The sequence below is a fragment of the Brachyhypopomus gauderio genome, unplaced genomic scaffold (assembly GCF_052324685.1).
Source record: "Brachyhypopomus gauderio isolate BG-103 unplaced genomic scaffold, BGAUD_0.2 sc128, whole genome shotgun sequence".
NCBI lineage: Eukaryota > Metazoa > Chordata > Actinopteri > Gymnotiformes > Hypopomidae > Brachyhypopomus > Brachyhypopomus gauderio.
This window is the reverse complement of record NW_027506949.1, coordinates 291280-363208: the sequence shown is the minus strand read 5'-3', so window position 1 is coordinate 363208 and position 71929 is coordinate 291280. Positions and strand designations below refer to the sequence as shown.

The 71929-nt window shown below is 42.5% G+C and overlaps 4 protein-coding genes, 1 long non-coding RNA gene and 1 pseudogene across 6 annotated transcripts; 3 read left to right on the top strand and 3 right to left on the bottom strand.

Moving 5' to 3' along the window:
* The first annotated feature begins 9962 nt into the window (after positions 1–9962).
* Positions 9963–11620, top strand: LOC143499000 (uncharacterized). Its single transcript, XM_076993932.1, has one exon. It carries the CDS (start codon positions 10133–10135, stop codon positions 11561–11563), a length of 1431 nt encoding a protein of 476 aa, XP_076850047.1. The 5' UTR covers positions 9963–10132; the 3' UTR covers positions 11564–11620.
* A 1445-nt stretch (positions 11621–13065) lies between these two features.
* LOC143498980 (uncharacterized) lies at positions 13066–15003 on the top strand (annotated as a pseudogene).
* A 2146-nt stretch (positions 15004–17149) lies between these two features.
* LOC143498976 (uncharacterized) lies at positions 17150–18331 on the bottom strand. The gene is made up of 3 exons (XR_013126029.1): positions 18259–18331; positions 17715–17834; positions 17150–17450 (listed from the first exon to the last, which is right to left on the bottom strand). It is a non-coding gene; the product is annotated as an uncharacterized LOC143498976 (long non-coding RNA).
* A 5736-nt stretch (positions 18332–24067) lies between these two features.
* Positions 24068–29872, bottom strand: LOC143498984 (uncharacterized). 2 transcript variants are annotated; one of them, XM_076993904.1, is made up of 14 exons: positions 29345–29872; positions 29146–29223; positions 28316–28444; positions 27810–28063; positions 27280–27363; positions 27143–27187; positions 26986–27038; positions 26752–26824; positions 26562–26623; positions 26078–26156; positions 25756–25970; positions 24844–25107; positions 24482–24636; positions 24068–24304 (listed from the first exon to the last, which is right to left on the bottom strand). In XM_076993904.1, the coding sequence occupies exons 2-12, from the start codon at positions 29156–29158 to the stop codon at positions 24924–24926; spliced, it is 1191 nt and encodes a 396-aa protein (XP_076850019.1). In that variant the 5' UTR covers positions 29159–29223; positions 29345–29872; the 3' UTR covers positions 24068–24304; positions 24482–24636; positions 24844–24923. The 2 variants fall into 2 exon arrangements, with proteins under 2 accessions (XP_076850019.1, XP_076850020.1); XM_076993905.1 differs by lacking the exons at positions 29146–29223; positions 29345–29872 and adding an exon at positions 28979–29137.
* A 1069-nt stretch (positions 29873–30941) lies between these two features.
* LOC143498995 (NLR family CARD domain-containing protein 3-like) lies at positions 30942–62028 on the top strand. The gene is made up of 10 exons (XM_076993927.1): positions 30942–31013; positions 31664–31771; positions 31885–32148; positions 32718–32772; positions 33126–33330; positions 34020–35814; positions 37582–37752; positions 38948–39121; positions 60980–61026; positions 61107–62028. The coding sequence occupies exons 2-10, from the start codon at positions 31722–31724 to the stop codon at positions 61640–61642; spliced, it is 3297 nt and encodes a 1098-aa protein (XP_076850042.1). The 5' UTR covers positions 30942–31013; positions 31664–31721; the 3' UTR covers positions 61643–62028.
* Positions 62029–63483: 1455 nt separating this feature from the next.
* On the bottom strand, positions 63484–66098 carry LOC143499001 (uncharacterized). The gene is made up of 5 exons (XM_076993933.1): positions 65879–66098; positions 65593–65637; positions 65436–65516; positions 65224–65349; positions 63484–65136 (listed from the first exon to the last, which is right to left on the bottom strand). The coding sequence occupies exons 1-5, from the start codon at positions 65913–65915 to the stop codon at positions 64868–64870; spliced, it is 558 nt and encodes a 185-aa protein (XP_076850048.1). The 5' UTR covers positions 65916–66098; the 3' UTR covers positions 63484–64867.
* Positions 66099–71929: the final 5831 nt, after the last annotated feature.

Here is a 71929-nt window from a genome sequence, read left to right as displayed (position 1 = left end):
CCTTACAGGGGACTGCCCCCTGTGCATATGGATCCATGGTGGGTCAAGGCCAATATTGTTGTAATAGTAGCTGCATAACTGAGATCCCTTGGAGAGTTTCACATAAAGCTTTAGGAGTTGATAATCATACTACTGGCCGGCTGGGACGGCCATTTAGCAATAATAAAGTTCAAAGGTAAGCATTATTGTTCAGAGAGACGCACATCGTACCAAGAACCTAGTTATTCTATCAATAGAATTGGGATGTTTTCATCTGGAGTACTGGCACATCTCTAGTACAGGTCATGTACCGTATATCTAGTAATAGGAGTGGGCCAATCGGGTTAAGACCCCTTAGGCCTAATTAGGATAAACATAGTATGGTTTAGACCTGCCCCAACACTGGGACCATCACTGGAAAATACGTCAGAAATTAAGATATAAGGCATTCATGGATCAGATTATACTAAATGGACACGACAGCAGATAATTGAATTGACTGTCTTATTATGTCTGTGTTAACTTCTGTGGGAATACTTTTGACTTATGATTACAGGTGAATGTTGTTGTCCAATGTAGAAGAAGCTTAGTTGGAAGCTTAATCAGCAGTAAGATTGAGAAGCAGGAACCACAAAGGTGTTTGGGTATGATGTCATAGTTGGAGTCAGAAGATGAAAAGGTAGTTTTGGATTAACTTAAAGTTTGATCTATTTAGAGATCAAAAAGGGGGAATTGTTGTGATTTTCATCTTAATCCCTTCATAGTTTGTTTACATTACAGTATTGAATCAACAGCTTATCATAATTTATATATTTTGACAAGTCATAAAGTATTAATCAAATCTCTAATATTAATTACTATATGTGTTGCTTACATTATATTAAGGATTAAGTTGTTTGTTAGTAAGAATGACTGTGTACGTGCTTGTGTGCCACTTCCAATACTCCATGCGTTTGCAGTAGGCTAAAAATGGGATGTGTGAGAGGAGGCTCACTGTGACCTTATGTGGTAAGGCCAGGTAGTAAGACCTCGCTTCCAGAATAGAGACAGCTGTAGGTTGAACAATGGAATGTGCAGTTCCTATGTTTAGGAAGGAAAGCATATATAATGGTGAAGAGAGCAGACAGCTTCAGAGCTGCACATGGGGTGACATGATTAGGTAATGTGAGCTCTCCAGAGATCTCTGTATTTAATTAATTAATAGGCCTATGTGTATTTTTTAATAAAAGGATAAAGACAAGACTGGTAATGTTTTCTTTTGCAATCAACGAACACGCTGCGCTGAGGTAAGAAAAGGTTAGCGCAACAGCATTTAACAGTAGAGAATAGAATGTCATCTCAGAACACACTACAGAACTCTCTGCTGGACTCCAGCAGAACCAGGGTGCAGATGATGTCCAAGAAGAATAAGAGTGTCTTCAGTAGACAAAGAAGCATTGGGACATAACTATTGATCTCTATTATTTAATTTTTGTCTTTTTGTTCTAACAGCCCTTCTGTTTCAGGACTCAAGTATTTAGTGTATTGGTATTGTTCATGATTCTGTATGTGTACATTTAGTTATGATTTACAGTTTTTGACGACTGCTAACATGCGTTTCCAAATACTTGTGATACATTGTCAAAACACTAAACACAACAACACATTGACCTCACACAAATAGCCAAATAGTAAATATCGTGTTCAAAAGCACATTTTCTTAACTAAATAACAACTCTGCATTTCACAATGCAAACAACTTTGTTAAAACACCTGAACCTGGTTCAGTATCCAATCATTCTTTCAAACACTAGCACATATTCTCTTTTCGAGATTAACATAGTCAATCACTGCACAACCACTGTAAAAAAACTAACATTTGATGGCAATACAGAAACAGTATTACATGTAATGTTTTACCCTCTCCCAGCAAACAAGACATTTTACAGTAACTTCTGTTGTTTTCTTAGTCAGTTCATTTTTACTGTAATCCGCTTCATTTGGACTTTTTTTTTCAAATGTGTGCATTTTTGGCAACATACTGTCTACACAATGACTGATATTTACTGTTAGGTACTATATGGAATGTAGATTAGACAAAAAAGGAGTCAGTAACAGTTTTGCAGTAAAGGGTATATTTTACTGTATTAGGGACATTACTGTAAATTGTGGCCTAACCCAAAAAATAATTATCGTAATTGTAAACATAATTAGCCATGGTCCCATATGTGTAAAAATACACATATACAAAAAAAGCCACACAAGGGGGAAAAACAGAATATAAAACTGAACAGTCTTGTTAGGTCTAATCTAAACGGCCTTCAGCAGTTGGCCACATGTTTTCATCCACATCACATCTGATGTTGGCCCTTGCCATGGACCTGGGAAAGAAAAGCTTGGTATGTCTTATTCACCCCTGGCAGTCTTCAGCTGAAATGTCTCTGCAGTCGGGATCTATTGCATCCAGGAGGGACATTTGGTCATGGGGCCGATGATCATACGCCTTCCACCTCCAGACTAAAAAAAGTTCCTTAGTGGGGTTGAGGAAAGGCGAGTAGGGTGGGAGGAAAAGGGACATCACTCTTGGATGGTCTATAAACCAGTTTGTGATGACATGAGAATGCTACATTGTCCCATCACAAATGTCCTGGTGTTTCCTCCCACCTGTTCCATTTCTGCTTCTGGAACCAGTTGTTGGTAGAGTTCATTCAAAAATCAAAGAAGGAGGTCACTGTTATAGGGACCAATCTGGCATTTGTGAAGGACCAAACCAGCACTTGAGATTGCAGGACAAATCGTTATATTTGCTCCTCTCTGACCCGGTACATTACTGTACTTCATTTTATTTCATTGATCTATATGTGCAAAAAATGTGTACAACAGTAATAACTTTTCAGCTGCCTTTGTTTTTGCAGAACTTGGCATTTTATACAATATTTAAGGTTTTGAACCTTAGGATTTCATTTTTGGCATGCTGTGTACAAGCAATTGTAAATAAGACAAAAACGATCCAGAATTTTGTTATTGGATAACCTTGTGTGTATAGAAAATTTAAGCATTATAAAAACATGTAAAATGACTGCATTTTGTGCCATAACAACATGAATTGAACTAATAGTATAGCCACTGAAAACTGCTGTTGTGTTCACTGTGTTTGGAGTTTTGAAAATGTGACTACAGATTGGACAAACGCAGCTTAGCAGTCGTCAAAAACTGTAAAGGGACATGATTTCTATTTCAGGACTCAAGTATTTAGTGTATTGGTATTTGTTCATGATTTTGTATGTGTACATTTAGTCATGGTTTAAAGGGACATGATTTCTATATCGGGTCATGTATTTAGTGTCTTGCTGTTTGATTATGTCTGCCATCTTTGTACATTTATGTACACATACAGAATCATGAACAAATACCAATACACTAAATAATTGAGGCCTGAAACAGAAATCATGTCCTTTTAAACCATAACTAAATACAGAATCATGAACAAATACCAATACATTAAATAATTGAGGCCTGAAACAGAAATCATGTCCCTTTAAACCATAACTAAATGTACACATACAGAATCATGAACAAATACCAATACACTAAATCAGGGGTGGCCAACCCGCGGCTCGCGAGCCGCATGCGGCTCTTTGCCTGGTTTCATGCGGCTCCCCAGCCGGTCCGCGGGCTCACCTGCACAAACGGGGCGACACACTGCTACATTTTCGTGGTGCGCGGTTAGTTTACAAGCCTAGCGAGCCGCTAATACTTTTAAAACCGGCGTAGTGGAAAACACGCATTTGACTGTCTTCACAGCTAATAATTTGCACTCGCCACCCCCCCCCGCCCGCCCGCCCCGCTCAACAGATTACACTCGCCCATGTACGATGTGGCTCTTTGCTGTAACACAGTAAGAAAAGTGGCTCTTGGTCTATGACGGGTTGGCCACCCCTGCACTAAATAATTGAGGCCTGAAACAGAAATCATGTCCCTTTAAACCATAACTAAATGTACACATATACACAATTAAGGACAAATACCAAGACACTAAATAGTTGTCACGATATAGCTACTATCATCCCCTGTGAACCATATATAAATGTACAAAGATGTCAGTCATAACCAACAGCAAGACACTAAATACATGACCCGATATAGAAATCATGTCCTTTTAAACCATAACTAAATGTACACATACAGAATTATGAACAAATACCAATACACTAAATAATTGAGGCCTGAAACAGAAATCATGTCCCTTTAAACCATAACTAAATGTACACATACAGAATCATGAACAATTACCAATACACTAAATAATTGAGGCCTGAAACAGAAATCATGTCCCTTTAAACCATAACTAAATGTACACATACAGAATCATGAACAATTACCAATACACTAAATAATTGAGGCCTGAAACATAAATCATGTCCCTTTAAACCATGACTAAATGTACACATATTATAGAGAATCAGAAACAAATACCAATACACAAAATACTTGAGTCCTGAAACAGAAATCATGTCCCTTTAAACCATAACTAAATGTACACATATACACAATTAAGGACAAATACCAATACACTAAATAGTTGTCACGATATAGCTACTATCATCCCCTGTGAACCATATATAAATGCACAATGATGTCAGTCATAACCAACAGCAAGACACTAAATACTTGAGTCCTGAAATAGAAATCATGTCCCTTTAAACCATAACTAAATGTACACATATGTGGATCTGAGGTAAATAAACTGGATATTTTTTTTCGGCGTGAGATATCGGAAGTGTGGCGTGAGAGCGTGTGAAAACGGTCAAATGCGTGTGTCTCACGCTCAATGCGTGAGAGTTGGCAACCCTGCGTGATGTTTTAGAAAGCAAATTAGCAACGCGATCATAATGCTAATTTCCGCTAGCGACCCTATGGGATTTCCAATATAACATTAGCATCAAGCTAATTGTGCCATATAATTTCTTAGCTATTCACACCAGCACAGTACAAAACACAATATAGAATGAGTAGCTCTAGCCTGCTGTTTAGATCACAAACATTTATCAGTGCTTTGATGCTTCTACATGAGAAAGTATGCTATACGTGATGTTTTAGAAAGCAAATTAGCAACGTGATTATAATGCTAATTTCCGCTAGCGACCCTATGGGATTTCCAATATAACATTAGCATCAAGCTAATTGTGCCATATAATTTCTTAGCTATTCACACCAGCACAGTACAAAACATAATATAGAATGAGTAGCTCTAGCCTGCTGTTTAGATCACAAACATTTATCAGTGCTTTGATGCTCCTACATGAGAAAGTATGCTGTACGTGATGTTTTAGAAACCAAATTAGCAACGCGATTATAATGCTAATTTCCGCTAGCGACCCTACGGAATTTCCAATATAACATTAGCATGGAGGCGTAGAGGCCCGTTCTCTCCTTTAACGAGTCAGCGACAGACCACACCGCCACACGCACAGCGATGATCACAGCTGCTTATGAGAGTGCGTGTTTATCTGTCACCGTACCTGTTTTTATGATTTTAATTGTTTTGAATGAATGCTTGTTTTGTCATCGTAAACATATATTAAACGTCAGACGTCATGTGGATGGCCCAATATGACAAATATGTGTATTCCCCACATGGCATGAAATATAGGAAATAATACAAACAAATTACTTACTTTTAAATTCTGTGATCCTGCCCCTCCGTGAAGATCCTGCCTCTGTGAAAATCCTCCTCTTTCACGGGAAAAAATGATGCCTTCGTTCCGCGAGGAAATTGGTTACATTGTTTCGCGGGAAATGTAAAAATTCCCGCCAAATTGTGTAATACTTCTATACCATTCATTGGTTTCAGAGGACATCATTGTAACACACATACACATTGTGGTATAAAAGGACATTTTTTGGAAACTCCAAAAATCTCTTGGGGATTCTTAATCCTGTAAAGCGCTTTGTGACAACATGTGTTGTGAAAAGCGCTATACAAATATATTTGATTTGATTATATTTATTTAAGTCAGAAAACAACATTCATGCTCTCGGAATTACAAGGACACTTGGGATGTCCTTGTATACCTGGGTGTCCTTGTAAGGCTGGTCAGTAACCTTGTTTTTAGTCTTTGTAAACCATATAGACACACACACACACACACACACACACACTTACATGCACTCATGCCATGCACATGTAGGAGTGCTCAGATGTGTTCCTGTGGGGGATGCAGGATCTGGTGTTCTTCCATAAAAACATGGGGGGCAACAAATGGTGGTTTACCTCAAGAGGTTCCCAGAGCAATGGGATAAAACTGACCATTTGTATTTTAGTTATGTCAGTATGTTTGTGTGGCATGTTTAGTCTTATTTTGCAGCTTGTTGTGTACTGGGTAAAGGTTATGCTAACAGGATAAGAGTTCCATCACTCCCTGATAAGGTTTGTAGACTTCACCCCAAAGGGGACAGTCCTGTATGGAATGCACACTGTATGCAAATGTACTCTGATGTCTTTACCAGCAACCTGATTCCCATTGGTTAACCTGGTTTTTGTGACTGCTGTCCCTTTGAGATGCTGGGGGGATATAAATAGAGAAGTTTGTGGGTGCAGGGGCTCTTCTTCTTTCATCTGGGCTCTTCTTCTTTCATCTGGGCTCTTCTTTCATCTGGGCTCTTCTTCTTTCATCTGGGCTCTTCTTTCATCTGGGCTCTTCTTCTTTCATCTGGGCTCTTCTTTCATCTGGGCTCTTCTTTCATCTGGGCTCTTTTTCATCTCTTCTTCTCTCTGGGCCTTGGCTTCTTCTTCTCTCTGGGCCTTGGCTTCTTCTTCTCTCTGGGCCTTGGCTTCTTCTTCTCTCTGGGCCTTGGCTTCTTCTTCTCTCTTGGCCTCCTTTGGGGTCCTTCTCCGTGAGGCAGCCTGCACCGGTTGGTATCTCTGTTTCCATTAGGTATTATTGTTACTTTAGTCTAGTATGGTTGTTATTGTTTTATATTTTGTTGGTTATTGAATAAATCTGGTTAATTGTGTAGCCACGGTCTTCCTTGATTATAGCTATACTGGGCCAGATGAGCTCATTATTAGTATCAGTTAAAAGGTAAATCAATGCTAATGCCAATTCCCTCTAAAGTATCCCATCTGCTACGCATGTTTATGATAAACCTCTGACAAAGCAGGCTATTGTTTATAGCAAGGTACTTTATAAAGTTGGTTAGGTATATTCTATAACCTGTACTGATCTATTCAAGAAGTGAGTTCTTTTCGATTCTTACCAACTATAATTTGGAGTCAGATATTTAAGTTTTATGCACGTCAATCCTTCTTCTGCACCTATTTCCGTCCTTGGTTGTAGGCAAGCAGGTAGGTTAGTTATATCTCATAACTATAACCCCTACAGAATTTGGTGACCCCGACGTGATATGGTACTAGTACAGAAATTTGTGTACTAGTGTGATCCAGTACTAGTACAAAGTAACCAGTTTACAGTTTTGCAAGCAGATAACGACAATCCGCCCGGATTGCTGTCTGTGATTCACACCTATGTTGCTGCATCTTTGGGTTTGGTCTCTTCTGAGGTAAGACAAATATACCCTTCTTTTTAGCAGCAGGGAAAACATAGGTGCACCATACAGACACATTTGTAGAACGGGTCGGAATACCCACCGAGTAGCAGGCGTGCCGACACGTGCAAAAAGACAAGGATTTTAGCTTGTATACACAATGGCTCAGGGATATGCTAGTGTAGAAGAGCAGGCCTTCATGGAGGATTGGGCTTTGGAGGTAAAAGAAACTCTGGTTAGCATGCGCATCAAAGGATTGTCGCTAAATGCTAGCAATGAGTTCATTTTAAATTGGCTCTCATCTGAGGGTTGTAAGCTTAGCACTAGGAGTAAACTCCAACATATTTTACTGAAAAAGCCTAAGCAACACAAACTATTAGCCGCCACAGGCTATTTAGTCCTCCGCAACAGCCTAAACTCTTTAGAGCAACACAAGAAAGCACTGGACAGTATGCGCAACTTGGAAAGCCTCCGATCTGAGGAGATCAGGAGAATGCGTTTACAAATAGACAGCTTTGCATATGATAAGCTAACTTGGGCACGCCAGAGTGAGGCATTCACTAGGCAAATAGCTAGTCTCCAAAGTAAGTTGAGAGCAGGTACGAACTATGCCTCAACTTTGGAGAAATGCTGTGATAATGCTGGAATTCCTGTGGCTGCTGTGCGACAGATCTTTAACCCTCAATCTCAAATCATGCCTTTGTTGGATGATACTGAGGGTGATGAAGATGTTATGTTAATGGCCTTTGCTAACAGTGGATTAGACCAGGCCCGCCAGCAGGGGGTTGTGTTACCATCCCCACCAGCACCAGTCCTTGCACCTGGGTTAGTGCCACGGCCTCATACAGATAGTGTTTACCAGCAGTCTCCAGCTGAGATACCACAGCTAGCTGAAGCAGCTGGGTTTGGCCAGGCTGTGGGGTCAAAGCCCACACCCCCACTTGCAGATTTGGTTAAGGAAGACCATTTGGCCGTAAGCCCAAGAAAATGGAGACAAGACAAAAGCAGTCAGGTGCTCGCAGCAGCAATTCCAGGGTTACCTGAGCACAGGGAGCGTAGTCCTATTTGCACCAGGTCTAAAACTGCTAGTGCATCTAAAGTAGCCGTCATTAAAACAATGACAGATCCTAACGGGGAACGCTTCAATGTTAGCCGACAGCTAACTTTTCATGAATGTGCAGCACATTCCAGCGTTGTTGGGATGCTTCCCTGTAAAGGTCCATTTGAGCCATACTGGAGTGCATTAATGCGTCAAGCTAGCGCTTTTAGCTTAGAACCAAAGGACATTTGGCAAATAGCTCTTACAACTATCCCTCCAGAGCTAATATCTAAAGCTCCAGAACAACTTCTGGATGGGAGAATCATGACTCCCTTACTGGGAGAAACACACACGGATGTGTTAGCCAGACTGAAAGATACCCTTCTAGATATTAGGGGTACAGTTCCGGCAGCTTGGGATAAGATTATTGATGCAAAACAAGGGAAAGAACCGTTTGAACAGTTTGCAGAGCGCCTTTGGGTAGTTTTTAGAGAGTATTCAGGAATTGAAGAGCCAACTAAGGATAATGAAATCCTGCTACAACTCCTTAAAAACAATGCAGGTCCACATGTGCAGCAGGCACTAAGTCATGGAGCAAATCCTCCAGATAACACATTTGACTCCATAGTCAGGTGGGTTATGGGGATGGAGAGTCGCTTGAAAACAAACAAGAGACCTCTTGCAACAGTTCAGTGGGTAGCTGAGGGTGAAGTCCCTAGCAAACCAAGTACGCCTACTTTTGAGAAACGTTGCAAATTTTGTAACAAGGTAGGACATGTAATTGAGGACTGTTTCAAGCTAAACAAACAGAAGTTTAAAAGGGCACATAAGCCAAAGGAACGACAGGAGGCTAGACCTACTGGTGAATATCAGACATTAAGAGAGCAGCTTGCAATGATCAGTCAGCAGTTAGATGCTGTACAAGCGAAGCTCATAACATCTGACCTCAAAAACCGGTCAGATAGAAACAGTGGTCCTCAATAAGGGTGCATGGCCTCCATTACTATAGGCAGTGTTATCCACTGTGGTAATCGTATCAAAATTAGAGCTAACCTTGGAGGCCGGTTATGTAATGTGCTTGTTGATACGGGAGCTGCCTATTCATGTACAGATCCAAGCCAATTCTACAACATGGATAAAACTAAAATCAATTGAGGGTCAAGAAGCAGGTGTTTTAAGCACATTATACAAGCGAGGAAATAATGGAGTAGATCCTCGGAAGTGCTATAACACAAAAGAACTTGAACCTGCCATGTACGAGTGCACACATATAGAACCACTCAATTCTACACACAACACATATACATCCCATCTTTTTAATCTCTCTTCTCCACAGGATTATTCTATTACTCCCAAACCTTTTGTTTGGACAAAACGTCGGGAAGGCATGTATTGTGTTGGTAGGTGTGAAGCTGACCTAAATTTGTGGACAGGTGCAGAAAATTGCACATGGACACGTAAACATTCAATTTAACGACATGCGGCTACCACAAACCAACACAGTGTCCAAATACATACCCTGTCCCTCTAGCTGGTCTTATTAGAGGAAACAGTAATAAGACTCTATTGCATGATGTAAACCTTGTTATGGTTCATGTTAGTTACAATATTTCAAATATCCTCTCAGCTTATCTGACACATTGTAAAGCCTACACTAAAACATACACATGGCTCAAAACTCAAATTGAAGATTTGGTGTATGACTACAAAAGCAGATTAGCTGTCCAAATTCCATACTCACAGTCACGCATGAAGCGAGATCTATTCTCGGACATCACTGGATTATTTGGTAGTAGTAATTCACTAATAAACACATACCAAATTTCTAAACAATCACAGTATACATCTTGGCTTACCAATCAGTTTGCAACTGGTTTTCAACATCTGACTAATGGTGAAGATAACATTATTAAAGCAGTAAAGTCAGAAGCTCAAGCTTTGTTACACCTTAGTCATATGATTTTTAACCAAACACACACCTTAGAGCTTGATTTTGCATGCAGATCTTATGCTCAAGATCTGTTTACAGCAGCAAGGCAGGAGGTATTGGATCTCCGATTCCAGAAATCACCACGTCATGCCTTAGCTGATTTGATTGAAATGCTTGATCTTGATCGTTGGTTTAAATCAATTTCTATGAAAACCATTTATTATGCTGAACTTCTTACAACTATTATGATGTACAATGGAAACGAGTGCCCCGGTTGTATTGGTTTTTATGCAACTTATCCTTTTATTCACCCTGAGCAAATTTTTCCAGATTCCACCTCTATACGTTCATTGGGTACGGTTATCAGGGATCAGGTTGTCAAATGGGATCAGGTGACTGGTTATTTGACTGTAAAGGGTTCTGAAATGTTGCTTACTACACGTTCTTGCTGCCATGAAACAGCCAGTTATGTAATCTGTAAATGCAATACATTACAACCTGTCTCTTCAAATGATACTAAGTTGATAAATGTTCATTCGTTGCATGGATACTCTGATGCAGTCCAAGTGTCACACACCCAGTGGTGTGTGATTAGTGAAATGACATCTTTCAGTTATGGGGGTCTTCTGTGCCCTGCCAATCACTCGTTCTGTCTAGAGGTGAGAGATGACTTCACAATGGGACCTTTAAGCATTCTGGGTAGGATACCAATGGACACTGATGTTTCTCCATGGTGGGAAGACACGTTCTATGAGGAAAGCACAAAACCTCTAACAGACACTGTACAGCTGGTTCAGCGCCTGATTCAGACAACCAGCTATCATCTTCGTCAAGCACAAGTGGAAGAAGTGCATCTCGCCAGTGAGACGGTGAGAATCCTGACCAGTGCTTCAACCCTTTCAGCGGAGTACATGTATACCTGGTGGGACTGGGTTTTCCGAGGATGCGTCCTGGCCAGTTCTTTAATACTCGCCATCACCCTGATCCAGTTCTGCTATTTCAGGAAGCACATCACTGCCCTTCGCTCCACTATGACAGAGACACTCACTCTCGGGTCGTTGAATGTTTCTACATTTTGGCGTCCCTGAGGGGGGATTTGTAGGAGTGCTCAGATGTGTTCCTGTGGGGGATGCAGGATCTGGTGTTCTTCCATAAAAACATGGGGGGCAACAAATGGTGGTGTACCTCAAGAGGTTCCCAGAGCAATGGGATAAAACTGACCATTTGTATTTTAGTTATGTCAGTATGTTTGTGTGGCATGTTTAGTCTTATTTTGCAGCTTGTTGTGTACTGGGTAAAGGTTATGCTAACAGGATAAGAGTTCCATCACTCCCTGATAAGGTTTGTAGACTTCACCCCAAAGGGGACAGTCCTGTATGGAATGCACACTGTATGCAAATGTACTCTGATGTCTTTACCAGCAACCTGATTCCCATTGGTTAACCTGGTTTTTGTGACTGCTGTCCCTTTGAGATGCTGGGGGGATATAAATAGAGAAGTTTGTGGGTGCAGGGGCTCTTCTTCTTTCATCTGGGCTCTTCTTCTTTCATCTGGGCTCTTCTTTCATCTGGGCTCTTCTTTCATCTGGGCTCTTCTTTCATCTGGGCTCTTTTTTCATCTCTTCTTCTCTCTGGGCCTTGGCTTCTTCTTCTCTCTGGGCCTTGGCTTCTTCTTCTCTCTTGGCCTCCTTTGGGGTCCTTCTCCGTGAGGCAGCCTGCACCGGTTGGTATCTCTGTTTCCATTAGGTATTATTGTTACTTTAGTCTAGTATGGTTGTTATTGTTTTATATTTTGTTGGTTATTGAATAAATCTGGTTAATTGTGTAGCCACGGTCTTCCTTGATTATAGCTATACTGGGCCAGATGAGCTCATTATTAGTATCAGTTAAAAGGTAAATCAATGCTAATGCCAATTCCCTCTAAAGTATCCCATCTGCTACGCATGTTTATGATAAACCTCTGACAAAGCAGGCTATTGTTTATAGCAAGGTACTTTATAAAGTTGGTTAGGTATATTCTATAACCTGTACTGATCTATTCAAGAAGTGAGTTCTTTTAGATTCTTACCAACTATAATTTGGAGTCAGATATTTAAGTTTTATGCACGTCAATCCTTCTTCTGCACCTATTTCCGTCCTTGGTTGTAGGCAAGCAGGTAGGTTAGTTATATCTCATAACTATAACCCCTACACACACAGACATAAAGACACACACAAACATACAAACTCGCACCACATGTAACGTTTAACATGAACTTCAGTCGGTTCATCCTTTCAGTAGAGTCTCCATGACTCATAGGTTGACACACACATTCACATGAAGAACCTTTTGACACACACATTCACATGAAGAAAAGATCATTCCCTATTAAACACACACAGATCCACAGGTACCCACACCACCATTCTAACAGCGTATATGGCAGAGTACCAGTCTCTGTACCTGACACAAGTACTACTACAGAAGACTCCTTTCACATCCTGCTGGTGATCGATGCACGTCTAGTTTTAGTATAAACTTCTCTTTGGCTATTTGACTGCTTTGTCTTTGCTGATTATTACTGCCGTTACCGATTTCCACGTCTGTCTGTATGAGGGCTAAGCTACTGGAGATGAACAGCAGTGAGAACGGAGAATCCAGAGACGACTTTGTGGCGTACAGACCCACCACACCGGAGCAAGGCCAACATGGTAGCCTGTCTGCACCACACTAGAATCAAAGAATGTGGGAGGTCTTTGAATAAGGATAAGTGTGTTTCGTGTCCTCTAGGAGAACATGTGGTGATTTTTAAAATTAGATAGATCTTTAAGTTTTTCATATCCTCAAATCTGGGCCTTCAGTCTAAATCTGGTTCTGGGCTCTGTAATCTTTAGCCATGGTTAACCGTAGAGAATATGACACGTGCTAAAAGGGAAGGTGGAGAACATATGGTTACCTGACTTATTAGAACAGTCTGCTCTTTGCGTTCTCTCTTTCTCTCTCTCTGTGTTTTTTCCTCCATCCCTCTTTCATTCTTGCTATTTCACTCTCCTCCTCTCGCTGTAGATTCTGGCTCAGTAAAGGAGTCCTCATGGACGGCTCTCCCAGAGGAAGACTCGGGCAGTGAGGAGGGAGGCTTATATTTCCGCTGCTCTCCTCACCCAGAGAGTCGCTCCGCCCTTCCCCTCATGGCTAAGAGCACTCACCAGGCCCCTCTGAGCAGCGCCGCCCTTCTGGCCTCCATTGCTCTGGGGCGCCAGCTGGAACCTCATCGTCCCCCAACACCTCCTCCTCGAGCTCCCCCCAGGACTAACCTTGCTGCTCTGGAACTGGAGCAGGACCAGCCCCAGGGGGATGTCGAGGACTTGCCCATAGACCCCGCCGTGGTTGGGGACCTTATAACATTCAGTACGGACTCCTTGCCCCATGGGCTTTTTGACCCCCCTCTGAAGCCCCCAGACAGTAAACCTTTCCCCCTGACTCCTCCGCCCCCAAACCCCAGAGAGAGGGAGAGGTTGGGTGGGAGGACCTCCCTGCACAGTGCAGCGGAGTGGATCGCTCAGGCCAATGGAGAAACAGGACATGCAGGAACTGAGAGGAGTCAGACTGGGAGTCTGGGGAGTCAGACTGGAAACAGAAGGAGAAGATCCAGTCATGGACTTGCCTCACAGCTAGGTAAGTTGGGAGTAAACAGGATTTTCTATAGTGAGTCATGTTAGTATCGTTCAAGATTAGGATTAATCCGTGTCCGAACCTGGAATATTTAGTGGGTCGTGATGTCGAGCCACATGAATTTACACCATCAGTTCTCCCACTGGTTTCCCCACCATTTCCCAACATTTTACATGTTGTTTTTTTTTATTAAGTCAGCTGTACCACCAAATTAATTCTTTTTTTGTTGTAATATTTCTTGTCTGTTTCCTTCCCCGATTGCTTTTATTCAGTTTTGGATCTGCCGCTGTGCCAAGATACGATGGAGGCAGAAGACAAGTCTCCGACCCCGATTGCCCTCTACCCAGACCCTCGTCTGTGGAGCCCCAAAACGCATCATCATGTCAAAATCATCCCGTGACCTCGCCCATCCCCCATCCGTCCTCAGATTGACCCCTGGAGTTTCATATCCGCTGGCGGGACAGAAAAATCTAGTTTGCACCACACCCTATCAGCCAGTAGTCCCACGAGCCCACGACTCGGTTACCAGCCATCACCCACTAACCCCTTCACGAACTGTGACCCCTTCCCATCTCCTGACTGTGATCCCTTCAGTCTCAAGGCTGACCCTTCATTTGACTCTGACTTCTCCTCACCCTTTGACCCCTTCTGCCCCCCTTTCCCGACATCTCGCTCTGCACCCTGCTCCACGAACGGGAGCCCAAACCTTTCTCTCAGGGTCGCCCCGCTGAACCCGGCCGACTCCCCTCTCCTCGACCTCGGCTGGGCTGCGCTCAGCAAGCCCCCGGCTCTCGCCAAAGAAAAGGTTCGCCCCAGGAAGACTGTGGGACTCAGTCCCTTCAGATCTCCAGCGCAGCTCACAGACGACAGGTTCTAACAGGGGTCTAGGGTCTCTTTAAAAGGAGGGAAAATGCATAGCCATTTCACCAGATTTCACAAACAAAAAGAAAAAAATATTTTACAGGAAAAAAATAGTTCCCCAAAAACTGGGTTTTCCATTATTACAGTGTTGGCTTAGAAAGAAAGGAACCTAAACAATTCTTCAAGATGTGGTGTATGGACTTCAGAATCAACATCATTCCAAACAGGATTTCCCTCCAATGTCATTAGCATTGTTATTCTGGAAAACTGAGAAATATGCTTTTTAATTTTTGTTCCTGTGAATCTTAGAGATATTTGCAATATACATTAGGTTTTAAGAGACCGTTCTTTGGTCATCTCTCATGGGAGAAATTCAGCCAAAACTTCTAATGAGGTTAATGATTAATGAAAGCCAAAAAGGGGTGCAATCAATCCGCTTGGTCTTATCTGCTAACATTTCTTTATTGCCCACGAGCTTTGCTAGGTTTCATTTACCGTTACCTGTGTTAGCATATGTGGCTGAGAGCTATTCCTTAAAAGAGTGGTGTGTACTGCTTAAAGATCAGTTTAGCAGGTTTACGTTACACTGAGCAGACCAATCACTCAGGTTGCATGCTGCACCTTATATATACGGTCTCTTGTCACTCCCCGCCGCTACAGAAGAGCAGACGGAGTATGGCAGGCCCTTTTAACATATAATGGGCTTCGTCTGGATAAGAGCGTCTGCTAAATGCCATAAATGTAAATGTAAATGTAAATGTCTGATTATCTGTAATTACATTCTGGATATCTAAATATTAGTTTTGACTAGTAACAATTACAATTTGACTATCCGGAATAACAATTCAAGATATCTACATTTACATTCTACCTAGTAAGAAGAACAATTCAAGATATCTTCAATTTCAATTTGATGGAACAAAATGCCTTTTAAGATATCTAAAATTACGTCACTGGATTCGTCATTTTATGAGTCACACATATGGCAAGCCGTTTTAGCTTTTATTCCTTTTTTCTTGATATCGGGAATTAAATTAATACATGTGGAAATACAATTTCCACTAGTAAAAATGTAATTCTTGCCCAGCAAACATGGCAACAGTGGCCCTCTTTGGGACCACAGCGGGCTTAAAATGTGGCCCTATTTGGGCTGCCCACATTGGACCCCTTCCGTTTTGAACGTGGGGGCGTAACAGGGCCCACTGTTATGGACCCAAATGGGCTACCCGCAATCAGCCCAGTTATCCGAGTTTGCCCAATTCAAGCCCTTTCTTAGCCGACTACTTAGCCCACAGTTGCCTACACTGGCCCCACATATCCCAGCAAACATGGCAACAGTGGCCCTCTTTGGGACCACAGCTGGCTTAAAATGTGGCCCTATTTGGGCTGCCCACATTGGACCCCTTCCGATCAGTTAACCGTGCTCGGGCCCGCTTTGAAGAGGTGGGCCAGGGCACGATTCATGTGGACTCGGGCACGGTTCGCTTCTAGTGTGAGCGCTATCCGTGCCCGGGCCCGCTTGGTGCCTCGTCTGATTGGTTCATTTCGCTGGAACTCAAACATGACATCAGTGATGCGACGCTCACGTTAAACAGTCATAGCGGCAAAGCGATTAGCAGACAATCGTTGTGTTAAATTATCGATAAATCTGTGCTTGCACCGTGTTTCTGCACTCCCAAAACGACTCCAAAAATACAATAAAAAGAGAATCGTGAACTCTATAGTGTTGTGCGAGCGTTGTGATGACGTAAGCGTGCTCGGGCCGGGTTGCTGAAGCGAGTGTGAGTGCAGGCCAGCGGGGGAGTGGGGAGGGGGGATAACCGGGCCCCAGCACGGAACGAGCAAACCGTGCCTAGTGTGAGTACGCCCTAAGCTATTGCACTGTTCCACCCATAGCCACCACCACTTTCCCATAGTTTGCCATCTGTGTATTCTCTTCTTTAAACTACAAATAGATTATCCAGAAAATATTTTTTTTGCCTCTTTTGGAGCCTAAATGCTTACCTCATGTAAAAACCACCAAGAGTTTGGAAAAGGGTCAAGTCATTATTTATTTTACATTGAAAAAACATTAAGTTTAAACTTAAACTAGCATTTACATTTGAACTGCAGATGCAGATGTCTTTTGCATTCAAAAGATTCTTATAATTTATAATGTCACATGCTTGCTGAATATTCTGAGCACAGCAAAAATTATGAGTAATATAAAACAGTAAATGAAATATCTTTCAAGTGCAAGAAAAAAATGACACTGAATTCACTAAGAATATTTTAAACAGAACGACTGGAAAACCATAATCAATAACATGAACATCATAAATCAGACTTGGTTCTGTGTGTGTCTTCTCAACATTCTTTCTTTTCTACCTCCATCACGGTCTCTAGCGTTCCTCAGCCACACCTTGATTGCAGCCTCAACTGCAGCATTGGTCACTTGTTCTGGTGCACTTCTGTGGACTGCCGCTATGTAGTTGTACAGCACAAATGTACAAAAATATTCTGAATGTTTCAGATTAATAAAACAGGTAGAGACTAAAACACTTTCATAAAATTCTATAAAATGTAAAATACATTTTAAACATCTATTAAGTGTTGCCTTCATCCACCATCACTTTACCACAAAAGTGAAAAAGTATTGACTGAGCAATTTCCAGTGAAAACTTAGACAAACTGTACAGATGAATTGCAAGCAAAAGAAATAAACCAAAATATCAAAATCCTTCTCACCTATGACCACTTTACAGAGGATGAGATCTTGAAAAGATCTCTTCTCCCCAGAGCCTTTCCAAGAGAGCTGCAGAGCAAGACTGTTAGCAAAGTTGAGGTGATGGAATAAGTTGTAGACACCTAGAAAAAAATATAGATATAAATTTACCTACACATATTCACTGTGTATACACAGAGTTGTATATAAAAGCCAGCAACTAGACTGTAGGTGCTTGAAATCTCGAACGCGGCCTATATTTCGTGTTAAGATATATCTCACAAACAGCATGCTAATGTGTAAATGTTTAGCTAGCGGGTCTTGTCAACTAACTAAATTTACGGGCGCACTGCAAACATTATATATACAGTGTGTGTGTGTGTGTGTGTGTGTGTGTGTGTATGCGCGAGCGCGTAATAGGTTTGATAAGACACCCTAACAGCAATGGCGTTTATAACGTGGTAGGGATTACACTATGAGTAAAAATGTTAACTGCTTCGAAATTTTGTGCATAATTATTCGAAATTTAAGTGTACGTATCAAATGATTGTATTGGTCAAAACATACCTTACAAATTCGTAATCGATGAACAGACGAGAACCGAGAAAGAGCTGGCAATCTTCTCAACAAACGGTCTGCGCATGTTCTTCTTGCCGCGATTTAATTATGTGCCTGTTATGTGCCTGATGAAAAATGTTAAGGGCCATCATACAGCTAATTGACTGAGGCAAAACGCCTGTTTTTGAATCACAAATCGTTTAAGTTTTGTGTTTTTGTTTCACTCAGTATATTTTTTATAAGAGGAAAAGCGAACAATTGTGGCTGTTGTAATTAATTGTTTAGACACCCAACACTCGCAACAAAAAATATAAAGTGGGATGCAAAATAATATTCTACATGAGTGTCCACCAACTGCTGTTTTAACTACAATTCATCAGACTACAATACACAAAAGTGGGACTGAGGACTTGTTTAGTTTTAAAGTGCTACTTTTAAAGGTGTGGCATATGATGACCAACCATAATAACCACATCTGATGTGAGACTTGAAAAGAGACACAATGCAGCATATTCAAGTAAAAGCAGCTGGGCTGCTGTCCTTAATTTTCTTTACAGTAATCAAACATGCATTTCTTAGTGTGGGGTTGACTATGGGCAAGCCCTGGTGCACTGCCCACATTTAACCTGTAATGGCCAGAAGTGGGCTAATGGGCACGGGCCCAGAGTGGGCTAAACTATTTTGTGCCCTCATGAGGTTATCAGTGGGCAAGCCCAATGGTGCACTGCCCACATTTAACCTGTAATGGCCAGAAGTGGGCTAATGGGCACGGGCCCATAGTGGGCTAAACTATTTTGTGCCCTCATGAGGTTATCAGTGGGCAAGCCCAATGGTGCACTGCCCACATTTAACCTGTAATGGCCAGAAGTGGGCTAATGGGCACGGGCCCAGAGTGGGCTAAACTATTTTGTGCCCTCATGAGGTTATCAGTGGGCAAGCCCAATGGTGCACTGCCCACATTTAACCTGTAATGGCCAGAAGTGGGCTAATGGGCACGGGCCCATAGTGGGCTAAACTATTTTGTGCCCTCATGAGGTTATCAGTAGGCAAGCCCAATGGTGCACTGCCCACATTTAACCTGTAATGGCCAGAAGTGGGCTAATGGGCACGGGCCCATAGTGGGCTAAACTATTGTGTCCCATCATGAGGTTATCAGTAGGCAAGCCCTATCCCTCACTGCCCAAAGGAAACCCAAAATGGGCCCAAATGGGATTGTTTGCTGGGTGATATCATAAATTAAATTAATTCAAGTAAGAATTCATTTTTCACTAGTAAAAATTTAATTTCTACTAGTAAAAATTTAATTTCTACTAGTAAGAATGTAATTATTACATGTACAAATTATATTTTTGATATCAAGAATAGAATTCTTACTAGTAAAAATTTTATTCTTACTAAATTCTATTTTTACATGTGAAAATTGAATTTCTACTAGTAAAAATTTAATTATTACATGTTCTAATGTAAATTAGCTTGATTTGCATGCGGATACAAAGGCAGAGCTAATTTACATTGCGCTCTTCTTAAAGAGACCACATTAGGTATTGTCTTTCTTTTTTTTATACAGCTTGCACAGTGCTTATTTTTCATAGCTTCATACTTCATAGTTTAAGTGTGGGCTAATGTTAAACTCTGCCAATGGCCGACTTGGTTCTGTCACGTATTATGAGGAGGGTCAGACTTATTCATAGAAACGTCCAGCAAGGCAGTAATGGAGGCTTGCGCGATGTTGCTATTATTGATTCTCTCATTGCTAATCTACGTCGTATTGAAAATCATTTGAGTGGGGAAACGTTTGCAGAATTTGAGAGTCTGACTACATTACAGTCTTCCATAACTGCTGATGTGCCAACTGCTTTGTACTCTGCACAGCGTAGCAGCACTGGTAAGCAGCATTTAAGCTGCACATTTAAGTGTGCCACTATGGCGGTGAGTTTAAATTGTACATGGACACAAATTAAGTATTATATCGCGATCGATCGCCAAGTATAAACGCCTCCGCCGCTCGCGCAGGTTCGCGCGAGTTGTGCGGAGTCGCGCGCTACTATCATTCGCGAAAGTATAATCCATTAATATAATAATTTATATTCATTTATATATATTTTTGCTGATGCTGGTCCAGCGTGTCACATGCCAGTGATTATGCCAACGGTGGCACGCGTGCCATAGGTTGCCGACCCCTGCTTTAGACAGATGAGTCAATGTTTGTCTGTGATCTAATGAGAACCGTCTTGGTAGAGGATGAGGGGCTATCTTTCTGCTGCAAGTATACATGTACCTCGACATCGAGTGCGGGAGACACTGAACAGAATTGATCCAGCAGCAGCCGCACAATGGTGGAGCAACGTTATTGCAAGGCGAACTTATCATGTACTGTTTCCCAACAGTCTATGGCACAACAGTCTATGATGGATACATGCGCCTCATACGGTAAAATCAGTGTTGGGAAGGTTACTTTTAAAATGTAATCCCTTACAGATTACTGATTACATCACTCAAAATGTAATTTGTAACGTAATCAGTTACATTACTTCAAGTGAGTAACTAATCTGATTACTTTGGATTACTTATAATATTGTCATTTTTTTAAGCCTGAATGAATGTAGCAACCACATAATGCATATTATTGTTTTATTTTTCTTTCCAGTGAACAAATAGATTAACACATAAAACAGCCTTTTCAATCACCCTATTAAAATACTTATGAAACCATTTTATGAAACAATTTTATGAAGCACTTCTATTCTAGTCAGGTGGAGACAAAATAAAGAAAAAAAAACATATGAACAGGTCAAGTCAATGCTGCAGGCTCGCTTAGGTGGGGCATGATGGTGAATCATGGCAATGTGCACCGACTTAGTCTTTGATTATCTTGTGTGTGTGTGTGTACTGTTGTGTGTGTGTGTGTGTGTACTGTTGTGTGTGTATGTGTGTGTGTGTGTGTGTACTGTCAAATGCGTGTGTCTTACACTCAATGCCTGAGAGTTGGCAACCCTGTTATTTACCCATGTATTTATTGTCCATTTATTTATTTATTTGGGTCTCCCTATGGGTATTATGCTTCTTATCCTGTGTTTTACCCCTGGTTTTAACAATTCAAGCAATGATTTTATTTCTCTTACTCTATGTGGTATTAAATAGTTTGGGCAGGAATGATCCCTCTCAAGTTATTGTATGCCCCGCCCCCTGAAGCACAGGTGTTGGGACAGAGAATGCACAATGATCCCTCTCACTTTCTTGAAATGATCCCTCGAAGTGCAACAGCTCGGTGGCTGAAATTGACTTTCCGTCTCTTAAAGACTATGAAAAATCACTTGGAGTGGATGGGCTGGTGCTAGAAATGTTAAACTTGTTGGAAATACATGTATGAACCCATCGTTGTGAAACAATAAAACACTGAAAACAAAAAAAAAACCAGTTTACCCCCGCTATCATGTAGTGTACCGGGATACTGCTTTTCCCAATCTTTTGCCGTTATTTTCGTCGGCAAGTGTGAAACGTTCGCCTCACTCATGCTGCTTTCAGTCTGCTCCTCTTGAACGTATACACGGAAGTAAGGCGGCAGTTTGTCGACGTCACATCAAGATGACATCGGTGATTGGTCAAATTTGCGGGGTTTTCACCGCCCTGAATTTGCGGGGTTTGCTTGAAGTTGCAAATCGCAACATTGCGAATTTCTGGAGGGTCTGATATTCTGATGTCTGATTTATGTGAATGTGATTGCGTTTTGTCAGTGTTGGATTGGAAGACCAAAAATAGGAAAGTACCGCAATGTAATCCCTTTATTTTAGCAGAGTAACTGTAATCTGATTACCACTTTCTGAAGCAGTAACTGTAACGGATTACAGTTACTCATAATTTGTAATCTGATTACGTAACGCCGTTACATGTAATCCGTTACTTTCCAACACTGGGTAAAATTTTATATAACTGAGTAATTAATTTGGTTTAATCATCTGATAACCCAACAATAAATCTGAGTTAGTATTAAAATGGTCCTGTCTTTTTTTTTTTTTTTTACAGCTGGGGTATTGTGATACATGGTGGTATAGATGGATATTCAAGGGTCATCACCTACCTGACTGCCAGTACAGACAACACTGCCCTGACAGTTCTAGCTCACTTTGTAAGGGCAAGTTGCTGGTATGGACTTCCATCAAGGGTCAGATCAGACCACGGGGGTGAAAATACAATGGTAGCACTGTTAATGAACTTTTTGAATGGGGAAGGACGAGGGAGCCACATTACTGGGCTATCAGTTCACAATCAGCGAATTGAACGCCTCTGGAGGGATGTGTTCACACAAGTCATCCATTACTATTACAACTTGTTTTACTCTTATGAAGATGAAGGCCTTTTGGAACCAGACAATGAAATACATAAATACTCACTCCAAACAGTGTATCTTCCAGAAATTACAGAGAGATTTGAAACTTTCAGGAAGGCATGGAACAACCACAGCATGCACAGTGAACATTCTCACACCCCTAACCAAATGTGGCTGGAGGGCATGATTGGCAGCCAGCAAGTAGACAGCACTGCAATCAACAATGTCTTTGGTGAGAATCCTTACAGTGAGGACAACTTGGAAATACTGTTGGCACAACATGGTGTGCAGCTGGAGCAGTTAGAAGCCGAAGAGGAAGTCTTTGACCAGGCAGTAGTAGTGAGTCGACCATACATCGGTCTTAATCAAGAACAACAACGGACTCTTCAGGATGTTCTCACAGGAATTACAGACCTAAAAGACAAATACGTAACTTGCTGTAGAGAGATCACCACTATGCTTTCAGCCTAATGCTTTCTGACCTCTTAACTACAAGTTTGATAGAAGATTGTGAAGACTGTATAAAAAATGTATATTAGGTATATAACATATACAAGAATATTGTATATACAGCAACAATGTGTAGTCCTTGGTTGGGAAGCGAACAATAAACAGATTGAAGAAAAATGGAAAACTCAATCATACTACATAGAGAAGCCATGTTAATTACAATAAAGATTTACTTAACTCTTGTTCTTCTGACATGTACATTGTGACAAAAATGTAAAACTGTAATGCCAATACAGAAACTCTTCCAAAGCTAAACAAATGTCAAATAAAATGTGAAAAATAAAAGAAAAAAAGACCAATATTCTTTATCTCAACAACTTGTGTCAGCAATCCAATGCCTAAATATCTAAAACAGGCTCAATACTGAATCCTTAGACAGCACTTTTTTTTGTTGCAAAATTGCAAACATGAAATTTCTGTGAAACTTGATATGGAAATATTTCAGTCTCTCTTTTTCTAGCCGGCTGAAGCATGTTTGAGATATAACCTAAACCTTTCCAAATCCAAATGATCCAAGTACAGCATTGGTCATCAGATCAAGTAGCTCCCCTTCATTCTGTACACCACGGGGAAGGAACAGTGTCATAGAGCAAGTTGAAGCATAAGGAAAACGACTTCCTCTTTCCTCCTGGTCATAAAACTGGATTTGAAGTCGCTGTGGAAAACCAAGAGGTGGTATTGCGTCTGCTTCTGTGACAAACACCAGTAGGTCCTCAAAAGGTGAAGGGAGTTTCTTTTTCTGTTAAAATACAGACACACAATTGCATAAACGCCAAAACAGGAATATGTTTTTAATGCCATGACTCAGATTTAATGGCGTAAGCACTGTATTTTAAAGGTGGCTCCACAATAAGATTCATGTTGATCTTTTTTTTTTAACATAGCAATACACATCTATTATATTAACGTTACAGGTTAAGACAAAGTACATAACTGCATAATCAATTTCATAATGACAATTGTGTGACAATGGATTTTGACCTTGCACACTGTTGAGAAGACACTCCCATGCAAACATAGTGTCCTCTTCCACTTCCTTGTTGTTTGCCCCCTCATCACTCCAAAAGATATCAAAAAGACATCGGAAGGCTGCTCGTCAGTTGTTCCTCTGTATGTGTAAACAGGCACTGAAATACTTTCCAGTATCTCTCCATAGTTTCCCAAAGTTTACCACAAGAGTTGATCCCTTGTTTAAACTGCTCCACCATGTTTGCAGTTCTGAAACATAAATGAAATAAATGATTAAAATAAAATGGTGCATAGTGATAATTAGATGGAAGGATGGTTAGTTAGTAAGGATCTGTCCATTGTTATCAATAAGCAATGTTAGTCAACAAATCTTATTTACTATTAAAGGACAACACATTGAATCCAGGACAGCTCTAGGAATAATACCTGTGAAAGATGAAATGTTTCACAATTTGTTAGATGATCTGTGGAATATTAAGAACTTTGGCTTCATATATCCCTGGTACACCACAGTCTGCAATACAATCACCCAGACTCTCCTGCAGATCTTTCCAGTCCTCCTCAGTTTTACATTTTTCAATCTAAGAAGACAACACAAGACAAACAAGAGAAACAAACTCCTGTCTATATCTTTACATTTCTATATACTGTAATATTTTGATGAGAATAACAATTAGTAATATTTAAAGATATTTTTCTCCCCTCAGTTAATCTCTGCAAAGATGTTAAAAATCTCTTTAAAAAAATTACAACAAAGTAAAAAAAAAAACTGCATAGTGTCAGAATACCTGTTGAAGCTTGTCCTGCACAGACTTGTCTGGCAAGCTGGCAATATCAAATCCTTCAAGATCTGGAGCCTGACCACACATTAACTGATAAAGGGATGTAATGCCTTAATGCTTGGTCCCCCATGCAACAGAGACCAGGCAATCAACTTCCCACCAGTATAATACTTTCCCTTTTCTAGGGCTGCCTGATCATAAGAAAAAAAAAGGTTGCCTGGCTGTTCCTCGAAAATGCCCAAAGTAGACTGCACGTCCGCCATTAAAAGCCTACCAAGAAACAAGAAGAAAATTACAGCATAAAAAATGTTAAAATACAGCATAAAATTAACTCAATAAAACATACAACTGGGTCATCTCCAGTAAAACAGTAAGAAAATGGCAAAGAATATTCTTTCTATCTAATGGTCCTAAATATTGGTCCCACCATTTAGGAGGGCATGCTTAAAATACTACTGATGCTCCACAATGATAAAATAAACCATTGCTAATTCACCAGTTTCTCTGGTTTTGCATGTATTTCTTCCTTACACTTGCAAGTAAAGTGCATTTATTTAGGCAAAGGTCAGAGTTTAACCTTCCAATTGCCCTTCTGATGGGGCAATTTTGGTGGTTGCTTTGTTTTTTTTACATCTTTTAATTTATTTTTTAACCCCACTTTATACATCAGAGCTTTTCTCAAGCTCATATGGGTTTGCATATGATATCATTTCCATCTAATCTTCTCAGCAATATGTCCATAAAAATTATCTGCTTGTTCCTAATGCCACTATAACCGTGAATGAAATAAATGAAAAGGTGGTCACTGTACATTAGATGGTTAAAAATTATAATTCATAACTTTTTTAAATGATAATTTTCCAGTATGACGCGTGCAAAACAAAAAGAAGACTTAATTAATGGTAATGTAACTCCAACCTGAAGAATTCTCTTGTAGGCCCGCCAAAATCATCAGCCATCTCACCCACAAATTCAATCTGTGGACATTTGTGCCAATCAAAATAGCCCTTGTTCAGAGCTGTGATGGCACTGTGTAGAATTCGCCTCCTTCTTGCCACAACTATCAGTGTAGAATGCACACTGATGTTTTCCCTCCTGAATTCTCCAATGATATCAGCAAGGTTTTCCATTTCCTTTAAACAAGAAAAAATAACCATAACAGAAGCAACCTTAAATTTCAGTTTAACTTCTTCTAGCATGCAATCATGCACTGTGGATAAAGCGACATTTTTCAACTCACGTTAGATGGACTATATGGACGTTTTGGAGACGACAGCATTTGGGTGTCCTCATCAGGTTCACTGTCTAGTAATATCTCACTGCACGTGCAAAAAAGAAACAAAACAAAAACCCATGTTGCTATATGTAGATCTACATCCATTTACACACATGGTGCGTCAAAAAACATTAACTTCAGTTTTGCAGAAACATTTAAACTTTGATTCAGAAGACATGGGCTTCTGTAAAAGCTAAAGACAAATCTCACACTGATCTGTGAATGACCACTATTCTCCATATTATTTAGAAACAGTGAGCTCTCTAAACATAGATAGGTGAAATTAAGTTACTGATGTTTAGTGGGAATGTTATAACACTACACCTAGTGCTCTTTCAATTATATGGAATTTCAATGTTTTAGTGTCAGTTCACAAAGAACAATGATAACCTTTATAGCTCCAATGGAAGTGAGTAAAACGGTCTCAGAGTAATAAATGTTTGAGAACCTGATTGCTGTGAACTGACTGTGGGACACTCCTACAGTTGCTGGAAAGCTCCCGTGCATCTGCTTGAAAAGGTTGACATAACAAAGGAGTCTGCATTATAAACACAAAGCAGACCTGCTGCATATTTACTAACCAAGTAATAAACATGGGTATCAATGTGTGTCTAAATACTCTCATAACTGGGACTCACAGGAGAGCTTGCCACTGGATAATGCACAAGTGTCTCTTCCAGTGTACTCTCAGAAAGCAAAGACTGGCCAGTCCTGTTGAGATGGGTACAAAAAAATTGAAATGCCTGCACTCTCTGATGAAAAACAATATAGGTTAAAATAACATCAAAAGATTCTTACAATCAACTAAATTTAACTAGTAATAGGAATGTAATAGACGTAAAAAAACACTGCAATCTGAACATGAGCAATACCGGTTCTGAGTAGTTGTTTCTCCTTCAACTGGCTGATTTGTTCTGTAGAACACCTGAATCAACGGATGGTGAACAAACAAACAAAAAATGTTTTAAAATAATTTACATTTTTATAAAAAGAAAATGCATGAAACTTTTCAAGCAAATATGTAATTACCTCAGGAGTGCCTGCATTTACATACATGTAGCCTCTATTTCCATCCTACATCAAACAGCACTGTTAAATATACATTTTTCTACAGATTTACATTATTTATAAAATGTCAATATAATGTGTTCATAGATGTAGCTTACCACCTCATCTGTCAGGTCAACAATATTAGTCTCTACTGATGTCACTGCACTTCTAACCATTTCAGAATGCACATTGGGAGAGACCTGTAAGAATTATTTCAATAATTTTTCATGCCTAGATATTTACCTCATAAAGGAATTAAGAAATCAAATTTCAACATACCAGTAATTAGGTTAAACAACTACAAAGTATACCACTAGTTGACTGAGAACTACCCATATCCTAATATTCCTAATCTATGGAATATTTCCCAATAAGTTCCCTTCAATAAATATTAGTACTTGACTTAGCTTCTACCAGGTATAGCTGTGAAAGAACTGGACTCCATCTTAACACTTGATCTTCCTTCACTACTCTCATTCAAGGATTCTCCATCCTACATGAACATTTTCAGTATTTTCATAATCAAGTTGCTCATGCAAAATAAAACAGATCACTGACACATGTTAATACGAAGCTGCTGAATAACAGTTTTGCATATTAAAAGTTCACTTTAATATAAGATGCAATGTAATCAATCAGAACTCACCTGTCTGGATAGCGATAAGTTTGAATTGGGCAGTATATAAAGTCTGCTTCTTCCAATTTGTCGCTTCAAGTCTTTGACGGAGTTGGCCTGGACAACTAGCAGTTTCTTTGCTTTTGTAGCTCTGGCAAGACGAAAGCCGGTCACATTTAGGCTTACGCTCTCAAAGCTTTGGCAGATGAATGTATTGAGTTCTGCCAAGGACCATGACAAATCAACGGTCTTATGCTCATGACCTAAGTCACTGTTCCCGCTTCCTGTAAAAAGATTACAGGATTAGTAAAGGGAAATGTTACAACATGAGCAACACAAAAGTCTAAATGCCTTTACACTTTCATGTAATCAATTACAGCTTCTACTCATTATATTATTGTATACTCCTTCTACTATTATGTTAACTGTAATGTAAAGCAGAATGAATGATTGTAGCAAATCATAGTGGTATTCCCAAGTACCAGTGTATCAAAAAATATTGCTGATAATAAAAAAGAAAACAAAAATCACCATACCTAAACCAGATTTCTCAAGTTCCTCTGAATCCTGTGAACTGGGTATAGTGGTTTGGTTAGGATCCTCTAACAAGAAAAGCTTCACCTGCCATTTAAGCCCAGGCTTTCTCCCACGTCGACGTCCATCACCTGTTGTTCATAATATTATTTTTGCTCTTGCAAGACACATGACATAATAGGCATGTTTGTAATAACCATAAGACATGTTCAGTCAGTTTTGCTCACCAGCTACAGATCACAGATAAGGATCCATTTGTAGTGTATTTACTTATACGTTAAACATTGTACTTAAAGTTACCTCCATTTACTGGTTATATTCAGACATAATGAACATAGCTAACACTGCCAAGAAATAGAACATATTAGCTCGCTCTTTGGCGATCATATGTGGATTTGTACTAACTAGCTAAAATACGTGGATTTGTGTTAACTAAGCTAAAATATGTGGATTCGCGCTAACTAACTAACTGACCTGGGGTGGGTTTCCCGAAACGTTCGTAGCGCGTAGTCTTGCAAAAGTACTTCTTAACCTCGTATGAAACGTACGAGGTTAAGAAGTACTTAGCGCTACGAACGTTTCGGGAAACCCACCCCTGGATTTGTCAAAGCTAACTAATGTAAGCTGCCATAACTGGATTTGTGCTGACTAGCTAGCAAACCTACCTAGATTCATAGAACTGTTGCGACGGCGTCGGGAAATGAGCTCCGTACATTAGACAACAGATTTGATTCCGTGTTTCTGCCAGAGGACAGTTGTCTTCTTGCTGCCGCAACAGCTCTATATACTCTTGTAAAATCTGTAGAGTGCTCTGTGTTGGAATGATTCTCACCTCCACCTGACATATTGCAAAATGGCTAATTACCGACATCCCATCATTAGCGCAGTGGGAGCATGGTTGCCAGACAACCTGCTCCGAGTGGAAAAATTAAAAGTTCTTTAAGACAAAAGGCTAAAAGAATACACGCTATCATAAATGCATATAATATTATAAGCATGAAAAGCTTTTATTAATGTATAGAAACCATTACCCTTTTATTATAAACGATTCAAATATCAAAGACAGCTTTTAGGTGTAAGCAGTGGGGTGATCGGTCTTTCGCGGTAGCAGGTCCTATTGTGTGGAATGCCTTGCCTACTGTTCTACGTTCCATCACTGATCTGCCAATAATTAAAGCCAAACTTAAAACACACGTATTTAGGATGGCTTTCAACATCGAATTATTTGCAAGTTGTATCATTACCAACTGCACACAGATGTTATCTTTAAGATCATACAAATTGATTATTGATTTCTATTGTGTACAGCGCTTTGGTCAACTCAGGTTGTGTAAGGCGCTATATAAATAACTGATGATTGATTGATTGATTGATTGATGCAGACTTGGCAACCTTGCATCTTTGGAGGCACTCCCACAGACAGTGACAACAGGCCACAATTGGATAGGTTTAAAACAGACGCTTCATTTACTCATTTGCATAAACGTGTACTAGTAAAAATTTTATTCTTACATGTAAGAATTCAATACTTGATATCAAAAACTAAATTCCCACATGTAAAAATAACATTTTTGATATCAAGATAAGAATTCTCACATGTAAAAATTCAATTTTTGATATCAAGAATTACATTGTTGATATCAGAAATAAAAATTTTTATATCGGAAATGTAATTCCTGATATCAAAAAATACATTTTTACATGTAAGAATTTAATTCCCACATGTAAGAATTAAATTAATGATATCAAAAATATAATTCTTGATATCACGAATTACATTCTTACTAGTAAAAAATCAATTCTGATTTTTCACTAGTAAAAATTTTATTCTTACATGTAAGAATTGCATTCTTACTAGTAGAAATTTAATTCTTACATGTGAAAAAGATTTTTGTACATGTAAAAATACAATTTTAACATGTAAGAATTTAATTTATACTAGTAAAAATGTTATTCTTACATGTAAAAATGTTTCCCCCATTCAAAATGAATTGGAAAAGTCATGAATTCTTACATGTAAAAATTTTATTTTTGATATCAAGAATGTAATTCTTACATGTAAGAATTCAATATTTACTAGTAAGAATTTAATTTTTACATGTAAGAATTCCTTTCCTGATATCAAAAATAAAATTTTTACATGTAAGAATTACATTCTTGATATCAAGAAAAATACGAATAAAAGCTAAAACGGCTTGCCATACAAAAGGGGCATAATGCACGCAATTCTTTAATTCAGATATCTACAAATGTCATTTTGACTAGTCATAATTACGTAAGAGATATCTTGAATAAGAATTACGGATGTGTGACTCATAAAATGACGAATCCAGTGACGTCATTTTAGATATCTTAAAAGCCGGTTTGATCCGTCAAATTGAAATTGCAGATATCTTGAATTGTTCTTCTTACTAGGTAGAATGTAAATGTAGATATCTTGAATTGTTATTCCGGATAGTCAAATTGTAATTGTTACTAGTCAAAACTAATATTTAGATATCCAGAATGTAATTACAGATAATCAGACGAAGCCCATTATATGTTAAATCGGCCTGCCATACTGCCATAGTTCATCACCTAAACGACTTCACTTCCTGTGACTAGTCGATATCGAAAGTGACTAAAGCAAAGTGAGTACGTCACAAAGCGTCTACGTCACTCCCCGCCGCTACAGAAGAGCAGACGGTCATTTGTTTCGTTGTAAGTTAATTACCCTTCAATATCACTTACTGGCTTGCGGATTAAATGACAGTAATGTACATTGGGTTCTCCTACTTTTCCCAGTTATGCTACTTTTTAAACCGCGTTTTGTATAAAGTTTTTTGTCGTCACATAAAAGCGAAAGTGCACAGGTGTAGATGGACTTCGGGTCGCCCTGTTTCATCACGGAAGTGTCTGGTCGAACTACATAAATGTCTTGGTCTGAAATACAACGTTCTTCTATTTTCACGGTCATCTCCTGAACGGTCATTTCTAAGTACATCGTCGGTAAAACGTCTTGTCGATATGATGTTTCGACAACGTTACATTACACATACGCGCATGTGCGGCTGAAGGGATTGTTGTTAAAATGCTCTTTCGATCTGTTTTGATTGCAGATCCGCAAATGTATTTGGTTAATCCTGAACTAGGCTATGTTCAGATTTCATTTGCACTGGTTTTAACTATGTAGTGCTGGACAGTACTGATCATTTAACCACTATGTTTAATGTCATGACAACATATGTCACACACCGATGCACCAGTGTTGTATGTTTAAGAGGGACTGAATCATACTGCAGTGACATCAGGTTCATTATAATCAGTGTTTCAGTGTCCTGCTCCTCCTCTTTATGATGAACTGTTGACAGGGAGCAGAGAGCAGCATCTCCAGTGTCCAGCTGTGTGTGTGTGAAGAGGAACAACTCCATGATGGAGCTTCATAACTCCAGCAGTGGAGGAGGAACCTCTGACCCAAAGTGAGGAGCTTTACATCAGCACTTAATCTGAGGAAACAGGAAGAGGGAATATCCAGCATAAATGAGAAGTAGTGAAGGATGTAATTACTCAACACTTTCCTCATCTTCATCAGGGTGAAGAGAGCAGCACCTTCAGTACCCAGCTGTGTATTAATGAAGAGTGAATCATCTCCAGTACCCAGCTGTGTGTCTATGAAGAGTGAATCATCTCCAGTACCCAGCTGTGTGTCTATGAAGAGTGAATCATCTCCAGTACCCAGCTGTGTGTCTATGAAGAGTGAATCATCTCCAGTACCCAGCTGTGTGTCTATGAAGAGTGACTGGTCCATGGGTGATACTCCTAACTTCAGCAGTGTACCTGTGACCTCTGACCTACAGTGAGTTATACATTAGTGACAGAGTGTTTAACAAAGCATGGACTTCTAAATATTTAATTATTGAAGTAACCGGTAAAGCTGTGTGTTTATTTTGTGAAGAACAGCATTACAATTTGAATCACAATTACGAGTGTAAACATGCCACAGAAATTCAAGAAATTGACTCTCTTTTTCTAAAAAGGTGTCCAGTGTGTACAGGTAAAAGGTGTTTCTAATAAAGTATCTGGTGAGGCCCCATTCACATAAACATTATTCTACATCACCAGTGTTAAAGTCAGGTGCAGGTTCTCTGTGTTTGTTCTACTGTCACTACAGCATTTGGGTTCAGTGTCCCTCAGTCTGGGAGCCCAGTGAACCGTGACATGTTCAAGTGTGTTGGATTATTCCACATGTATCACATCATCATCATCATCATCATCATCATCATATAACATAACATGTATTCATGAATGTAACATGTACTCATGAATGTAACTTGTTTATTAGTGTAACATATTCATGAATGTAATGTGTATTTTGTCTATAAAATGTAGATTGTCCAATAAAGTTGTTGTTCTGTTTATCAACAGTGCTGAAAAGAAACCTGTAAAGATTTCTAAAGACAAACTGGAGCCAGTATTCAAGGTATGTGTGTGTGTGTATGCGTTTGTGTGAGTGGGAGAAGGGTCTTATCATTAGAGTGTGTTTACATCACAGATCATGATGAGACTCTTTGGCTTTACTGGTTTATGTTTTACTTTAATGCTTATTTGTAATTTAGCTGATGATGAATCAAACTTATAAAGCTATTGTGTTATGGCTTTATAAAACGACCTACAATTGAAACTTTAATATGATGCATATTTACTTTAATAAATCAGAATATTCACAGAATCACCAGTCCCTCTCAGTTCAGTCCTCTCTTATGTTTAATGGATTATCCTGTGTTATAATCATCTGTGTGTAACACTGTAGTTTTACTGATACTGTTTATTCAGGAGCTGGAGCACAAAATCATCTCTCTGGTGAAAAATGAGCTGAAGAGATTCAAGAATCTACTGAGTCCAAATTACCCAGCATGCATTGAGAGACAGGTGGAGGATGAGGAGGATCAGAGCAGTGTCAGAGAGGGGGCGCTGAAGATCACACTGCACGTCCTGAGAAACATGAACCAGACAGACCTCGCTAACACACTACAGACCAGTAAGAGCTCTGGGTCAAGACATCATCACATCACTTTATTACTTCAGAGGGAGGACACTGTTGGTGAATCTCAGTTCACAACGAGGATTTTAAATCAGTGTTGGTCTGTCCTCAGTTGACCTCCCTTCAGTGTAGTCTGCTCAGGTGCAGACTCAAGACTTTCCTAAATTTATCACTGTTGTCATGTGATTGTAGAATGTTTTGAGGATACATTGTTATTCTTTAGAACTGAGATTTGACCAATCAGATTTGACCACAGGTCACTGTCTCATGATGTCATACACAGGTGTGTTTTCTATTTCCCCCCATTGTCTCTCAGATGTCCAGTCTGCTAGTTGTAGGTCTCCTCAGTCAGGTGACTATTGTGTGTGTGTGTGGTGGAACTTCAACTGGTATAATGACTTCCTCCATGAACCCTGTGTTCTGCATTTCAAATTGCTGATCATTCAGTGTTACCGACATCCATCCGACATCTCTCAACTTAATAATGTATCATACAGCCACTGGTTTAATCCTGATATCTAACACTTACAGTCCTTGAAGATTTATCACCTGAATTAGTATGTCCAATCTATGGGGAATACAAATCTATTCATAATGATGTATTTATTTGTATTTCCTGAGAAGTGTCTGTTATGGTTGATCCTAAAACAGATTAACATGTGTGCTGTTGTCTTCCTCTTTATTAGAACTGGCCCCTGCTTGCCACAGAAAGCTCAAATCCAAACTGAAGGAAAAATGTCAGAAAATTAATGAAGGAATCTCACAGCATGGAACCACAGCACTTCTGAATGAGATCTACACAGAGCTCTACATCACAGAGGGAGGGAGTGGAGAGGTGAATAATGAACATGAGGTGAGACAGATTGAGACAGCATCCAGGAGACCAGCAACACAGGAGACATCCATCAAATGCAGTGACATCTTTAGACCCTTACCAGGACAAGACAAAGCCATCAGAAATGTGTTGACTAAAGGAGTGGCTGGAATTGGTAAAACAGTCTCAGTGCAGAAGTTCATACTGGACTGGTCTGAAGGAAATGTAAATCAGGATGTTCTCTTCATATTTCCACTTCCATTTAGGGAGCTGAATTTGATGAAGGAGAAAAAGCTCAGTCTGGTGCAGCTTCTTCATTGCTTTTTTCCAGAAACACGTGAATTAAAACCAACTGACTATACATACTACAAAATCCTGTTCATCTTTGATGGTCTGGATGAGTGTCGTCTTCCTCTAGATTTCCAGAACAATGATGGCCTGTGGGATGTAACTGAGTCGACCTCAGTGGATGTGCTGCTGACAAACCTCATCAAGGGGAATCTGCTTCCCTTTGCTCTCCTCTGGATAACCTCTCGACCAGCAGCAGCCAATCAGATCCCTCCTGAGTGTGTTGACCAGGTAACAGAAGTCCGAGGGTTCAGTGGCCCTCAGAAAGAGGAGTACTTCAGGAAGAGAATCAGAGACCAGAGTCTGGCCAACAGAATCATCTCACACATGAAGTCATCAAGAAGCCTCTACATCATGTGCCACATTCCAGTCTTCTGTTGGATTGCAGCCACTGTTCTAGAGAGGATGTTGGGTGAAGCAGAGAGTGGAGAGATCCCCAAGACTCTGACTCAGATGTTCACACACTTCCTGATCTTTCACATCAAACACAAGGACCAAAAGTATGATCAGAAAAGTGACACTTACCCTCACCAAACTAGAAAACATGTTTTGGCACTGGGAAAACTGGCTTTCCAACAGCTGAAAAAAGGCAATCTGATCTTCTATGAGGACGAACTGAGAAACAGTGGCATTGATGTCAGAGAAATATCAGTGTATTCAGGAATGTGCACTCAGATCTTCAGAGAGGAGTTTGGTCTACAGCTGGGGAAGGTGTTCAGCTTTGTACATCTGAGTGTTCAGGAGTTTCTGGCTGCTTTATATGTGTTTATTACCTTCATCTCCACCAACACCAATGTGCTAGAACAGCAACAACCTGGATTTTTCAGTCTTTTAAAAAAATCAATATCTTCTTTTGACTTCCTCAACAGTGCAGTGGACAAGGCCTTACAGAGTCAGAATGGACATCTGGACCTTTTCCTCCGCTTCCTTCTGGGTCTCTCACTGGAGTCTAATCAGACTCTCTTACGAGGTCTACTGACACAGACAGGAAGCAGCTCTCACAGCAAAGAGGAAACAGTCAAGTACATCAAGGAGAATATCAGAAAGAATCCCTCTCCAGAGAAATCCATCAATCTGTTCCATTGTCTGAATGAACTGAATGATCATTCTCTAATGCAGGAAGTCCAAACATACCTGAGCAGAGGAGATGACACTCGCCTGCGTGGAGCCAGGCTCTCTCCTGCTCAGTGGTCAGCTGTGGTGTTTGTGTTGCTGAACTCAGAAGAGGAGCTAGATGAGTTTGACCTGAGTAAATATGACCCATCAGATGAATGTCTACTGAGACTGCTGCCAGTTGTCAAAACATCCAGAAAAGCCATGTGAGTATTTGCATTTAGAGGTTAACAGAGGATGTAACACTGGATGTTCTTGACTCAGAAGGTCTATGAAAATGAAAAGAAGAGTGAGAGACCATGAGCGAGAGAAGGGTAGAGAGACTACATTAACGTGATAGAGAACATGGGAGAGAGAGAGAGAGAGAGAGAGAGAGAGAAGGGGAGAGAGAACCTACATTAAAGAGAGAACATTAGAGAGACACATTAGAGAGACTACATTAAAGAGAGAGAACATTAGAGAGACTACATAGAGCCTGCAGAACACAACTTGTAAAACAGCTCTGCCCCAAGTGTTTTATACATGTTCCATCTCCAGACTTCCACATCCATACTACTGTGAAAGAAAATGTGGTAATATCTTTTCATTTTATTTACACATATAACAAACACCCCAATAATAAATTGACATTAATCCACTTTTTCAGTGCTTGTGCACATACATTTGACTACATTATATCAAAGTTCAGTATTAAGCAGGTTAGGATTATTAGGTTTATTATTGTGGAGGGTATTTGGTGGTGTGACGTGCGGGCAGGGCGAAGGATGAGACACAGAATCCTCGCTTTTGGCACACGATCACCTTTTTATTTCTTACACAAATAGCGCAGTAAGCGCACGAAGAACATATGAACACACACACACAACGTGCAGACTCAGACAACGACGAGCACAGGACACTGCGCGAACGCACATTAAGTAGACAAACCACATAAACCCCACGTGATGACGAGACGAGCCACAGGAGTCCTCCTCCTGCCCTCGCTGCAAACCCTCCCCTGGGTGCAGCGCGGCTGGCGGACGCCGTATGGAAGACCCCTTTCGCCTCGCGACTGCCCTCCGGAGCCGGCAGTGTGGGTGTTTTCATCGACCTCCATCGCCTCACTGCCCTGACTCCTGCTCATGGGTTGCTCCGGGCTGCCACCCCGGGAGAAGTCCATATCGCTTTCCCCGGAGCGGTCGGGGGATGGGCCCACCTCTGGACTCCACCTCCCCTTCACAGTCCCGCCGGAGAGCTCAGAGGGGGGTGGACACTCTCTTTCTCGTCCTCTGTATAGGACCCCTCCTCCTCCTCCGTGTAGGACTCTTCCTCCTCCTCCTCCCCACCATAGTCCACGATGGGAGCGGAACACACGGACGGAGGGTAGTCCTCCTCCCCACCATAGTCCACGGTGGGAGCAGAACACACGGACGGAGGGTAGTCCTCTTCCTCTTCCCCACCGTAGTCAACGGTGGGAGCGGAGCACACGGAGGGCGGATGGTCTTCCTCCTCCTCTTCCTCCTCGCTCGCAGAGTCCTCCCCCTAGAATTCGCTCTCAGGGGTCTTCTCCGTCGCGCAGAGCTCGAAGGAGCCCACCCGCAGTGGCGAGAGTTCCCTGGTGAGAACACACAGGGTTGTGCTCCATCAGCTCGGGAGTCTGCGTCGTGGTGTGGCGCCGGGCAGGGCATGGCGTCGCTTGCTGGGCTTCTTGCCTTTCTTGGTCCTGGTGGTGTAACCTGGCATGGTGTCTCTTCGGCTCGTGGATACGGGACCTCACCATGTCAGTAGTTTATTATAAAGCACCAGTTGAAGCCTCCACTACAGTTACTGGCCTCTCTAGCGCCTTATACTGGCTGATACTTTTTAATCTGTTCATGCAATTAATTTCATCCTATTTTCCAAGACACAGAGGATCATTTAACCAGCAGTTCAGATTCTAGAATCCAGCATCATCTGATTGATCTGTATTTTGTACTGTATTTACTCTTTTACAGACTGTCTGGTTGTGGTCTCACTGAGGAGTCTTGCAAATCTCTCACATCAGTTCTACAAACAGAAAACTCACTGAAAGAGCTGGAGATGAATTATAATGACCTAAAAGATTCAGGAGTGGAGCAGCTCTGTGCTGGACTGAAGAGTTCAAACTGTAAACTGGAAATTCTCAGGTGAGTTTTCTTTCAGTTTAATCTAGAATGGAAACAGTAAAGTGTGGTGACACTACAGCGTTTTAATGATGAATGAATGAATGTTCGATTTATATAGCCCCTTTCCAGATTCCCAAGGCGCTTTACAATTTAACACAGGTACAAGTCACAGACAATCAATCACACACACACCGGTGAGAAGCGGCAGCCAATTGCGCACAGTGTACTCTCTACCAGAAGCCACAGCCCCCTGGGGGACTGAATGGGAGAGAGGACAGATTCTAGTGGCAGAGCACCATCCACCACTGGGCATACAAGCACACAGACACTACTTTTTATTGAACATAGAGACACAGACACACACTCAGGGAGAATTTTTTGTTGACTGCCAATTTACCTAACCTCCATGTTTTTGGACTGTGGGAGGAAACCGGAAATCCCGGAGGAAACCTACGCAAACACAGGGAGAACATGGAAACTCCACTCAGATAGGGACTTGAACCCAAGACCCCAGTGCTGAGAGGCAAACGTGCTAACCACCAAGCCACCGTGTTGCCCTTAATGAACATTAAGATAAGATAAAGATTTATGTCCTTTAAAAAAAGTCAATTTCCTTTAAAAATAATACATTTCCTTTGAGTGCAGTATAAAAAAATACTACCACACAAGGCAATGCAAGACAATTTCACACTTTATTATTAATTTATGAAGTTTTCTTCCTTTCTTCCAAATATATATAAAATTAAGTAAATTAACTAGATTTCATTAAATGACCACATTGTGGAGAGAAAAAAAAATTTGTGAAGCATAAGCAGATTTCCAGAATCTCCTAGAAGAGAAATGTAACACTCTAAAGAGACATAGATGAGTCCTTGTCCACATGTATGTGGGCATTTATGGAAACACACACACTCCTACACAGAGCTGAACACACACACTACTACACAGAGCCGACCACACACACACACACACACACACTCCTACATAGATCCTGTTGAAACACATAGCCTCTAAAACAGCTCTGCCCCAAGTGTATCATCATCGTAAGATCATAAGTGAGGAATGGATACGAGGCCTCACCATGACAGTAGTTTATTATAAAGCACAACGTGAAACCTCCACTACAGTTACTGGCCTCTCTAGCGCCCTATACTGGCTGCTCTGGAAATGCATCTCCCTCACTTTCTCTCTCCCTCTTTTTCCCTCCTTTTTGCAGATTGTCTGGTTGTTTGGTCACAGAGGAAGGCTGTTCTTCTCTGTCTTCAGCTCTGAGTTCAAACCCCTCACACCTGAAAGAACTGGATCTGACCTACAACCACCCAGGAGACTCAGGAATAAAGCTGCTCTCTGCTAGACTGGAGGATCCCCACTGCAGACTGGACACACTCAGGTATGTAGGATTCCCCTTAAACACCTGTGTGTGAACACACACTCTAAATGTGAGAAGAACAGTGTCACACATAGAAACAGCACACATGACACACAAATGGCCTTATTCCTAAAACACATACAGTTTCATACATGACATCAGTGGCAGCTCGTCAGTAGGGGGCGCTGGGGTGCCGCCACCATCAAATTATCCAGAGAAACAGTGCTACTTAGAGCTGCTAGATTCACTAGCAAAGGACATGGTCAAACTATCATGTTGAAGACTACGTCAAGGAAATTGATTGTAGCCTCTCGGACTTGCAACAGATCGAGAGAAAGTCAAGCTAATTTGGAAAACCACCTCTAGATCTGTTCACACATTCATAGAGTCACAGCCGTTTTCTGTTATGGACACTTACACTCAGCTTTGCAAAGCCCTTGCTGAGGAGTATTCCCCTTTCTTTGATGAAACATCAGCAATCATGTCAGCCATAAAAATTAAGCAGAAGCGTTCAGAGCATCCCAGAGATTACTTTAATCACTTGAAGCTAGGGGTGTGCGATCTGACGATATAGAATCGTGAATGGCGAGGACGAGTGGAGAATCGCAGGCGATCTACCAAATTAGAGAAATGGTATAGATCGCCTTTGCCAATCAGCACAATGACTTTTTTTTATACTGGTTCCCTCCGATGTGGCAGACTTAGGGCATAGGACTGACCAATCACAGCGAACTGTGCGTCTTCCACGCCTCCATGTTGTGTTTGTAAAAACTAAAAACTGCGTGGACAACGATGGCTGAAAGCCAAACCGAGGAGCTGGTAAAGAAGAGGAAATCCACCTCTGTAATCTTGAATTGGTTCAGATTTTCCTCCACTGACCAAGACCAAACTTCAGCGATATGTAAGGTGTGCAAAGAACATGTGAAAACGTCCGATGCCAGTGCAACAAATTTATTCAATCACTTGAGACGTAGGTATCCCAAGGAATATGCCGAAAGCAGAGGTGTCAATTCCAGGTTCAGAAAGTAAAAGTCCTCACCAGGATTTGGTCCTGGTGAGGACTTTTACTTTCTGAACCTGGAATTGACACCTCTGGCCGAAAGTGAAATAATTCGGGCAGCGAGGGCAGCCACCTCACAAGCTGCGGCCTCGGTGGCAAAACCGAAGCAAACAACGGTAACTCAGGCATTTTAAAAATGGACCCCGTATGACAAGTCCAGTAAGCAGTGGAGAGTAAAGATGTATATCTTCACCACTAAGGTAGATTCGATACACATCTCGATACACTGCCACCAAAACGATATAACTGCGATACTCTGAAACCCCTTGTCGATACGATGCGATACAAATCACTCCTGTTCATGATATGATGCGATTCAAAAATGATTTGATAACGATATGACTTATTATATGAGGATTCGGTTTGATAAGTGATCATTCAATACAGTTAGTTGAGGTTTGAGGATGTATTGGCCTAACCCATCAGTTTTCTTAACTCAAATGTAAATGTGCCATATTTTGTCAATTGAGATTTTTACACCACAATCGAAATTTGTCCTCCGCATTTAACCCATCTGTGCAGTTTGAACACACACACACACACACACTAGTGATTACTAGGGGGCTGTGGATCACACGTGCCCAGAGCGGTGGGCAGCCCTAGCCCGGCACCCGGGGAGCAGTAGGGGTTAGGTGCCTTGCTCAAGGGCACCTCAGTCATGGCCTCAGGTCTGGGAATCGAACCCACGACCCTCTGGTCACAAGACCAGTTCCCTACCACTAGGCCATGACTGCCTAGAATAGCACAATTCTACTTTACTCTCTAACAATTTAAGGGATGTATGCATCTGTTTTTTTTTCAATTTTTTGTTTTCAAAAAATACATAATATATAAAAATGCATAATTCAGTATATTCAGACAAAGCATTAATTTATTCAACTGAATTATTCAGTTATTTTCTCCATCTATATATACAAAAACATAAGATGAACAATTTTTTAAAGTATTGTATTAACAATGTGCATAGAGAAATTTATGATCAGCAACACTACAGCCGCAAGGTTTTGCTCGATGTCTGGAAATCTTTTTTTCCGGACACAAACAACGAACTCAATGACGAACTCAAAGAGGAGCTACGAGTCTGCGGCCTGCTCAGGAAGCCGGCACCATCACCGACCCCCACCCCTTCATCTCGCCCAGTGCGGAAGCGCCACAAGCGGAGTGAAAGGAAGCAGAAGCGGGGTAAGCGCGGAGGTATCCGAGCTAGGCTAGCGGCTAGCCAGCACAAACCGGCCATTCCATCCATGGTTCTGGCTAATGTATGCTCTCTGGAAAATAAAATGGACTACATACGCCTACTCAGATCAACACAGAAAAGTGTGAAAGACTGTTGTGCTTTTGTGTTTACGGAAACATAGCTAAATGACAACGTTCCGGACCACGCTATCCAGCTCGAGCAGCTAACATGCTACCGAGCCGACAGAGCTTTCGCTGAAGCAGGTAAGACCCGCGGCAGTGGGCTCTGTGTTTACATTAAGGATGACTGGTGCCGCGATGCTGCTGTGGTTTATAGACACTGCTCACCTTTAGTGGAGTTCATGGTTATTAGAAGCCGACCATTCTATTTACCGAGGGAATTTACAGCTGTTATAATTGTCGCTGTTTATATACCTCCGAGCTCCAACAACAAAAATAGAAATGAGGCACTAAATGAACTGTATCCACACATTAGTGAGCAGCAGACAGCATACCCTGATGCTTTTTTAATCTTAGCTGGGGATTTTAACCACGCAGATCCAAGAAGCGTCTTTCCAAAGACATACAAACAGATAGACTTTCCAACAAGAGGAAACAATATACTGGACCAAGTTTTCACAACCAGGAGAGGAGCCTACAAAGCTGCTCCCCTCCCCCACATCGGCACCTCTGACCACATCAGTGTCATGCTAATGCCAGCATACAGACCTCTGGTTAAAGTCCCTAAACCAGTTTGCAAGCAGGTACGAGTGTGGCCAGAGGGTTCTTCAGAAGCTCTTCAAGACTGTTTCGCCACCACCGATTGGAACATGTTCAAAGAAGCTGCTACAGACAACAACAACACCACCGATCTCCAAGAGTACTCAGATACTGTCTGTTCATATATCACCATGTGTACTGACGATGTCACTGAGCTCAAGACCATCACTGTGAGGGCAAATCAAAAGCCATGGCTGACAAAAGATGTCCACAGGCTTCTGAGAGCCAGGAATGCTGCCTTCACAGCAGGAGATCAAATGGGCCTGAGGACAGCCAGAAAAAAACCTGTCTCGGGGCATTAGGAAGGCTAAGAAGCAATATTCCAGGAAGATAGCTCATCAGTTCAACAACAGCAATGATGCACGAGGGTTATGGCGGGGAATTCAGACCATCACGGACTATAAGCCGGCTCCGCAGACCTCCGACTACACCATCTCCATGCTGAATGAACTAAACAAATTCTTTGCCCGGTTTGAAGCAAACAACAGCACACCAGCACAGAAATATTCCATCTCTCCTGGCGACCAGGCACTGGTGCTGTCCACAGACATTGTGAGGCAATCATTCGGCAAGATCAATGCCCGCAAAGCTCCTGGTCCGGACAACATACCTGGCCGTGTGCTAAAGGACTGTGCAGAGGAACTCGCAGCTGTCTTCACTGACATCTTTAACATCTCACTGAGTCAGGCCATTGTCCCCACCTGCTTTAAAGCCACCTCCATCATCCCTGTCCCAAAGAAAGCATCACCTTCCTGTCTCAATGACTACTGTCCAGTAGCACTCACCCATCATTATGAAGTGCTTTGAAAGACTAGTCATGCAACACATCAAGTCCGTCCTTCCTGCCAATCTGGATCCTTACCAGTTCACATATCGACCAAATCGTTCCACCGACGATGCCATCTCAACTGCTCTACACACAGCTCTCACACATTTAGACACTAAGGACTCTTATGTTAGAATGCTATTCATTGATTTCAGCTCGGCATTCAACACTATCATTCCACAACAACTCATCCAAAAATTAGACATTATTGGACTGAGCCTCCCAATGTGTAACTGGCTGCTGGACTTTCTGACTGGGAGACCACAGGCAGTACGGGTCGGCAGCAACTCATCCAGTACCATCGTGCTCAACACAGGGGCGCCCCAAGGATGCGTGCTGAGCCCCCTTCTATTCACTCTACTGACACACGACTGCACACCAACATACAGCTCAAACTTCTTCTTTAAGTTTGCGGATGATACAACTGTGGTGGGTCTCATCAACAACAACTACGAGACAAACTACAGAAGCGAGGTGAGCCGCCTGGCCAGGTGGTGTGGTCACAACAACATATCTCTGAATGTGCAGAAGACAAAGGAGATAGTTGTGGACTTCAGGAAGTTGCCCTCCCAGCATGCTCCTCTGAACATCAATAGTACTGCTGTGGAAAGAGTGAGCAGCACCAAGTTCCTGGGTGTAGACATCTCAGAGGACCTGTCCTGGAGTAAGAACACTGCATCTCTAGCCAAGAAAGCCCACCAGCGCCTGTACTTTCTCCGCAAGCTGAGAAGAGCCAGTGCTCCACCCCCCATCATGCACACCTTCTATAGGGGAGCCATCGAGAGCGTCTTGACCAGCTGCATCACAGTGTGGTACGGCACCTGCACAGCATCCTGTCGCAAGTCCCTCCAGCGCATCGTGAGAGCAGCTGAGAGGATCGTGGGCACCTCACTCCCTTCTCTACGGGACCTTCACGACTCCCGCCTCACTCGGAGAGCCCTAAACATAGTGGGTGATCCGACACACCCCATGTACAGCTACTTCAACCTACTGCCATCAGGGAGGAGACTACAAAGTCTACGAGCCAGAACCAGTAGGCTGAGGGACAGCTTTGTTCACCAGGCAGTCAGGAGGATCAACTCACTCCCTGCTCTTCCACTCTTTCATCCTTAAAAACAAGATACTTCTCAAACAAATGACAACAAACTGGTTCTACACCCATCACTGTAGAAGTCTAACGCTCACTCAATTTGCACTCCTGTTACATCTGCACATTATATTTATAATTCATTGCATATGTTCATACGTAATGTTACATTTGCACATTATATTTATAATTCATTGCATACGTTCACTTTAATCGTAATTACACCAGATTCCTCATACACTCACTTTGCAGACAGTATGTTTACTTACTGCTGCATACGCCACTTACTTGAATGTAAATTTCAGAGACCTCTATTTATATATATATATATATATATATATATATATACACACACACACACACAACTCACCTATATTTTTTATCGTTACTATTGTACTATTCCTTTTTTTACTGTTTTAGTTAATGTTAATTTTAAGTAAATGTTTACCGCTGCACTATGGAGTCTGAGAGTGACATTAATTAAATACTGTATCTCTGTCGTTGCTAATGCTCTCGTTTCCCTCCATCTTTGTTGTGTACATCTGCGTGCTTGCGTCAGTACCTGAGGACACGATGGTGCATTTATGTTGCCTCGAAAAAAAAGAAATCAATAAAAATAAAAAGTATGTTGCCTCTGTAAATACGTTAGAATAAGGAATAGATACTGGAAAACAAAACACCCGATTTAACCATGGTATTTGCCGATGCAAAAAGGCTAGAGGAGATGCACCGTAAATTCGCCCGCAAATTAAACCCGATGCACGTTGAATCTACCGGTGCAGTCGAATTGCAGACATGTGTGCCGAATCACCGATGTGAATCGGTGAATCTCCCCATCCGTAGTGGAGAGAGGTAACGGACGCTGTTACGTACTATCTAGCTAAGGACATGGTTCCTTTCGCGGCAATGGAGGACGAGGGATTTAAACACCTTATGAAAGTACTTGACCCCCGCTACGATGTACCAAGCAGGACATTGTGTTCACTTTTATTTTGTTCTTAATTATATTCCAATAGTGCACTTTATCAGTGTCACGTGTGTTGCTTACATTTTTTGCTTACAATATTTGCACATGGAAAATTGCAGTATCATTAATTAAAATAAAAATCGTGATTTTATGCAAAAAAATTGCGATACAATTTTTTTTCCACTATCGCCCACCCTACTTGAAGCAAACATTTTTCCAGGGATGAAATGGACCAGGTCTCACAGAACACAGGACCTTCAAATCCCTATTTTTGCACAATCTCCACCCTTGTGTGAGAACCCATGTCACACTTTTGGCACGCCAAGGTGATCTGTCGATGCGTAAGATCAGAAAGACTACACAGACAGTTTGGGAGACTGTTGTGCAGCCCAGTATGCCTGAAAGAGACTTGGAAAATCCTAAGCTCCAAGATCCTCCCTTTGCTTTCCCTGTAAATTCAGACACTGTTCTTTCTGCAGGCCCCTCTCACTACTCTCATCACAGGGACAGAACCAAGAGGTGGAAAGAGAGGCAGAACCAGTGGAAGGGGGGACAGCCATAGATAAAGATCAGTTAGTGGACCTCCAGCCTGAGCCAGGAGGAGGTAGAACTGACATTATATGAAGTTACATGTAAACCTTCAGCCTGTAAGCATGTAGCTATTTTTCCAGATCTCTGACCTTTTAAAAGGAAGATGTTCCTGGCATCATCTTTGCAAAGGGGGGTGTACCTGGTGTTACTTCCTAACTTCTTTACTACCTTTTACCCCTCACACATCTTCTACTCTCTTCTTTGCTACTAGCATAGCAAGAGCTATTCACTTTTGAGACACTGTATGGAAGTACAGCTTTGTCCAACAACTAGTGAAACTGTTTGCCATCCATATTTTCTCAGACTTTGTGCAGACTTGGCCAAAAAAAAGTCTGGCATAAATTGCATAACACTATTCCTCAGAACCACTAGAGATGTTGGTTATTTTTGCATGATGACTGCTCCTGATGCTCAAGTGTACACTTAGCAATAGCAGCATTAGAAATGTATGTTTATTGTTTAAATTCTTGTCTATCACAGGATAGTATGAGGCATTACACCTCAGTTAAACCCCCATGTACATTTTACTAGATCCCACAAGGAACCACACTCTAACTCAGTGGTTCTCAAACTTTTTCAATCATTCCCCACCTCAGAAGATGGGGAAATTCCATGCCCCACCACCAAAATGGTAATAAAATACAAATGCAAGTTTTAAATTGCGAACGTAATTTGTTGAGCGGGGGGGTGTGGCGAACGTGATTTGTTGACCGTGGGGTGCGGTAAAAATTCGTTAAAGAGCCAAATCTAGCCATGGTTCACAATGTTCCGCAGACATTTTAAACATCCGGGGCTTATGCAAAACGAACAGGTCTCTTTCATTTAATTTCTTACAATTGCTCGCGCCCCACCTGCAATACCCATGCGCCCCAGTGGGGCACGCCCCACACTTTGAGAAACGCTGCTCTAACTGGACATTAACCCAAATGTCTGTCCTTTAGTCCAACAAGATCTTTCCCTTTAAACATTGTTAGGTTTGTTCCAGCCAATAGACTAACACCAACATGTGCTAACTCCACACCTTTCTCCATGCCTGATGTACTTCCTCTATTCCATCAAAGGCATTTAACCCTGCATGTGATCTTGTTTTCTTTGTATAAAGCCAAGTGAAATCTAAGGCTTTAGTATCCTTTCATTGTTTTTCTTGATTTGGTTAACCTTAGTTACTATTCAAGAACTGCCCAGTAGTGAACTTGTTGCCCAGATGTGTGTCTACAGCATCCCCCAGCCATCTCATGGGTTATTAAGGGGTTATTAAGCCAGTGCCATTACCCTTTGTTCTAACCATGTTACAATAAAGTTAACCCTGATGAGATCCGGGCGTGGACTACCTTCTTGGGGTCCAGCTGGGCGTGGGGGACCCATTGCATTTTTTGTTAAAATAATCAGCAGATTTAGCCCAATTGCAAGTAAAATAAACAATACATATGTTAAATTAGTTTGCTCTCATTTATTTATTAGTTACTTTTTTATTAAAATGTAACACAATAAGGAAATGAATCATAAATCATGCTGGCTGACAGGCTGGTCCTATGGCTAGCTGCTGACGGGCTGGTGCTAACGGAGCTGGCTGCTGCTCATCCTCCTTTTCATTATCACTATCAGACTCTGATATTTCAGAAATGTGATCCTGAAATTTCTTCTTCTGAATCACCATCAAAATCCTCTGTCTCTTCCAATAGCAGCTGTAAGGCAGTCTGAACTGAGAATCGCTTTGCCATCTTTTATAGCATTTTTAGCATTTTTAGCATTTATAGCATCATGTCCCCATGATTGGATGAAACACACACTCACACACACACACACACACACACACACACACACACACACACACACACACACACACACACACACACACACACACAGGTCCAGAGAGGAGGGAGGGATAATGAGGGCTGAGAGAAAAGATGCTTCTTTCAGATCTCACCCCTTTGTCTCTATAGAGATTCTTCGTCTGCTGTCTGACAATATGCAATCAACCCCTGATGTGACAACCATCAAAAGTGTTGATGGTTGCTCACCTTTGCATGCCAAACTCCTCTGTCCTTTGTTTGTATATCCTTTAAAGTCATACAGACGACTATCAACTACCCAACCCAATGTTGATTGCCCACTTTGACTAGCCCAGGGCCCAGTGGACCCTGGACCCTGTATGTAATACAAATGTGAAGGGGGGGGGTACGGGGGGGTGGTCATTGAAAATATTTTTTGATTTATGTTGCTCACAGAAAATGAGCCAAGGACCAATGAATCTCAGTTTGAAAAAAAAAAAAATTGTAGAATTTTTTTAAGCTGATTTTTTAAAAATGGGTCCCACAGACCCTTGGACCATATAAGGGTTAAGCTCATTAACATAGTTGTGCTGCTCTACTTTTTCAAGGATTCAAGGAGACTTTATTGTCATTCACATCACATGTGGTACATGAGGTGGAACGAAATTTTGAACCCAGGCTCCCAGTTTTTACCCCAATAGCAGCAATATAATTAAAAAAATAGAATAGAAGAAAGAAATAAAATAAAATGGAATGAGTAAAAATAAATAAATCTAACAAAAAAATTAATCTGAGTACTTTCACGTTTTTTTTTTTTAAGTTACTGTGGATAAAGTGTCCTTGTGTAAAGTGCAGATTAGGGATGCAAATTATCGATTAATTCATTAATCGTTAGTTGACTGATCTTATCGATTGACTTTCGATTAATCGATAAGCGGCGTTTTTCACCTGAATTTCAGTGTTTCAATAGGGCTTTTAAAAATATCAGCTAAATATACTGCTCAAAAAAATTAAGGGAACACTAAAATAACACATCCTAGATCTCAATTAATAAAAATCTTTGAAATCAGTTGAAAATCTCTCATTTCTACCTGTTGTCTGTTCCATTTGCACAAGAGCAGTTGAAATTGATTCACAATCAGTGTTGCTTCCTATCTGAACACGAAGTGTGGATGACTTGGAGTTACATTGTGTTGTTTAAATGTTCCCTTTATTTTTTTGAGCAGTGTAGTTAAAAACACTTTGTTCAAAAAGTATATATTATATTATGATAATTATATTGTATTATATTATATATTGCTCAAGTAATTATGCATGAGGAAATTTTTATGGTATAACAAAATACATTCTTTCATTTTAAAAAAGGAATAAATTAAGCACTGGCTCAGTTCAATTTGAAACATTAGAAATTTTTTTTAATGTTTAAAAAAAAGAAGAAATTAAATAGAGAGCCAAACTGTAACGTTTTAACAGGGAAGGGGTGACGCAATAGCGGGTTTTTCAATATTTAATAAAGGATACGCAACCAAAACCAAACAGAAGCAGAACAATGGAAGGAGGACACAAACAATGACAGGGGGTATACACTACCAGCAATAATTAAGAGGGTCAATGAAGCACTTACATACACAAGCAACGAAACATCAACCAACCTAAGAATACAAAACACAGGAAAACCAACAGCGACACTAACAGCACAGGCGTGAACCACAATCTAAACAGAGAGACAGCGAACTAAACACAAACGCTACTATAAGAAATCTAAACAGAGAGACAGCGATCTAGACACACACTACTAAACACGTGGGGAGGGGAAGAACGGAGAGTAAAAGCAGATGAGAACAAAATGAACTTTAGAGAACAAGACAGACGTAGAACACGAGCCGAAGACTAACCTGGACCGGACAGCAACACACTCAAAGAACACAGGGCAACTCTACCTACAAACCAGAATCATACAGCAAGAGGGAAAAGGAGAGCACGGGGCAAGGCGAAAGGGAAACAGAACAAACAATGACCGACACGGAACAAAAACACTAGGGGGGTTTTATACAATGGAAACAAGACGGTGAAATGAGACTCAGGTGTGTGTGACAAACGACGAGGGCGTGACAGACAGGGGGAGGAACGAATCGGAGCGGGAAGCTAGGCGGGACCAGGGACGAGGGAGGGGCTGGACGTAACACAAACAGAATATTATTGAGCCCATGTTTGGACAATGTTTCTAGCTTTGTAGTGAACACATGCTGTAACGCGACTGGAGAGTGCCCAAGTTTCCACAACATCATTGAGCTTGTCAGTTAAACTGTCAGCGGTGTGTCTATCCGACATGTTCGTCGTAATCAGCACTGCAGATTTTAGCTGCCAGTTCTCGTCAGTGTAGTGGCACGTCACAGTAATGTAACTTTCTGTTGTTAGAGCCGTCCAACAATCTGTTGTAAGGGCTACAGTAGTAGCAGTAGATAGCTTTGTTTATAGCTCACTCGTATTTTTTTGTAGCGAGCTTCGAAAACGCTCGCCTTCCCAGTGTAGCTGTGATTTTAGGTTGACCAGGTGCACTGGTGATATGCAGGACAGCTGCATGCATGGTGTTCAAATGATAATTGAGTGAGCTAGTGGAACTGTTGTACTTCAATACCGCATTACACACAGAACATTTGACTTCTTTGCCTAAATTAACAATGTTGAAATTGTAGCGACTACTACTCCTCGCAGCGAATTCCCTAACAGACAGGCACTTGGCCCTTTAAGTGACACTGGGAGAGCGGCGCCTGCGCGCGCCAGGGGAGAGGAAGAGAACAGTGCTATTGTTTGAGTTGCGTGGAAAATAAAGTTTCCCTCCTTGGGATTTTCTGGATTACGCAGTTTCTGCCTCGTTTCCCGAACACGCTTCAAAATGGTCCCACACCGCACGTCTTTTCGCCCGCTTCATTTTGTTTTCCACTCTGGTCTTTCACGACACGTGTTCACCCCTCGTTCTTACGCTCTGTTCAAGTTAATACAGGAGCGCTCTCTAATGATTAATCGTGATTAATACATTTTGATCGAGTAACGTCTTAATCGACAATTAATCGAAAGTCAATTAATCATTTGCATCCCTAGTGCAGATTGTCAGAGAGACCAACTGAGTGCTGGTTCTCATTTAGAGTTTATGAGTCTGACAGCTTCTGGAATGAAGCTGTTCCTCAGACGGGAAGTTCTGCACTTAATGCTCCGCAGCCTCCTGCCTGAGGGGAGTGGGACAAAAAGTGAGTCTGCTGGGTGGGTGGGGTCCTTCATGATGCAGGTGGCCCTCTTCCTGCATCTGGAGGTGTAGGTGTCTGTGGTGGTGGGGAGGCTGACTCCAACAATCCTCTGTGCAGCCTTCACCACCCTCTGCAGAGCTTTCCTGTCTGCAGCCGAGCAGCTTCCGTGCCACATGTTGATATTGGAGCACAGTATGCTCTCCACCACACATCTGTAGAAGGAGAGGAGAACTGAGCTCCCGAGTCCAGCTCGTCTCAGCCACCTGAGGAAATAAAAGCCGCTGATGAGCTTTCCTGACCAGACTGGAGGTGTTGTTGCTCCAGCTGAGGTTGTCGCCCAGGTGCACACCCAAGTACCTGTAGCTGGAAACCACTTCCACAGCAGATCCTCCGACATGCAGAAGTCCACTTCTGAAGTCCACAATCATCTCCTTCATCTTCTTTGCGTTGATGCAGAGGTTGTTCTTTCTGCACCAGCCCTCCAGGTGTTCCACCTCCTGCCTGTAGCTGGACTCATCACTGTTTGTGATGCGTTCGACCACTGCCGTGTCATCTGCAAACTTCACAATAAGACAGCCAGAATGAATGGCTGAGCAGTCATTTGTGAACAGCGTGAACAGGATGGGGCTCAGCACACAGCCCTGGGGGGAGCCTGTGCTGAGGGTGATGGTGGAGGAGGAGATGTTGTGGATCCTCACAGACTGTGGCCTGTTGGTCAGGAAGTCCAGGACCCAGTTGCATAGTGAAGGGCTCAGTCCAAGTGTGAAGAGTTTATTGACCAGGGTCTGGGGAATCATGGTGTTGAAGGCGGATGTGAAGTCCACAAAGAGCAAACGGACATAGGAATCCCTCCAGGTGGGTGAGGGTGGTGTGGACCACAGAGGAGATGGCATCCTCAGTGGATCGGTTTGTTCTGTAGGCGTACTGGTGTGGGTCCCCAGTGACGTCAATGGTGGCTTTGATGTGGGTCATAACCAGTCTCTCAAAGCAAGTTTAAAGTCGGTGCCATTTTAGTTGCTTTGTTCTCCATAGGAGAACTGAGACTACAACTCCCGCCTCCTCACGCACGCCCGCACAAGCACACGCACACACATTTACTCTCCTCCCCTTTCTACACACACACACACACACACACACACACACACACACACACACACACACACACACACACACACACAATACCCAGTCTTCACTGTAAATATACTGATCCCTGTTGATACTGTTTGTGTTTTATAATAGTTGGTTTTAAATAAATGTATCATTTATTTTCACCAAATTGTCTCCTATGGAGAACTTTAAACAGTAGAGCAGCGTGACTGTTAATGAGCTCAGCTGGTTTATTGCAACATGGTTGCATAATCAGTTTAGATATTGAGAAGATGGTGCCGCGAGTGGCTGCCTCTCTAGTTTTATGTGTGTTTTTGTTTTTTTATATGCTTTATGCAACTCAAACCCACTTATCTACACCAGAGATCAACTGCTGAACATTAGACAATCCACTTCTGGACGTTCTTTGCCAGTCCTCGATAACGTGGAAAGTTTTCTGGAGTTAATAGTTGGAGGAGCAGCATCCCTGTGGAGAGCGCGTAGGAGACACAGGCGGGGGACGCGAGCCGGCATGGATGTGAAGCTCTGTCAGCGGGGATTCAGAACCGCTCTCCCGGCCATTCATCTAGCAAATCTCCGCTCTCTGGCTAACAAAATGGACGAACTGCTTCTCCTCAACAAGACCTACAAGTTTCACCCGCTCGGCTGCTCTCTGCTTCACTGAGACCTGGCTCAACGAGTCCACCCCAGACAGCGCGCTACATCTGCCCAGCTTTCATCTCCATCGGGCGGACCTTGTAACGGAGCTGATGGGGAAAGCGAGAGGCGGCGGAATATGTTTCTATATCAATGATAGTTGGTGTTCAGATGTCTCAGTGCTGAACACTGCAGCTCCAACTTAGAGACTCTGTTTATTAACTGTAAACCTTTTTATTCACCGTGGGAGTTTTCTTCATTCATTCTCATCGGCGTTTACATTCCTCCCCAAGCAAGCGTGAGCGACGCACTGCAAAACCTGGCAGGGCAAATAACTGGACAGGAATTAAATCACCCAGACTCGCTGTTCATCATACTTGGGGACTTTAACAGAGCAAAACTCAACCACGAACTCCCAAAATACAAGCAACATGTTAATTGTCCCACCAGGGATAATAACATACTGGATCACTGCTACACACTGGATCACTGCTACACTGTTCTGAGAAATGCCTATCGCTCCATGCCCCACGTTGCTCTGGGACACTCGGATCACTGTCTGGTTCACCTTATTCCTACCTACAGGCAGAAACTAAAATATGTGAAGCCTGTAGTGAAAACAGTGAAGAAGTGGACCAGGGAGGCTAAGCAAGACCTACAGGACTGCTTTGACTGCACTGACTGGAGTATTTGCTGAAGCTAGGTTTGAGAGGGACACATTCACACCTCTTCACACCCCTACAGCACCATCTACATTCACCCCACCACCTACAATACCTACTCCATCTCTCCCCCCCCACCACCACTCAAGCTGTACTCACAATATGTGAGGCTGACGTGAGCCAACTGGCCTGGCCCAGACGGTGTCTCACCTTCCTGCCTTAAGATCTGTGCTGAACAACTGGCTCCAATCTTTACAAATATATTCAACCGATCATTGGAGCTGTGTGAAGTTCACTCCTGCTTCAAACGCTCCACCATCATCCCAGTCCCCAAGAAACCCTCCATCACAGGACTGAATGACTACAGGCCCATTGCTCTTACGTCTGTGGTTATGAATTCCTTTGAAAGACTGGTGCTGGCCCACCTGAAAGATGTCACAGGACACCTGCTGGACCCCCTGCAGTTTGCCTACTGGGCAAACAGGTCAGTGGATGATGCAATTAACATGGGTCTGCATTTCGTCCTGCAACATCTGGACTGCTCAGGGACGTACGTAAAAATTCTGTTTCTTGATTTCAGCTTGGCGTTCAACACCGTCATCCCAGGCATTCTGTCCACCAAACTCTCCCAGCTCATTGTCTATCCTGCCATGTTTCAGTGGATCAGCAGCTTCCTGACAGACAGGAAACAGCAGGTGCAGCTGGGAAAAGCCATGTCCTCAATACAGTCTATCAGTATTGGTGCTCCTCAGGGATGTGTGCTCTCCCCACTTCTCTTTTCTCTCTACACCAATGACTGCACCTCTAACGACCCATCTGTTAAACTCCTGAAGTTTGTTGACGACACTACAGTCATCGGACTCATCCGGGACGACAATGAGTCTGCATACAGACAGGAAGTTGAACGACTGATGTTCTGGTGCAGTCAGAACAACCTGAACACGCTTAAGACTGTAGAGATGAGAGTGGACTTCAGGAGACACCCCCCAGCACTGCTGCCCCTCACAATCTTCACCAGTCCTGTGCCTACTGTAGAGACCTTCAGGTTCCTGGGCACCACCATCTCACATGACCTTAAGTGGGAGCACAACATCACCTTCATCCTCAAAAAGGCCCAGCAGAGGATGTACTTCCTACGCCAGCTAAGGAAGTTAGATCTGCCTCAGGAGCTGCTGATCCAGTTCTACACTGCAGTCATTGAGTCCATCCTGTGCACGTCCATCACAGTGTGGTTTGGAGCAGCCACAATGCAGGATAGGAACAGACTGCAGAGAACAGTGCGAACTGCTGAGAAAGTCATCGGTGCTTCTCTGCCCTCCATTCAGGACTTGTACTGCTCAAGAACCAGAGAAATCAGAGAAAATCACCACAGACTCCTCACACCTGGGTCACCACATGTTTCAGCTCCTCCGATTTGGCAGACGCTACAGAACGCTGTCCACTAAGACCACTGTCAGACACAAGAACAGCTTCTACCCACAGGTCATCACCTTCATCAACAGCTGATCACCAGACACCATCACCCAGACCATATACACCATAAACAACTATTATCACTCCTGTTCTAAAACCACTGCACTATTACACCTTATTCATGATCATTCATCTTTACACTGCTATTGTTGCACTAATAATTTAATATGTATATTGTATTATGTGACCACTTTAAAGCACACTGTAATGCCCTTACTGTGCGTTCACACCAAGAGCTCTCCGTCGCCAGCATCGCGTCGCGTGGGGGCGTGTCCAACATCACGCCTGCATGCAGCACGTGACAGATATGCAAATCACGTTTTTAAAGCAGGACGCAGTATTTATTTTAATCTATTGTTTACAGGACACACGATTATAAAGGAGTGCGTGTATAAAACATAGTGTGTGTATAAAACACATATAGTATATAAACCTAAAATGTTTATGTATTTTTTTTACTTTTTACCCCTGACCCGAAGATCAAACAGGAATTTAAAAAATCATAACCAATAATAGGGTATACGCTAATTTATTGCAGATGTTTTTTAACAAATGAACAGTATTCCCTCCAAAAATAAACATCGTAAAGTGCGGGACAACCAGAGACAGCCACTATTAATCTCTCCTCCATTTTGCAATCGGAACAAATAATCAGTAGGAACCAAAGTCAGAGGTGCGGTTTCGGAGGAGGGTGCAAACATACTTTCTGATTGGTAGTCGCCGCCGCGCGTCACTGCTCATTTGCATAAAGTTGAGCCAAGCTCAACTTGTTCGCGTCGCTCGAATCGCTCACTTCGCGTCGCGCCACGTCGCGTCGCTGGGTGTCACTCACTCTCATTGAAAATGAATGACTTCCGGTCGCCGTGTCGCTCTCGTCGCTTTCGGTGTGAACGCACAGTTAGACGATGTATACCGTGTATACTCTGTTTTTTTTCTGTATATTGTGTAGTGTGTAAGTTATATATAAAATATCGGTAAACTGTTAGCACATGGGAGACACGAACAGCCGGAAACAAATTCCTTGTGTGGGCGAACACACTTGGCCAATAAATCTGATTCTGATTCTGTGTTGATATCATTCAAAAGTGATTGTTGCCAAAACCTCCAAAGAATTCACAGTTAATTACTTCAGATACAAAACCATTAATTACCCTTAGTTGATCACTAAATGTTGTGGTTTTGGTAAAATTAGAATGAGACTGATTCTAAATTAATGAGACTGATTAATAATAAAGGTAAAACACATTATATCTACTTTACAGGAGTAGTAGGTGAAACCCCTACACAGCGCAAATGTGAATCACGTCCTTTACAACAGTTCTCTGGGTGGCAGTGCAAATGTGAATCACAGTGACATTACGTTCAGTGAATGAATCAGAGAGTGAATGAGAGCCCTCAGTACAGCCAATGAATCAGAGAATAAACGAGAGGCCTCAGTTCAGTGAACGAATCAGAGAGTGAACGAGAGCTCTCAGTACAGCGAACGAATCAGAGTGAACGAGAGCTCTCAGTACAGCGAACGAATCAGAGTGAACGAGAGCCCTCAGTTCAGTGAACGAATCAGAGTGAACAAGAGCCCTCAGTTCAGTGAACGAATCAGAGAGTGAACGAGAGTCCTCAGTACAGCGAACGAATCAGAGAATGAACGAGAGACCTCAGTTCAGCGGACGAATTAGAGAGTGAACGAGAGCCCTCAGTTCAGTGAACGAATCACTGAGCAAGCGCAGTTCCCTCGCAATGAGAGTCTCCGCCTCCAGATTCGCGGGTGATTCTGTGATTCACAGACCACACAGCAGTTCCCCTGCCTGCACGGTCGCTGCTGAGCTCAACTACTGAACTGAGAAAGGAACAAATCAGCTGAGGAAATGATTCAATTCAGTACGTTCACTCAAATGATTCGTTCATTGGAACGAATCATTCACGAATGACACAACACTAGATTTTATTATTATCATCATTTTTTAAATGGTAATAATTGACGTTTATAGACATATTATCTAATTCAGTAGCTAGATTTGTTTTTACTTTCTAAATTGTGCACCAGTAAACCGAATTGCTGCGCTGTGTGACGGTAGTTCCAACTGATGACGGAACGTTTACGGCAGGCCTTTCGCTCTTGGCCATGCCTCTTTCCCCGCCCCCACACAGAGGGTAAAACAGGAGCAAAGAAAAGAGGGAAGCGCGAAAAAAAATTATGAACGTAAAATGCGAGACGCAAAGAAAAGCAGTGTGACATGCAAGCAAAAGAAAGAAATGGAAAAAAGTGCGACTGTCACGGTGAGGACCCCGGCCCCTCCCTTTTGGGCGTGTGGTTATGTCGTCTACGTGCATCGTCTGCGTCTGTGGATCTTTGTGGTTGTGGTTATGTCCTGTGACAACAAATATCACCTGTGGCTCGTCTCGTGAATCACGTGGGGCGAATGGTTTGTCTATTTAATGTGCGCTCGCGCAGTGTCCCGTGCTCGTCGTTGTCTAAGTCTGCACGTTGTGTTGGATGTCATTTATGTTACTTGTGCGCTATTGCGCTATCACTGTGCAAAATAAACGTGATGTCTGTTGCGGAAAAAGGATTACGGGTCCGCCAGGACGGTAAAGGGGAGGTGGACTCCAGAGGTGTGCCCATCCTCCGATCGCTCCGAGGGAGAAGAGATGGACTACTCGCGGGGTAGCAGCCCGGAACAGCCCATGAGCTGGAGCCAGTGCAGTGAGGCGATGGAAGTAGAGGGAGAAGACCCCACTGCCGGCTCCAGGGAGCGGTCGAGAGTAGAAGGAGGGATGCCCTATGGCCCGCCGAGGGGAGAGACCAGTCGCGCTGCACCAGGCACGTCCGCCAGTCGCACTGCACCAGGCACGTCCGCCAGTCGCGCTGCACCAGGCACGTCCGCCAGTCGCGCTGCACCAGGCACGTCCGCCGGTCGTGCTGCACCCAGTGGAGGGTTCGCAGCGAAGGCTGAAGGAGGACCGTTCCCCGCAGCGCCTGCAGCTCCCGGTCTCTCTCCCCTTCTGACTCTCCTCCTGGCGCGTAGCTTGGCGCCTGTTTCGTGTTTGTCTGTTCCTGTGTTCGTGAGTCTTCCCTTATGTGTGCCTAGTCCATTTTTCCCTTTCGTACCTCTATGTGTTAATGTACCGGTTTGTGTGTTTGTGTCCGTCCCGTTCAATGTGTCTAACGTGTTTTCCCCCGTCTTCCCGGGGAGGTGGTTCGTGCGGGACGCTTCGCCGAGGGCGGTCACCTCCCAGACGCAGGACTGTGTGCGTCGGACCCGCCCATCATTGTGGGTTGGTCTTGGTCCTGTTGGCACCCCGGGACGGGTAGTGCCCTTGGAGGGGGCGTCTGTCACGGTGAGGACCCCGGCCCCTCCCTATTGGGCGTGTGTTTACGTCGTCTACGTGCATCGTCTGCGTCTGTGGATCTTCGTGATTGTGGTTATGTCCTGTGACAACAAGTATCACCTGTGGCTCGTCTCGTGAATCACGTGGGGTTTATGTGGTTTGTCGATTTAATGTGCGCTCGCGCAGTGTCCCGTGCTCGTCGTTGTCTAAGTCTGCACGTTGTGTTGGATGTCATTTATGTTACTCGTGCACTATTGCGCTATCACTGTGCAAAATAAACGTCACGTCTGTTGCGGAAAAAGGATTACGTGTCTCGTCCTTCGTCCGGCCGCCACCATCACAGTGACCCTAATTTGACTCCATAACCCTCACGCCTGTCGCAACGCGTCAAGTATAAGCAGCTTTATGGGTGGTGCAGCAGATTGGTCTTGTTACCACCAGCCGCGACAACTTTTTGCTCAACCCACCCGCCCTTCAGCAGCCTAAACTAGCCCAAAGCGCCCCCCCCCCCCGTCAACAACTTTGGGCTTTGGGCTAGTTTAGGCTGCTGAAGGGCGGGTTTTACACTGACTTTGTGCAGGATATTTTTGTAGGACCTGGCAACCCTGGCTAGTTTTAGCATGTGGCTAGTCCGTGCCCGCCGTTATCATGGTTCATCGGACCAACACGTTGTCTTGGGAGCCTTAAAAAACTACCTTAAACTGTACAGACTGGGATAAAACTTAAGGAAACAATAAACAAGAATATAATGTAATGGTCCACGTATCTATTAATATCTTTTGAACAGTCCCACAATGTTTTTGAACGGTCCAAACGCGAAGTTAAAATTCAACCAGGCTCAAAAAGAAACAGGAGCACGAAATGTGAATTCTTTTAACGGGATGAGAGAAAGTGAACATTCAGTTATGTCATATTACGAAAACTCTGGGAAGAACCTCCTACAAACTGATGAAAACAGCGATTTTTTAACCACGCGCTTGCGATGACTGATTTCGCTTAGACAGCGTGACCGGAGAAAAATGGCCACGGCTCAATCATTATCATGCGGGAATATCCAAGTCCCTATATAATGAGGTGCGGCTTTTCTGTAGACTTTTATTCACCCATCAGGGGGTGGAGCAGAAAGTTAATCAGATGGTAGGTCAAAGTTGTAAATCAAAGAAGAAAGTGCTCATTTTCATTTAGCACATGCAAGCGGCAGGCACAACGGAGAATTTTAACTTTTTTTTTTTTATTTTTAATTTTAATGATTTAATTTTATTGATTATAACTTCGTTCATTGAGCACTCTAGTTTTGTCCTAACTAGATATTTAAACATAACACTGCTGTAATACTGCGAAGTTATGTGGTCAGAGGTGAACTTCGGTATAGGCAGTGTGTATTTTATTTAAAATAATTAACACCCTTGAGCCGGTGTGGCTTTGGTCATAGATAATGCCGTGCCGTTTGCTGTGATGGATAATTAAAGTCTCTCCTAAGTATTATATTTTAAAATGACCATTTCAAGTAGGATGGCAGTAGGGGTGGGAAGGGCTCCGTTGGAGGGTGGCAATTGCCACTCCTTTGGCTCTACCACTGTCTGCATTGGATCTGGATAGGAACCTGGTGCAACTAGTGGGTTTGAACACTGACGTTACAACCCAAACCACGGCCAACCCAAACTACGTCTTCACCACATAGTCAGCCCAGGCTCGCACCACAACGTGATGAAGGAGCAAGACAGATGTGTCAGATGATGCAAAGGGAAACGGACATTTCACAGCTGCTTGCAAAGAACCAACAGCTGTTTAAATGACCACAACAAGATGTACCAGTATTCCAGGGGGATCCACTGGAATTCAGATATTTTATAAGAGCTTTCAGCGATACCATTTAATCTAAAGCAGAAAGTGAAGCAGATAATCTATATTTTTTGTAGCAGTACACCAGACGTGAGGCTCATGATTTGGTCAGGAGTTGTTTGCATATGCCAGAACAATGTGGGTATGCAAAGACCCTCAGGCTGCTGTAAGACAATGTATGGGAATGAGCTAAACGTGTCTGCATTGATTGAAAAGGCATTCAAGTGGCCCCAAATTAGGACTGAAGATAAAAAAGCTTTCAGTAAGTTCTCAGTATTCTTGGTGAGTTGTAGAAACGCTATGGAGGACATTGATTATATAGCAGAGATGGACAATCCCACCAACATGAGAGCCGTTATTGCCAAGTTGCCATTTAAAATAAGAGAGCGATGGAGAGTTCATGCATATGACATCCAAGAGCGTCAGAGAAGACGAGTCAGATTCATCGAGCTGGTGGACTTTGTTGAACGCCAAACAAAGATCGTGTCAGACCCGCTCTTCGGAGATCTCGACCTTGTACTAAGGTTTAAAAAGGATTGGAAAAGTCAATCAAAATCAAAGTAATTAGGAAAACAAAGTAGTTTCACGACTAGAGTAGAAGAACTGAAAACAGACAATGACAAAGATGATTCACCAAGGCCACAGAGTGATCTCATACAACCATGCTTTTACAAAACCATGCTTGTACTGTGAGAAGAACTATACAATGCAAGAGAGTTATAAACTTTGGCATACATCTAGATGTGTGTGTGTGTGTGTGTGTGTGTGTGTGTGTGTGTGTGTGTGTGTGTAAGAAACAGACAGACAGTCCTGCTATATAGGTGTACGTGTGTGAGAGAGACAGACAGTCCTGTTATCTAGGTGCCTGTGTATGTGAGAGAGATAGACAGCCCTGTTATCTAGGTCCCTATGTGTGATAGAGAGACAGTCCAGTTATCTAGGTGCATGTGTGTGAGAGAGAGACAGTTTTGTTATGTAGGTGCATGTGTGTGTGAGACAGTCCTGTTATCTGGGTAGATATGTGTGAGAGAGAGAGGCAGACAGTCCTATTAACTAGTGCATGTTTGTGCAAGACAGTCCTGTTATCTAGACGTGTGTGTGTGTGTGTGTGTGTGTGTGTGTGTGAGAGAGAGAGAGAGAAAAAGACAGACAGTCCTGTTATTTAGGTGCCTGTGAATGAGGGACAGACAGATCTGTTATCTAGGTGTATGTGTGTCAGAGGGAGGGAGAGACAGAGGGAGGGGGCTTTCTTCCTCTATTTCTATATTTAAGGACAAAGCCTTCAGAATAAAAAAAATGTGTGTGTGTGTGTGTGTGTTCTTTAGGGTGGATCATGCAGGGAAGATCAGACTCAAACCAGGACTAAGAAAATGTAAGTAGCAGTTATGTAATTAATTAATACACACACACACACACATACAGATAATGTCTAAGGTCTCTTCTTGTGTACAGATGGGTGTGAGCTCACACTGGACCCAAACACAGCACACACACTTCTCTCTCTGTCTGAGGGGAACAGAAAGGTGACGTGTGTGAAGAAGCAGCAGACGTATCCTTATCATCCAGAGAGATTTAATGTCTGTACTCAGGTGATGTGTAGAGAGAGTCTGACTGGACGCTGTTACTGGGAGGTTGAGTGTAGTGGAGATGTTGATATAGCAGTGACATATAAAGGAATCAGCAGGAAAGGAGGCAGTGATGACTGTTGGTTTGGATACAATATAAAGTCCTGGAGGCTGGACTGCTCTAAGAACAGTTACACTGTCTATCACAATAAGAACTACACTGGCATCTCTGCCCGCTCCAGCTCCAACAGAGTAGGAGTGTATCTGGACTGGCTGGCCGGCACTCTGTCCTTCTACAGTGTCTCCTCTCTCACACACACACTCACACACTTACACACATTCCACTCCACATTCACTGAGCCCCTCTATGCAGGGTTTGGGGTTTATTATCACTCCTCAGTGTGTGTGTGTGAACTAGAATAACCTCCTGCGTACTGGAGAAACACCTGAGTCTCCATGGAAACATACACTTCTCTACACACACAACTGGAAAACAAAACCTCTGTCTCACACACACACACACACGCACACACACGCACACACACGCACACACACTATATTTGAGTAGAGAGCTCTTCCTGTGAGCTGAGATCGTGTGTGTAGGTTTTGTGTTGGTTCTCTGTTGCTGGTGGTAATTGACAGTCTGTAAATCAGCACTCTGATGCTCCAATAAAGGACTGTTGAGCTGCAGTTGATTTCTGTACATATGACATAAATCCTGTTCTACAAGTTACACATGCTGAATCACAACCTCACTGTGTTCAACTCTCTGTACAAATCTACACATTAAAAGTGGAAATCTGTGGAAACTGTGAAAAGGTTTTTCATTCTGTTTTCTGTGTGTTGGAGTGATACAGATGAACCTCCCTAGCGAGTCTCTCCCAGGACAGATCCCCCGTTGGCTCTCCTGGCGTCGTGCCGATGTGTCCTCCGAGGTCTCCATCCTGACCCATCTCCTGCCTCATAATAACCATCTACCGCGTATCTGCCGAACCATACTTCACCACCATTGAGAGCGTGTTGTATGTGAATGTTCTGGCTACGCATTAAGAATTCTAGCCACTGAATAGCGGGTGTAGAAAACGTCTTCTGTCTATTTATATACAGGTCCAAAGGAGGAATGGCCACGGTGTTCCCAGCTAAAAAGAGAGTTCTGAAAATTTTTAAACACACGCTAGCTATAGTGATGCAGCTAAACGGATCAACGTTTGAGTTTTCTAAGATTTCCCGTCTGAAGATCATGCATGCATTTCTCAAAATCTTCACGTCGTTTACACAGTACAATTCTATCTCTTTAGCAAAATCAAAGACACCATCTTTTACAGTCTCATACCAGCGGTAAAACTCGTCTCTGTCTTTCCTCAACATGTAGTCAACATCGTAGAATTCGGGGGCGGGGTAAGGCCCCACATACCCTTGATTTTCAGGAATATTAAATCTGTGGGGAAAATGCCCTTTGATTTCTGTCACGAACCCCATCGCACGCGGCATGGCTGCCAGCCTCATAGGCAGAAAACACAGGCTGTCAATAAACCTCTGATTGAATGCATCATCGGTAAAGCACATCACCTTGCTGCCCTGCGCAATGATAGTGGGAGTAACCCCCTGCTTGACGAGATAGTTGAGCAACAAATACGAGTCGTACCCTTTAGCATTATGAGCTACGAACGTGTACCCTGAAAATTTCTTATTTCTAAACCTAGTGAAGAAATGCTTCACACAATCCTCTCCAGCAGCAGTCCACGTATCTCCTTTAAAATCCATACAGCAGATGAAGTTAGCGACATGTTTACCCGTTTCTTGGTGGCATTCGAAATCATAAAAGATGAGCTTTTCACAAGGCTCTTTCACAGGCAGTGGTTGAATGAAGCACTGGTGATCATGTGACGAATCAATTGTCTCGCCACAGAGCTTACAACGCGGCTCCGCACACTTATGTTTCATGCGGCCTGATAATGGTATGTCAAACACCTTGTTACAGTTTCGGCAGTAAAACGCTCTGCTACACAAGCTACTACCCTCCACAGAACCCGTCTGTCGTTTGTGCGCGTCATAACAATAACGTGACCTACACAACCTTTGACAGTCCATGCATCGAGTTAACTTATCCTCACTACGTTTGTAGCATTCAACGTCAAGACAAACATTACAGTGGTAAACACATTTATGTCCTATTTTGCGACTGTATGTAGCATAGCAGAATTTACAAAAATATTCACTACCCAACAAGGCCTTGACATTCTTTACACCGTAATAATGATTCTTTTGCAGATATATGAAGATCGTTCTATCATGAGGTAACTCGCTGGTTTGAAAAAAACTGTATCCTTTCTTTGACCTGTCACGATACAGAACCACAATTTTACACCCCAGATGCTGTTCAAACAAAGGTATATCAGCAAAACTAACCATATGCTCAGCAGTTAGACCAACATCACGCTGTAAATTGTTAGCCGACGCCTCCACGTCTACAATGTTCATTTCTGGATTCAATAACTGCACTACACATAATGCAAAACACAAGTTATTCCGGTTATGGAAAACATACAACTCTTTTAACTTTTTACAAACAATTTCTGATTCCAGCAGATCAGCTAATTTACGCTTCCTTCCGGCTCCGCCTCTGGGGGCATGAACAATTTGAATAACGATTTCTAATGTATCATCCGATAATATTTCAACTTTACTTTGAATTGCATTTTCAAATAATGCCAGAAAATGATCCATTTCTACCCTGCCATTGACTACAGGTACACGTGACCCCACATCGATCGTATCACCACGTATTGCTACAGTAATCGCATCACCGGCAGAAATTAAGGGGTTAGCTTCGGCCAACAACCCCTCTAGCTGTTCCAAAACCATTACAAAAAATTCAGCAAAGCTATCAACGTTTTGTAGCAGAGCCGAAAAATTTATAGCTCTACGAAGCTCGGTGTTATTAAAACGCGGTCTCTTCACCATACGGGTGTCAGAATCTGCTGAACTAGAGCCACACCCACTCTGCTGAGCGTTAGGCTCGTTGCTAATCAACTCGGCCTCCTCAATACTGTCAAGCATGCGCTCAATTTGGTCAAACAAGCTGTTATCGCTGGAGAGATCAGCCGGTACCCCGTCAATATCATTTAAAATATCTGACAGCTCCTCGACACATTCGAAGGAATCTGCCTCATTATAACTGGGGCTAATAGCTACGGGTGTATCCGACAATATTTCTGTGCAGTTAGCGGGCTCATTTAGTGTACCATGCAAAGACCTGGTTGCTGTCCAATTAGAACAACCCTCATCAGCGTCAACATTTAAACTTTGACCCAAAGAAAAATCACAACTAGAAACAATATTATTCTCAACATCCATTGTCATCAAATTCTGATTTATTTCGTCAAAGACATCAAACGGTGCATTTACAACACTATTCTGTAAACTGAGCAAACTCTGGTTGATTAGATTCAACTCATCAGGCACGCTACGCGGTTCATCAAAACCCCGGTGGTTTGTAGCAGGCAGTATTACATTCGGTAATTCATTTACAACATTGATTAAATCGGTATTTACATAGTTGGATTCTTCAGACATGTTGCTAACAAGGATAAGATTAAAATAAAAAAAACTCAGAAAAAACAAACACAAGAGGTAATAAGCTCGAGCCTACCGCGTGTGAATGTGATCAATGATGCGCCAAAACTCCTGAACAAGGCGTATAGTTGCGAACAAACTGCGGTGTAGCTCCCCCGATAACGCTTCAGATGGTCCGTTCCGTTCACTAAAACCCAGGTCCTCCAAAGCGAAAACCACAGCGTCCTTGGCTTGCATGAATTGAATAAAAAGTTCGGTAGGGTACTCCTCTACACTCCCCAAAAGAATCACGTAGGGTGACTCGGTTTCTTCGTCAGTATATCCGTCTTCGGAGTCCGATGCTGAAAACAAAACATAAAAGAAATGAGTTTCGATTATTCCACGTAAAAGGTAAAATAAAATTAGTTTTTTGTTTTTTAAAATCTTACCGGGAGGCGTGTACCCTGCGTCGTATTCCTCGATATTATCCGGAGCCCCGTAACCCTCCTGCTCGGGATCGATATTAATATCCGAAATATTACCCTCGTCGGATGGTTCTTCTTCAACAGGCGTATCTAATGAAGAAAATATGTAAAATGTTCATTACAGTTAACAACATAAATCACTGATAATTAAAAATAATTATTTTCTCTTTACTTACTAGGTACTTGCAGGGTTAAACGAATTCTGGGCGTCACTATTGCCACCGGCCTCACCACGCTAGATTCTCCAAACACTATAGCTGTAAATAAAATACAAAATGCTCTCAGTAATCGAAAAAACTAAGTAAATTTTTTGCGATGTGTAAATTAACTTACGACGTCTTGAAAGCGGTCCGCAGGAACACGGGCAATTGCATAGAGCTGTTTTGAAGAGAAACGCGCGTCGAGTTTAAATCACACTAAGGCACCCCCCAAAACCCCGCCTATCACCCAGCCCCCCGCATTGCATTCTGGGGCGATACACACGCCACACCCCCCCACTACCCCTTCACGAACAGTTGAAAAGTTGAAAAGAACTTCTAAAATCTTTTTAAAAAGTAAACGTTTAAAATCTTTTTTAAAAGTAAACGTTTAAAAAGTAAATGCTAAATAAAATACTTACTTTCACCCGCTGCATCGCGAGCAACTTCTGACACCATACGATCATCGCCCCCTGCAACAATATATTACAACAGTGAGAAACATAGCATTTAGGAAGAGGTTGGTTATTGATAAATAAAATGTTGTTTGCAAATTTAAAAAAGATTAATCAGACCATCTACAATGAAAATAAAAGTAAATAGTGAAAATCTTTCTTACCGTTAACGCTGTTAGATGCCATAGTTTTCTTGCGGTTTTTCGTTCTCGGCAACGCAGAAAAAAAGATACACTTCTCTTTGCTTTTTAGTAACGAATTTATACAGAAAAGCCACGCAGGTTTTACGGGGGAAATCCCGCGTAAAAATCTGCTTTGTTCGCGAGAAGCCACTCCCCCATGAATTAAACGAGTATCTGCATGAACTCAGTTGATTAAGATAACGGCCGATCCACGAGACTTTTCTAGGTTGTAAATATTTTAAGACAATTAAACTTTTTACTTATCTAAAATATATTTATTTTCCATGGAAGACACTATCTGTGTGAAGTTGATGCAGACAGGTGATTGCAACGGTAATTGCGTTAAGATGACTCAGACCATCTAAACTAATTTAGATAAAGGGGTCTCACTAAGGTCCTGATCAAACGGCTCTCTACACCCATATCAGCTATGAACCACAGGACGTTTTAGGCTGTAAATATTTTAAGGTAATTAAACTTTTTATTTCTCTAAAATATTTTCCATGGAAGACACTATCTGTGTGAAGTCGGTGCAGACAGGTGATTGAAATGGTAATTGCGTTAGATGGCTCAGACCATCTAAACTAATTTAGATAAAGGGGTCTCACGATGGTCCTGATCAAACGACTCTCTACAGCCATATGTTTCTGATAAAAATCAACTAATTTAAATTAGAGACACTCTGGTTTGGGACACACAGCTCATACTTCAAAAGACCATATGATTTTGGATAGCACACACACCTAGGCACATGCTCTCACACACACACACACACACACACACATAGGCACGTGCCCTCACATACCTAGGCACGCGCCCTCACTCACACACACACCTGGACACACACACACACACACACACGCATCAAAGACAGGATCACTATCTGGTTACAGACACAGGATGATCCCTAATACATTAGATTGGTGGGAGTCAATTGTTTAGGGGGGGCTATCCACGCTCTTACCTATCACACACAAACATAGTTTAAAGCACAATGGAGACGGTGATCTCCCCATTCACACCACCCTCCTTGCCACGCTGCCCCACTCAGACGCTCCGGCATCCCACACAGGCCCTCACACACACATAGACACGTGCCCTCACACACACACACACACACACACACACACACACACACACACACACACACTACTTCAAAGAGGAGCATTTAGGGACTCCTGATAAAAAAACAATTACTATTAGATCTCATCCCCACAATGTACAGAACACGATAAGGGGGAGGGGTCATAAAAATTTATTGGGGTCATAAAGTTTTATTGGGGGGCAATAAACCTGTCAAGACGGCTTTGATATCCAAGTTACACGTACCCCATCCTATTTTATATATCCTGCGACACTGCCTCCTCTGAGGCAGTCCATGCTGCTCTCCTCAGAGGGGGAAGGAGGAACGTCTTCGGAACCAAGCCCCTTCCTCAACCTCACTGTCTCCTCCGAGCACTCTGACGGGGGAGGGCTGACGTCGTCTTCCTCCTCACCGCCATGCTCGGCGGGGGCTGGGCATACCGACTGAGGGGGGCTAACGTCATTTTCCTCCTCGCCGTAGTACTCGGCAGGGGCTGAGCACACTGACGGTGGAGGGATGACGTCTTCTTCACCTTCACCATAGTACTCAGTGGGGGCTGAGCACACCGACGGTGGAGTGCTGACTTCGTCTTCTCCCTCTCCGTAGTATTCCATAGGAGCAGAGTATAGGGATGGGGCATAACCGGCTCCACCGTCCGTCTCTTCCTCTCCTGACTCATCACTCCCGAACTCGTACTCGTGAGGGGGCGCACCCACCATTCCAGCATACAACACCAGCGGGTCCTCAGTGACTTCCTCTAGTTCTGCCAGGGGGGAGGACTCTCTTCTCAGTGCGCGGAGACCTTCTCTCCACGCAGCCTGAAAGAAGAGATCTTCTCTCCTCTCCTCCTCGTCTCCTCGCAGACGTACTGGGGAATGGGCATGCCGGCGCTTGTCCTTCTTTTTCCCTTTCTTGGGACGGATGACGTACCCTGGCATTTGGTGGCTCGTTTTTCTTTAACAACGAGGCAAGTGCGTTGCAGACTCACAACGTTTATTCCAGACGTAACACATATAGCATACATAAAGCAACGAACATTTAACACTAAATACAAACTGTCAGGATAACAACTGATGAGACAAAGACGAGCTTGCTACAAAGACGAGCACGAGATATTGCGCGAACGCGCATTAAATAGGCGAACTACACATTCCCCAGTGATGACGAGACGAGCCACAGGTGAGACGGACGAACATGCACACACACACAACCACACCCACAGAAAGACATACATGGTTATAACCCGATGTAGACAACATAAACACACGCCCAAAGGGAGAGGTCCGGAGTTGTTCCGTGACAGTGTGCCTCTCACATATTCACACAAATGCACCTAAATAACAGTTCTGTCTGTCTCTGAAAAAAACACACAGACACCTAGATAACAGGTCTGTCTCTGTCTTACACATACACGCACCTAGTATTTCTCTGTCTTTCCTTTCCTAGTCTTTCTCTCTCTTATAGACACAGGCACCTAGATAACAGATCTGTCTGTCTGTCTCACACACACATGCACCTACATAACAGGACTGTCTCTCTCTCTCTCTCTCTCTCTCTCTCTCTCTCGTGCGCACACACACACACCACACACACACAGTTAACAGGACTGTCTCACACACAAACATACACACATGCATCTAGAAAACAGGACTGTCTCTCTCTCTCTCTTGGCAACTTGTACATGAATGCCAAGCTAAAGAACATTGATAAACATTTCAACCACGTTGTGCTTGCAAAGCAGAATCTGAGAACAGATGTAAAAGAACTTGGCCTCCTCCAGCACAACATCATTCAGTCTGAACCCACTCGCTGGAGCTCCACACACCACATGATGCAGAGATGCTGGAGCAGAAACACTTAACATCTACGCCATGGGTTAAAGTTCTCCGTCACTACGACGGATTTCCGTCATTTGATTTTTTTGGGGAAAAATCCGTCAAATCATAATAAACCACACACGCGCGTGCTATCTGTTTTGTGGCCGAAATATGATCCTCTCACTGGATCATCAGCGCTGGATGGATGACGGCGGTGTAATTTGATTGACTTGCGGGTCATTCCGCCTTCTGATTTACGGACATTACGTAGAAAAGTGACCTCTCTCCTGCCTGACCGTAGCGCGACTCCGCACACCTCGCGCAAACCTGCGCGAACGGTGAAGGCTTTTTGGCGCGTCACATTCTTTGGTAGTATAAAGAAACACCCCTCAAAACGGGAATGAACATTTACCTGATGAATTTTAATGTTGCTTTGTGTACCAGATTTGAAAAGTGCTGGAATTTAGGCTAAAGTACTTGAAAATGCTTGAAATTGAAACTACTTCGTTCAGGGCCGGCGCCAGAACATATACAGTGAGGGGGCGTCAGAAAATTTCGGGGGGGCCATCGTAAGTTGTTGAGCGCGGGGGGGGGGGGGGGGGGGGGGGGTTGCCGTGTAACAATTGATGAGCGGCCGAGGGGGGCGCCATGTAGCGATTGTTGTAAAATAAATGGGTCTTATTATTTACATTGAGGGGGCGGGACACCTCAACTGAGGGGGCAACGCCCCCATTCGCACCCCCGTGGCGCCGGCCCTGACTTAGTTTCACAACAAATAACTGTCTGACTGAACAGTTCTCTCTTGTAATTCCAGGACGAAACATGAGAGAACGTGAAGATGTTAAGATTGGGCGTTTTGAAAATAAACAACCATTAAATAATGTGATGAAAAAGCGAATTATTTCGAACCATTTCGAGTATATGTATAAATATTTAACTTAATTAAGTTTAACGTTGATCCGTGAGTCGTAAACGGAACTTGGTGTTTGGTCTGCGCGGCGAAAGAATACACGGTTATGCGGCTCGGGACCGAGGAGGACGGCATCAGGATAAAATAACTGCATACAGTACGTTATTCGCGTAATCCTGAAAACTCCCCAGTTCTGAAGTCTTTATAAAAAGAATGAGCAACATGCCCAAATGAGACAGTAAATTGTTACTGATACAGAACTGTTATCTTTTACAGTCTAATGAAGTACCTTATTGAGCATGAGATCACCAAAACAGTATAGAAGTCAAGTGAGTTTACTTGGAAGCAGTTAAAAGACAGTGTGAACAGTTGTGAACATAGTTTCTCATAGTCCTCATAGTTTTTGATCTCCGTCACACCTTTTAAAACTCACCAGGATTCACTAAATTTGACTTGATCTTTAAATAATTTTCGGGAAGAGGACCCCCAGATAATTCCATTATATAAACATTAATGTACATTTATTGCTCAGGTGTTGCATTTTGTCACTTCAGAGATTCTCTCTTCTCTCCTTACACATGCTGATTAGATAAATATACTTTATAAATGTGTTTATTGTGTAGAATTAGGCAAAAGAGGCTGTGGCTGTGTTCAAAATAGCCTACTACATACTACTGGCGTACTGCTTGGGCCCCAGATCAGTATCCAGTATGCAGTATGCAAATAAAAATAATTTTTCCAGTACGTGAAACATCCCCGGATGACATACTACTTCCGCAAAATATTCCAGTACGCGAACAGAGCTATCTTCGTGGTGTACTGCATCCAACCATGCAACGCTACGTTTACGTGACCCTGTAGTATGCTTTGCTTTTGTCGCATACTGGAAACTGTACTGCATACTACTACGAGGACGAGTATGCAGTATCCAGTATATACTGAATGCAGTATCCAGTATGTAGTAGGCTATTGGGACAGCCACTGTCCCAACTACACGACATTTTCAGTAATTGCTGGCATTGTCTTTTGCCAGGAAAAATTTTCAGTCAAATGAAAATTTCTTGCTTTAACCCATGATCTACGCTGGAGATTAGGGAACATTTGCTACACCAACTGCTGATCAATGGGACATAATTTCCAGTTTTATTGACATGCTGGAACCTGTTGAGGAAGTTCCTCTTGAGATCAACAGTTCAGAGGCTCCATCTCCAGTGTCATCCCAAGCATTGCTGTGTTGAAGATGGAGCTTCAGGCAGAGGGTCATAACACGAGGAGGATGGAAACACTCAGGGAAACCTGCTGCAGAAAAGGTTTGCAGGGATGGAGGAGAGAAAATGTTTGGTGCTAGTGACACTGCTGGATCCTCGTTATATCCTCATGTCTTCTTTACAGTGGACACACTGACCAAGACAGAACAACCAGACCCTCCAGAAAGTCGCGATGTTGCGATTTGCAACTTCAACGCAACTTCAAGCAAACACAGCGAATTCAGGGCGGTGTTGCAACTTCAGCCAATCACCGCAACTTTCCCGCAAATTTGACCAATCACTGATGTCGTCTTGATGTGACGTCGACAAACTCCCGCCTTACTTCCGTATATACGTTCAAGAGGAGCAGACTGAAAGCAGCATGAGCGACGAAAATAACGGCAAAAAGATCGGGAAAAGCAGTATCCCTGTACACTACATGAAAGCGGGGATAAACTGTCCAGATCCGACAGATATGGCCCCCTGGATGATATTTAATTACTATTAGAACCGGCCCGCAGGCCACAGCCGCCCGATGGTGTTTTGCACGCACAAACACTACATTCCCCACAATGCAACGGTAGCCCGCGAAGTCACTGCAGCGCACACAAGCGGCGAGGGTCTGAGATAAAGTTTATAAGTTTAAACTTTAAACTGAGATAAAGTTTAAAGTCAGAGATAAAGTTTATTTATCTCGGATCCATATCTATGAGTTACTAGTTCGCTCTGGCGCCAACCACTGGCGATCGATCTCGATATAATAATTTGTGTCCATTTT

What these genes read in the sequence shown, in the direction of transcription:
- LOC143498995 (XM_076993927.1), top strand. Translation starts at nt 31,722, where the DNA reads ATGATGGAGCTTCATAACTCCAGCAGTGGAGGAGGAACCTCTGACCCA. An exon ending in AACTGGAGCCAGTATTCAAG is followed by an intron (nt 32,773 to 33,125) that starts GTATGTGTGTGT and finishes CTGTTTATTCAG; the next exon opens with GAGCTGGAGCACAAAATCAT. An exon ending in AAAACATCCAGAAAAGCCAT is followed by an intron (nt 35,815 to 37,581) that starts GTGAGTATTTGC and finishes ACTCTTTTACAG; the next exon opens with ACTGTCTGGTTGTGGTCTCA.
- LOC143499000 (XM_076993932.1), top strand. Translation starts at nt 10,133, where the DNA reads ATGGTTCATGTTAGTTACAATATTTCAAATATCCTCTCAGCTTATCTG.
- LOC143498984 (XM_076993904.1), bottom strand. An exon ending in ATCCAGTGGCAAGCTCTCCT is followed by an intron (nt 26,624 to 26,751) that starts GTGAGTCCCAGT and finishes AACCTTTTCAAG; the next exon opens with CAGATGCACGGGAGCTTTCC. An exon ending in GTCCATATAGTCCATCTAAC is followed by an intron (nt 25,971 to 26,077) that starts GTGAGTTGAAAA and finishes TCTTGTTTAAAG; the next exon opens with GAAATGGAAAACCTTGCTGA.
- LOC143499001 (XM_076993933.1), bottom strand. Translation starts at nt 65,915, where the DNA reads ATGGTGTCAGAAGTTGCTCGCGATGCAGCGGGTGAAA. An exon ending in CGGACCGCTTTCAAGACGTC is followed by an intron (nt 65,517 to 65,592) that starts GTAAGTTAATTT and finishes TTTTATTTACAG; the next exon opens with CTATAGTGTTTGGAGAATCT. An exon ending in CGCAGGGTACACGCCTCCCG is followed by an intron (nt 65,137 to 65,223) that starts GTAAGATTTTAA and finishes TTTTGTTTTCAG; the next exon opens with CATCGGACTCCGAAGACGGA.